This window comes from Pongo abelii, chromosome 15 (genome assembly GCF_028885655.2).
Source record: "Pongo abelii isolate AG06213 chromosome 15, NHGRI_mPonAbe1-v2.0_pri, whole genome shotgun sequence".
NCBI lineage: Eukaryota > Metazoa > Chordata > Mammalia > Primates > Hominidae > Pongo > Pongo abelii.
Genome location: NC_072000.2, coordinates 3,730,481 through 3,802,569, shown reverse-complemented (window position 1 = coordinate 3,802,569; position 72,089 = coordinate 3,730,481).

Here is a 72,089-nt window from a genome sequence, read left to right as displayed (position 1 = left end):
TGGAGTGGAATGGAGTGGAGTGGAGTGGATTGGAGTGGAGAGGAATGAAATGGAATGGAGTGGAATGCAGTGGAATGGAATGGATTGGAGTGGAATGGAATGGAATGAAATGGAGTGGAGTGGAATGGAATGGAGTGGAATGGACAGGAATGGAATGGAGTGGAATGGAATGGAGTGGAGTGGAATGGAATGGAATGGAATGGAGTCGAATGGAATGGGATGGAGTTAAGTGTAGTGTAGTGGAGTGGATTGAAGTGGAGTGGAATGGAGTCGAATGGAATGGAGTGGAGTGAAATGGAATGGAGTGGAATGTAATGGAGTGAAATAGAATGTAACTGAACTGGATGGAATGGAATGCAATGGAATGATGAAAAGAAAGGTGAGCTGAGACTGTGTCACTGCATTCCAGCATTTGTGACAGAGTGAGATCCTTTGGAAAGAAAGGAATGGAATGCAATGGAGTGGAATGCAATGGAATGGAGTAGACTGGAACGGAGTGGAGTTGGGTGCAATGGAATGGAGTGGAGCAGAATGTCATGGAGTGGAATGGATTGGTGTGGAATGGAATGGAGTTGACAGAAGTGTAATGAAATGGAGTGGCGTGGAATGGAATGGAGTGGAATGGACTGGAGTGGAGTTGAGTAGAATGGAATGGAATGGAGTGGAATGCAATGGAGTGGAGTGGAATGGAATGGAGAGGAGTGGAAAGGGATGGTATGGAATGGAGTGGAGTGCAATGGAATGGAGTGGAGTTGAATGGAATGGAGTGGAGTGGAATGGAATGGAGTGAAATGATATGGAATGGAATGGAGTGGAGTGGAATGGCGTGGAGTGGAGTGGAATGGAATTGAGTGGAGCAGAAAGACTGGAGTGGAGTGGAATGGAATGGAGAGGCGTGGAATGGGATGGAATGGAATGGAGTGGACTGGCATGAAATCTAGAGGAGTGGAATGGAATGGAATGGAATGGAATGGAATGGAGTGGAATGGAATAGAGTTGAGTGGAATGGAGTATAGTGGTGTGGAGCGGAGTGGAATGGAGTGGAATGGAATCAGATGAAATAGAAGTAGTGGGTTGGAGTATAGTGGAGTGGAATGGATTGGAACGGAATGGAACGGAATGGAACAGAACGGAGCGGAACAGAACGGAGAAATGTGTGCTGAGATTGTGCCACTGTGCTACAGCCTTGTGACAGATGGAAATCGTGTTGAAAGAAATGAGTGAAATGGAATGGAATGGATTGGAGTGGAGTGTAGTGCAATTGAGTGGAATGGAATCGATTGGAATGATATGGAACGGAATGGAATGGAAAGGAGTGGAATGTAATGGAAGGGTGTGGAGTTGAATGTCATGGAATGGAGTGGAAAGCAATGGAGTGGAATGCGACGTAATTGAGTGGAGTGGAGTGGAGTGGAATGGATTGGATTGCAGTGGATTGGAGTGGAGTGGAGGGGAGTGGAAAGGAGTGGAGTGTAATGGAATTGAATGGAGTGGATTGCAATGCAATGGAGTGGGATAGAGTGCAACTGATTGGAATGGAGTGTAATGGAATGGAGTGGAATGGAACAGAGCGGAGTGGATTGGAGTGAAGTGGAATGGAATGGAGTGGAGTGGAATGGAGTAGAGTGGAGTGGAATGGAGTGGAGTGGAGTGGAATAGAGTGGAGTGGAGTAGAGTGGAATGGAGTGGAGTGCAATGCATTGGAGTGGAATGGAATGGAGTGGAGTGAAGTGGTGTGGAGTGTAGTGGAATGGAGTGGAGTGGAATGGAATTGAGTTGAGTGGAATGGAATGGACAGGAGTGGAATGCTATGGAATGGGATGGAGTGGAGTGAAATGGAATGAAGAGGAGTGGAATGGAATGGAATGGAGTGGAATGGAATGGAGTGAAGTGGAATGGAATGCAATGGAGTGGAGTGAAGAGGAGTGCAGTGGAATGGAGTGGAGTGGAATGGAGTGAAGTGGAGTGGAGTGGAATGGAATGGAATGGGGTGGTATGGTGTGGAATGGAATGGAGTGGAGTGGAAACTAATGGAATGGAGTGGAGTGGAATAGAATGGAGTGGAGTGGAACGGAATGGAATGGAGTGGAATTGAATGGAATGAAGTGGAATGGAATGGAGTGGAGTGGAATTGAATGGAGTGGAGTGGAATAGAATGGACTGGAGTGGAATCGAGTGGAGTGGAGTGGACTGGAATGGAGTGGAGTGGAGTGGAGTGGAATGGAGTGGAGTGGAGTGGAGTAGAATAGCGTGGAATGGAATGGAATTCATTGGAATTGAAAGGAAAGGAAAGGAATGGAAAGCTATGGAATGTAATGGAATAGAATGCAGTGCAATGGAAAGTTGTCTTGTAATCTGAGCTGAGATTGTGCCACTGCACTAAAGCCTGGCTGACACAGTGATATACTGTCGAAAGAAAGGAATGGAATGCAATGGAGTGAAATGAAATGGAATGGAATGGAGGGGAATGAAGTGGCGTGCAGTGGAGTGGAATGGACTCGAATGGAAATGGAAGGAGTGGAATTGAATGGTGTGGAGTGGTGTGTAGTTGAATGAAATGGAATGGAATGGAATGGAATGGGATGGAATGGAATGCAATGGAATGATGAAAAGAAATGTGAGCTGAGATTGTGCCACTGCACTCCAGCCTTTGTGACAGTGTGAGATCCTGTGGAAAGAAAGGAATGGAATGGAATGGAGTTTCATTGAATGAAATAGAGTGGAGTGGAGTGGAGTGGATTGGAATGGAATGGAGTGGAGTGGAACGGAATGGATAGCAGTGGAATCCTATGGAAAGGGATGTAGTGGAGTGCAATGGTATGAAGAGGAGTGGAATGAAATGGAGAGGAATGGAATGTAGTGGAGTAGAATGGAACAGAATGGAGTAGAGTGGAGTGCACTGGAGTGGAATGTAGTGGAATGGAATAGACTGGAGAGGAGTGGAGTGAAATCGAATTTAATGAGGTGGAATGGAATGGAATGGAATGGAGTGGAGTGGAATGTAATGGAATAGAGTGGAGTGGAATGGAAAGGAGTGGAGTGGAATGGAATGAAATGGAGTGGAATAGAATGGAATGGAATGCAGTGGAATGGAATGTAGTGAAGTGGAAATGAATGGACAGGAGTGGAATGGAATTGAATGGAGTGGAATCGAGTGGAGAGGAGTGGAGTGGAGTGGAATGGAGTGGAGTTGACTAGAATGGAGTGGAGTGGAGTGCTGTCGAGTGGAGTGGAGTGAAGTGGAGTGGAGTGCTGTCGAGTGGAGTGGAGTGGGATGGAGTGGAATGGAGCAGAGTGGAATGGAATGGAGTGGGGTGGAATGGAGTGGAGTGGAGTTCAATGGAATAGAGTGGAGTGGTGTGGAGTGGAATGGAGTCCAGTGGAGTGGAGTGGAGTGGAGACTACTGAAGTGGAGTGGAGTGGAGTGGACTGAAATGGAATGGAATGGAATGGAATGAATTGGAGTGGATTGGAATGGAATGGAATGGAAGGGAATGGAATAATGAAATATAAGCTGAGATTGTCCTACTGCACTCCAGGCTGGGTGACAGAGTAAGATAATCTAGAAACAAAGGAATGTAATGGAATGCAGTGGCATGTATTGGAATGGAGTGGACTGGAGTGGAGTGGAGTGAAGTGGAGTGAAGTGGAATGGAGTGGAATGGAATGGAGTGGAGTGGAATGTAATGGAATGGAGTGGAGTGGAATGGAAAGGATTGAAGTGAAGTGGAGTGGAGTGGAATGGAGTGGAATGGAATGGAGTGGAGTGGAATGTAATGGAATGGAGTGGAGTGGAATGGAAAGGAGTGGTGTGGAATGGAATGAAATGGAGTGGAATGGAATGGAATGGAATGCAGTGGAATGGAATGGAGTGGAGTGGAAATGAATGGACGGGAGTGGAATGGAATCGAATGGAGTGGAATTGAGTGGAGAGGAGTGAAGTGGAGTGGAGTGTAATGGAGTGGAGTTGACTGGAATGGAGTGGAGTGGAGTGCAGTGGAGTGGAGTGGAGTGAAGTGGAGTGGAGTGGTGTCGAGTGGAGTGGAGTGGAATGGAGTGGAATGGAATGGAGTGGAGTGGAGTTGAATGGAGTGGAATGGAATGGAGTGGAGTGGAATGGAGTGGAGTGGAGTGAAGTTGAATTGAATAGATTGGAGTGGTGTGGAGTGGAATGGAGTGCAGTGGAGTGAAGTGTACTGGAGTGGATAGTACTGGAGTGGAAAGTACTGAAGTGGATTGGAGTGGAGTGGACTGTAATGGAATGGAATGGAATGGAATGGAATGAACTGGGGTGGAATGTGATGGAATGGTATGGAATGGAAGGGAATGGAATAATGAAATATGAGCTGAGATTGTGCTACTGTGCTCCAGGCTGGGTGACAGAGTGAGATAATCTAGAAAGAAAGGAATGCAATGGAATGCAGTGGCATGTATTGGAATGGAGTGGACTTGAGTGGAGTGGAATGAAGTGGAGTGGAGTGTAATGGAGAGGAATGGAATGGGATGGAATGGAATGGAATGAAGTGGAGTGGAGTGTGGTGGTGTGGTGTGCGGTGGAATGGATCGTATTCGAATGGAATGGAGTGGAATGGATAGAAGTGGAGTGTATTGGAGGGGTCAGGAGTGGAAAGGAGTGGAATGGAATCGGATGTCAGGGTATGTAATGGAGTGGAGTGGTGTGGAGCGGTACGAGGTGGAATGGAATGGTATTAAATGGAATGAAATGAAATGCAATGGAATTCAACAGAATGCAACGGAATAGCATGCAATGCAATGGAAAGTTGACGTGTAATGTGAGCTGAGATTGTGCCACTCCACTCCAGACTGGGTGACATAGTGATGTCGTGTGGAAAGAAAGGAATGAAATGGAGTGGAGTGGGTTGGAATCGAGAGGAGTGGAAGGGAATGGAGTGGAGTTGAATAGAATGGAGTGGATTTGAAAGAAATGGAATGGAGTGGAGTGGAATGGAATGGAGTGCATTGGTATGGAGACGAATGGAATAGAATGGAGTGGCTTGGCGTAGAGTGGATTGGAATGGAGTCGAATGGAGTGGAGCGTAGTGGAGTGGAGTGGAATGGAATTTAATGGAGTGGAATGTAATGGAGTGGAGTGCAATGGAATGGAGTGGAGTGGAGTGTATTGGAATGGAGTAGAGTGGAATGGAATGGAGTGGAGTAGACAGGAGTGGAGTGGAGTGGATTGGAAAGGAATGGAGTGGAATAGAATGGAGTGGAATGGAGTGGATTATAGTGCATTGCAGTGGAGAGGAATGAAATGGAATGGAGTGGAATGCAGTGGAAAGGAGCGGACTGGAGTGGAATGGAATGGAATGGAATGGAATGGAATGGATAGGAATGAAACGGAGTGGAATGGAATGGAGTTGAGTGGAATGGAATGGAGTGGAATGTATAGGAATGGAATGGAATGGAGTGGGGTGGAGTGGAGTTGAGTGGATTGAAGTGGAGTGGAATGGAGTCGAATGGAGTGGGATAGAGTGGAATGGAATGGATTGGAGTGGAGTGGAGTGAAATAGAATGGAATGGAATTGGATGGAACGGATTGCAATGGAATGGTGAAAAGAAAGGTGAGCTGAGACTGTGTCACTGAACTCCAGCATTTGTGAGAGAGTGAGATCCTTTAGAGAGAAAGGAATGGAATGGAATGGAGTTTAATGCAATGGAATGGAGGGGAATGGAATGGAGCAGAATGTCGTGGAGTGGAAGGGATTGGTGTGGAGTGGAATGGAGTTGACTGGAGTGGAATGGAATGCAGTGGCATGGAATGGAATGTAGTGGAGTGGACTGGAGTGGAGTTGAGTAGAATGGAATGGAGTGGAGTGGAATGCAATGGAGTGGAGTGGAATGGAATGGAGAGGTGTGGAAAGGGATGGAATGGAATGGGATGGAGTGGAATGCAATGGAGTGGAGTTGAATGGAATGGGGTGGAGTGGAGTGGAGTGGAACGGAGAGGAGTGGAGTGGAACGGAATGGAGTGGAAGGAGATGGAGAAGAATGGAACGGAGTGGAGTGGAATGGAGTGGAGTTGAGTGGAATGGAATTGAGTGGAGCAGAGTGGAATGGAGTGTAGTGGAATGGAATGGAAAGGCGTGGAATGGGAGGGAATGGAATGGAGTGGAGTGGAATGGAATCTAGAGGAGAGGAATGGAGTGGAACTGAATGGAAAGGGATGGAGTGGAATGGAATAGAGTGGAGTGGAATGGAGTGGAGTGGAGTGCAGTGGAGTTGAGGGGATTGGGATGGAGTGGAACAGAGTCGGATATAATAGAATGTAGTGGAGTGGAGCAGACTGGAGGGGAATGGACAGGAATGGAACGGAACGGAATGGAACAGAGTGGAACGGAACGGAGAAATGTGTGCTGACATTGTGCCACTGCGCTACAGCCATGTGACAGACGCAGATCCTGTCGAAAGAAAGGAGTGAAATATAATGGAATGGATTGGAGTGGAGTGGAGTGGAATTGAGTGGAATGGAACAGAATGGAAATGCATGGAATGGAATGAAATGGAGTGGAATTGAATGTAAGGGTTTGGAGTGGAATGCAATGGAATGGAGTGGAATGCGATGGAGTGGAATGCAGTGGAATCGAGTGGAGTGGAGTGGAGTGGAATGGATTGTATCAGAGTGGATTGGAGGGGAGTGGAGTGGAGTAGAATGGAGTAGATTGGAATGGAATGGAGTGTAAAAGAGTGCAATGGAGAGGAATGGAATGGAGTGGAATGGAATTGAATGGAGTGGATTGGAATGAAATGGAATGGAATAGAGTGCAATGGAGTGGAATGGAGAGTAACTGAATGGAGTGGAATGGAATGGAGTGGAGTGGAGTGAAGTGGAATGGAAAGGAGTGGAGAGTAATGGAGTGGAGTGGAGTGGAATAGAGTGGAGTGGAGTGGAATGGAGTGGAGTGGAGTGGAGTGGAATGGAGTGGAGTGGAATGGAATGGAGTGGAGTGGAATGGAATGGAGCAGATTGGAAAGCAGTGGAGTTGAGTGGAATGGAATGGAATGGAATGGAGTGCAGTGGGATGGAGTAGAGTGGAGTGGGATGGAATGGAGAGGAGTGGAATGCTATGGAATGGGATGGAGTGGAGTGCAATGGAATGAAGAGGAGTTTAATGGAATGGAATGGAGTAGAGTGGAAAGGAATGGTATGGAGTGGAATGGAATGGAGTGGAGTGGAGTTGATTGGAGTGCAGTGGAGTGGAGTGGAATGGAATGGAGTGGAACGGAATGGAGTGGAATGGACTGGAATGGAATGGAGTGGAGTGGAGTGCAGTGGAATGAAGCAGAGTGGAACAGAATGGAGTGGATTGTAAAGTAATGGATTGGAGTGGAGTGAAATGGAATGGATTGGTGTGGAATGGATTGGAATGGAGACGATTGGAATGGAAGGGAGTGGAGTGGAATGGAATGGAGTGGTTGGGAAAGCAATGTAACGGATTGGAGTGGAATGGATTGGAATGGAGTGGAGTGTATTGGACTGGAGAGGAGTGGAATGGAATGGAGGGGCATGGCGTGGAGTGGATTGTAATGTAGTGAAACGGAGTGGAGTGGAGTGAAGTGAAATGGAGTTTAATGTGAGTGGAATGGAGTGGAAGAGAATGAAGTGGAGTGGAATGCAATGGAGTGGAGTGGAATGTATTGGATTGGGCTAGAATGGAATGGAATGGAGTGGAGTGGAATGGAGTGGAGTGGAGTGGAATGGAATGGAATGGAATAGAATGGAATGGAATGGAGTGGAGTGGAATGAAATGGAATAGAGTGGACTACAGTGGAATGGTATGGAGTGGATTGGAAAGGAATGGAGTGAAATTGACAAGAATGGAATGGAGTGGAGTGGAGTGGAGTGGAGTGGAATGGAGTGGAGGGGAATGGAGTGGAATAGAGTGGTATGGAATGGAATGGATTGGGGTGTAATGGAGTGGAATGGAATGGAATGGATAGGAGTGGCATGGAGTGGAGAGGATGGGAGTGGAGTGCAGTGGAGGGTAGTGGAGATGAGTGGAGTGGAGTGGAGTGGAGTGGAATGGAATGGAATGGAATGGAATACAGTGCAATGCAATGGAATGGAATGGTATGAAATGGAGTGGAATAATGAAATGTGAGCTGACATTGTGCCACTGCACTCCAGGCTTGGTGACAGAGTGGGATACTCTTGTAGGAAAGGAATGGAATGTAATGCAGTGCAATGGAATGGAATGGAATGGAATGGAATGGACTGGAGTGCAGTGGAGTGAAGTGGAGTGTAGTAGAATGGAGAGGAATGGAAAGAAACGAGATGGAGTGGAATGAAGTGGAGTATAGTGCGGTTGAGTGGAGTGCAGTGGAATGGAGAAGAATGGAATGTGATGGAATGTAATGTAGAGGAGTGGAGCGCAGTGGAGTGGAGAGGAGTGGAAAGGAGTGGAATAGATTCAGATCTAATGGAATGTACTGTAGTGGACTGCAGTGGAGTGTAACGGAAAGGAATGGAACAGAAGAGAACGGAACAAAACGGAACGGAAAGGAGAAATGTGTGCTGAGACTGTGCCACTGCACTACAACCTGTGTGACACAGGGAGATCCTGTTGAAAGAAAGGAGTGTAATGGAATGGAGTGGAATGGAATGGAATGTAGTGGAGAGGAGTGGAATGGAATGGAATGGAATGGAATGCAATGGAATGCAAGGGAATAGAATGCAATGCAATGGAAAGTTTGCATGTAATGTGAGCTGAGATTGTGTCACTGAACTCCAGCTTGGGTGACAGTGATATCCTGTCGAAAGAAAGAAATGGAATGCAGTGGAGTGAAATGGAATGGAATCTCATGCAATGGAGTGGAGGGGAGTGACGTAAAGTGGAGTGGAAAGGAATGGAGTGCAGGGGAATGGAGTGGAGTGGAATGCAATGGAATGGAGGGGAGTGAAGTGGAGCGGAGTGGAATGGAGTGGAGAGGAGTGGAAAGGCATGTAATGTAATGGAATGGAGTTGAGTGCAGTGGAATGCAATGGAGTGGAGTACAACTGAAAGTAAGGAGTGGAGTGAAGTGGAGTGGAATGGAATGGAGAGCAATGGGATGGAATGGAATCAGTGGAGTGAAGTGGAGTGGAATGGAATGGAGTGGAGTGCAGTAGAGTGGAGTGGAGTGGAGGGGATTGGAATGGAGTCTAATGGAACGGAGTGGAATGGAATGGAGTGGAATGGAATTGAGTGGAATGGGGTGGAGTGGAGTGGAATGGAATGGCATGGAGTGGAATGGAGTGGAATGGAATGGCTAGGAGTGGAATGGAAGAGAATGGAATGGAATGGAGAGGAGTGTTATGGAATTGAAAGGAATGGAATGGAATGGATTGGAGTGGATTGGAATGGAATGGAGTTTAGTGGAGTGCAGTGTAGTCGAGGTGAGCGGAAGGGAGTGGAGTGGAGGGGATTGGACTGGAGTGGAAAGGTGGGCGAGTGAAATGGAGTGGAGTGGAGTGGATTTTAGTGAAATGGAATGGAATGGAATGCAATAGAGTGGAATGGAGTGGAGTGGAATAGAGTGGAGTCGAGAGGAATGGAAAGGAATGAAGTGGAATGGAGTTGAATGGAATAGAGTGGAGTAGAATGGAATGGATTGGAATGGAATGGAATTTAGTAGAGTGGAGTGCAGTGGAATGGAATGGAGTTTAGTGGAATGGATACGAATGGAGTGGAATGGGATGGAATGGAGAATAATGGATTGGAGAGGAGTGGAACATAATGGAATGGAGTGGAATGAAATGCAGTGGAGTGGAATTGTGTGGAGTGGAGTAGAGTGGAGTGGAATGGAGTGGAATGGAATGGAGTAGAATGGAGTGGAGTGGAATGGAGTGGAGTGGAGTCGAAAGGAATAGAATGGAGAGGAAAGGAGTGGACTGGAATGAAGTGGAGTGGGATGGAATAGAATGGAATGAAATTCAGAGGAGTGGAATGGAATGGAATGAAATGGAGTGGAATGATGTGGAGTGGAAAGGAATGGAATGAAATGGAGTGGAATGATGTGGAGTGGAAAGGAATGGAATGGAATGGAATGGAGTGTAATGGATTGGAGTGGAGTGGATTCGAGTGGAGTGGAATGGAGTGTAGTGGTGTGGAGTGGAGTGGAGTGGAGTTGAATGGAATGGAATGGAGTGGAAACGGGTGGAGTGGAATGGATTGGAATGTAATGGAGTCGAGTGGAGTAGAGTGGAATGAAGTAGAGTGGAATGGAATGGTGTGGAATGGAATGGAATGGAGAGGAGTGGAATAGAATGGAAGGGAAGGGAGTGGAGTGGAATGGAATGGAGAGGAGTGCAATGAAATGGAGTGAAATGGAACGTAGTGGAATGGAATGTAGTGGACTAGAATTTAGTGGAGTAGAGTGGAGTTGAGTGGAATGGAATGAAGTGGAATGGAATGGAGTGGAATGGAGTGGAGTGCAGTGGAATCGAATGGGTTGGAATGGAGTGGAGTGGAATACACTGGCGTCGAGTGGAATGGAAAGGAATGGAATGGGGTAGAATGGAGTGGAATGTAATGGACTGCATGGGAATGGAATGGAATGCAATGGAATGGGGTGGAATAGAGCGGAGTGGAGAGGAGTGGAGTGTAATGGAGTGGAGTGGAGAGGAGTGGAGTGGATTGGAATGGAATGGGGTTGAATAGAATGGAGTGGAATGCAGTGGAATGGAGTGGAGTGAAATGAAATGGAATGCAGTGAAATGCAGAACAATGGAAGTGAGTGGAGTGGAATGGAATGGAGTGTAATGGAATGGAATGGAGTGGAGTGGAATGGAATGTACTGGAGTGAAATGGAATGGCTTGGTGTTTAAAGGAGTGGAGAGGAGTGGAATGGAATGCAGTGCAGTGGAGTGGAGTGGAATGGAGTGGAAGAGAATGGAGTGTAGTGGAATGGATTGGAGTGGATTGGAAGGAATCGGAGTGCAGTGGAATGGAACCTAGTGAAGTGGAACCTAACGGAGTGGAATGGAATGGTTTGGAATGGAGTGTAGTGGAATGGAATGGAGTGGAATGGAATGGTGTGGAGTGGAAGAGTGGAGTGGAATGGAATGCAATGGAGTGGAGTGGAATGGTATGGAATGGAGTAGAATGGGGTGTAATGGAGTGGAGTGGAGTGGAGTGGAATGAAATGGATCAGAATCGAATGGATTGGATTGGAATGGAGTGGAGTGGAGTGAAACGGAGTGAAGTGGAGTGGAGAGGAGTGGAACGGAGTGGAGTGGAGTGGAGAGGAGTGGAACGGAGTGGATTGGAGTGGAATGGAGTGGAGTGGAATGGAGTGGAGTGGAGTGGAATGGAGTGGAGTGTAGAGGAACGGAGCGGGGTGGCTAGGAACGTAATTAAGTGGAGTGGAACGTAGTGGAGAGGAGTGGAATGGAATGGAATGGAATGCAATGGAAGGCAATGGAAAGGAATGGAACACAATGGAATGGAATGCAATGGAATGGAATGGAATGGAATGGAATAAAGAAATGTGAGCTGAAATTGTGCAACTGCGCTCCAGGCTGGGTGTCAGGGTGAGATACTCTCGAAAGTAAGGAATGGAATGGAATGCAGTGGAATGAAATGGAATGGAATGGAATGGAGTGGACTGGAGTGAAGTAGAGTGAAGAGGAATGGAGTGGAATGCAGAGGAAAGAAATGGGATGGAATGGAATGGAATGAAGTGGAGTGGATTTGGGTGGAGTGGACTGCAGTGAAATGGTGCGGAATGGAATAGGATGGAGTGAAGTGGAGTGGTGTGGAGTGGAGAGGAGTGTTATGGGGAAGAATGGAATTGGATGTAATGGAATGTAGTGGAGTGGAGTGGAATGGAACGGAACGGAACGAGACAGAAAGCCACGGAACGGGACAGAACGGAGAAATATGTGCTGAGATTGTGCCACTGAGCCACAGGTTGTATGACATGGGGTGATACTGTGGAAAGAAAGAAGTGGAGTGGAATGGATTGGAAAGTAGCAGAGTGGAATTGAGTGGAATGGAATCGAATGGAATGGAAGGGAATGGAGTGGATTGGAGGAGAGCGGATCAGAAAGGAATGGAACGTTATGTAACGGGATGGAATGTGAGATGAGATTTTGCCACTGTGCTACATACTTGGTGACAGAGTGAGATACTCTCGAAAAAAACGAATGGAATGGAATGCAGTGGAAAGGAATGGAATATAATGGAGTGGAGTGTAGTGGAGGGGAGTGAAATGGAGTGGAATGGAGAGGAATGGAATGGGATGGAATGTAATCAAATGAAGTGGAGTGGACTGGGTTGGAGTGGAGTGGAATAGAATCGGATGTAATGGAGTGGAGTGGAGTGGAGTGCAATGGAGTGGATTGGAATGGAATGGAATACAATGGAATGGAATGCAATGGAATGCAACGGAACGGATAGAATGCAATGAAACGTTGTCATGTAATGTGAGCTGAAATTGGGCCACTGTACTCCAGCCCAGGTCTCACAGTGATAACCTTTTGAAATAAAGGAATGGAATGCAATGGAATGAAATGGAATGGAATGGAATGCAATGGAATGAAATGCAATGGAATGGAATGCAATGGAGTGGACTGGAGTGGAATGGAGTCGAATGGATTGCGATGGAGTGGAATGGAATGCTGTGTAGTGGAGTGGAGTGGAGTGAAATAGAATGGAATGGAATGGGATGGAATGGTTGCAATAGAATGGTGAAAAGAAATGTGGGCTGAGTTTGTGCCACTGCAGTACGGCCTTTGTGACAGAGTGAGATCCTGTGGAAAGAAAGGAATGGAAAGGAAGGGAGTGGAATGGAATGGAATGGAGTGGAGTGGTGTTGAGTGGAGTGATATTGAATGGAGTGGAGAAGGGTGGAAAGGAGTGGAGAGGAGTGGATTGGAGTGGAGTGGAATGGACTGGAGTGGAGTGGAATGGAATGGAGTGGAATGGATTTGAAAGGAATGGAATGGAGTGTAGTGCAGTGGAATGGAATGGAGTGGAGTGGAATGGAATGGAGTGAAGTGGAAAGGAATGGAATGGAGAGGAGTGTAATGGAATAGAACGGAATGGAGTGGATTGGAATGGAGTGGATTGGATTGGAATGCAGTGGAGCAGAATTGAAAAGAGTGAATAGTGGTGGAGTGGATTGGGCAGGAGTGGAATGGAGTGGAGTGGAGTGGATTGGAATGGAATGCAGTAAAATGGAGTGCAATCGAATAGAGTGGAGTGGAATGGAATGGAGTGGAATGGACGGGAATGGAATGGAGTGGAGTGGAGTGGAATGGAATGGAGTGAAGTGGAAAAGAATGGAATGAAGTAAAGTGGAATGGAATGCAATGCAATGGAGCTGTATGGAATGGAGTGGAGTGGAGTATAAAAGAGTGGAGTGGAGTGGAGTGGAAAGTAATGGAATTGAATGAAACGGAATCAAGATATGTGTGCTGAGATTGTGCCACTGCTCTTCAGCCTGTGTGACAGAGGGAGATCTTGTCGAAAAAAGGAGTGGAATGGAAGGTTTTGGAATGGAATGGCATGGAATGGATTCGATTGGAGTGGAGTGGAATTGAGTGGATTGGAGTGGAGTGCAATGGAATGGAATGGTGAAATGAAAAGTGAGCTGAGATTGTGCCAATGCACACCAGGATGGGTGACAGAGAGAGATACTGTCAAAAGAAAGGAATGCAATGGAAGTGAGTGGAATGGAATGAAATGGATTGGAGTGGAGTGGAGTGGAGTGCAAAGGAGTGGAGTTGAATGGAATGGAGGGGAGTGGAATGGAATGGACTGCAGTGGAGTGGAACAGAGAGGATTGGAATGGAGTTGACTGTAGTGGAGTGCAATGGAATGGAGTGGAGTGGAATGGAATGGAGTGCAGTGTAATTGAATGGAATGGGATGGAATGGAAAGGACTGGAGTGGACTGGAATGGAGTGGAGTTGAGGGAGTGGAATTGATTGGAGTGGAGTGGAGTGGAATGGAATAAAATGGAAGGGAGTGGTATGGATTGGAGTGGAGTGGAATGGAGTGGAATGGAGTGGAAAGGTATTTAGTGGAATGGAATGGAATGGAGTGGAGAGGAATGGAATGGAGTGCAGCGGAATGGAATGGAGTGGAGTGGAATTGAGTGGAGTGGAATGGAATGGAGTGGAGTAGAATGGAATGGAGTGGAATGGAGTGGAATGGAATGGAATAGTGTGGAGTGGAATGCAATGGAGTGGAATGGAATGGAATGAAGTGGAATGGAATGGAGTGGAGTGGAATGGAATGGAGTGAATTGCAGTAGAGTAGATTGGAATGGTGTGGAGTGCGGTGGAGTGGATTTCAGCGGAATGGAGTGGAAACGAATGGACGGGAGTGGAATGGAACGGAGTGGAGAGGAGTGGAATGGAATGGAGTTTAGTGGAATGGAATGGAATGGAGTGGAAAGGAGTGGAGTGGAATGGAATGCAGTAGTATGGAATGGATTGGAGTGGAGTGAAATGGAATTTAGTGGTGTGTTGTGGAGTGGAGTGGAGTGGAACAGAATGGAATGGAATGGAATGAAGAAATGTGTGCTGAGATTGTGACACTTCTCTTGAGCCTGTGTGACAGAGGGAGATTCTGTCGAAAGAAAGGTGTTGAATGGAAGGGATTGGAATGGAATAGCATGCAATGGATTGGAGAGGAGTGGAGTGGAATTGAGTGGAATGGAGTGGAGTGAAGTGGAATGGAATGGAATGCAATGGAATGGAATGGAATGTTGAAATGAAACCTGAGCTGAGATTGTGCCACTGCACACCAGGAGGGGTATCAGAGTGTGATCCTGTCAGAAAAAGGAATGGAATGGAATGCAATGGAGTCAAACGGAGTGAAATGGAGTGGAGTGGAGTAGAGTGGAGTGCAAAGGAGTGGAGTTGAAAAGAATAGACTGGAGTGGAGTGGAAAGGAAAGGATGGAATGGAGTCTAGTGGAGTGGATTACAATGGAATTGAGTGGAGTGTAATGGAATGCAGTGGATTGGAATGGAATGGAGTGGAGTGGAATGGAATGGAATGGTATGAATGGAAAGGAGTGGCGTGTACAGGAATGGAGTGGAGTAGAGGGAGTGGAATTGATTGGAGTGGAGTGGAGAGGATTGTAGTGGAGTGGAATGGAATGGAATGGAATGGAATGAAGTAGAGTGGAGTGGATAGGAATGGAGTGGAATGGTGGGCAATGGAATGGAGTGGAACGGAACGGAATGTTGTGGAGTGGAATAGAAAGGATTGGAGTGGAGTGAAGTGGAGTGGAATGGAATGGAGTGGAGTGGAATGGAATGGTTGTTGTGGAATTGAATGGAGTGGAGTGGAATGGAGGGATTGGGGTCGAGTAGAATTTAGTGGAGTGGAATAGAGTTGAATGAAGTGGAATGGAGTGCAGTGGAATGGAATGGAGTGGAATGGAATGGAGTGTAGTGGAATGGAATGGAGTGGAATGGAATGCAATCGTGTGGATTGGAATGGAATGGAGTGGAAAGGAATGGAATGGAGTGGAGTGGAATGGAATGGAGTGGCGTGGAATGGAGTGGAGTGGAGCAGAATGGAGTGGAGTGGAGTGGAATGGAATGGAGTGGAGTGGAATGGAATGGAGTGGAGTGGAATGAATTGGAGTGGAGCGGAATGGAGGGGAGTGGAGCGGAATGGAGTGGAGTGGAGTGGAATGGAGTGGAGAGTAGTGGAATGGAGTGGAGTGGAGTGGATTGGAATTCAATTGCGTGGAATAGAATGGAATGGAGTGGAGTGGAATGGAAAGATGTGGAGTGGAATGGAATGGAGTGGAGTGGAATGGAGTGTAGTGGAGTGGAATTCAGAGAAATGGAATGGAATGGAATTATATAGAGTGGAATGGAGTTTAGTGGAGTGGAGTTAAATGAAGTGGAATTGAGGGGAATGGAGTGGAATAATGAAATGTGAGCTGAGATTGTGCCACTGTACTCCAGGCTGGGTGAAAGAGTGAGACACTCTCGAAAGAAAAGAATGGAATGGAATGCAGTAGAATGGAATGGAATGGAATGGAGTGGACTACAGTGGAGTGGAGTGGAGTGAAGTGGAATGGAGTGGAATGAAGTGGAATGGAATGGAATGCAATGGAAGGGAATGAAGTGGAGTAGAGTGGGGTGGGGTGGAGTGCAGTGGAATGGAGCGGAATGGAATGATATGGAGTTGTATTGAGTGCAGTGGAGTTCAGTGGAGTCTAGAGGAATGGAATGGAGTGGAGTGGAATCAGATGTAATGGAATGCATTTTAGTGGACTGGTATGGAGCACAACGGAATGGAATGGAATCGAACGGAATGGAACAGAACGGAACGGAATGGAATGGAATGGCGAAATGTGTGTGCAGATTGTGCCACTGAACTATGAGCTGTGTGACAGAAGGAGATCCTGTCGAAAGAAAAGAGAAGATTGGAATGGAATGCATTGGTGTGGAGTGATGTGAAATTCAGTGGAATGGAATGGAATGGAATGGAAAGCAGTGGAATGGAATGGAATGGAATGGAAAGGAGTGGAATGGAATGGAATGGAATGGAAAGGAGTGGAATGGAATGGAATGGAATGGAATGGAATGGAATGGAAAGGAATGGAATGGAAAGGAATGGAATGGAAAGGATTGGAGGGGAGTGGAGTGAAGCAGAATAGAATGGAATGGAATGGAATGTGAGCTAAGATTGTGCCACTGCGCTCCAGGCTGTGTGAGAGAGTGAGATACTCTCCAAGGAAAGGAATGGAATGGAATGTAGTGGAATGGAATGGAATAGAATGGAGTGGACTGGTGTTGAGTGGACTGGAGTGAAGTAGAGTAGAGTGGAGTGGAGAGGAATGGAATGGGATGGAATGGAATAGAATGAAGTGACGTGGAGTGGGGTGCAGTGGAGTGCCGTGTAATGGAGCGTAATGGAATGGGTTGGAGTTGAATGGAGAGGAGTGGAGTGCGGTGGAGTCTGGAGGAGTGGAATGGAGTGCAGTGGAATCGGATGTAATGGAATATAGTGCAGTGGAGGGGAGTGGAGTGGAACGGAATGGGTTTCAATGGAATGGAATCGAATGAAATATAATGGAATAGAACGGAGTGGAATGGAATGAAATGAAATGTAATTTATTGGAATGAAATGCAATGGCTGGCAATAGAATACAATGCAATGCAATGGAAAGTTGACATCCAATGTTAGCTGAGATTGTGCCAGTAAACTCCAGCCCGGGTGACACAGTGATATCCTGTTGAAAGAAAGGAATGGAATGCAATGGAGTGAAATGGAATGGAATGGAGTGGATTGCAGTGGAATGGAGTGGAGTTGAGTAGAGTGGAGTGGAGTGGAGTGGGATGGAGTGGAATGGAGTCGAATGGAATGCAATGGGGTGGAATGGAATGGAGTGGAGTGGAGTGAAGTGGAGTAAAATAGAATGGAATGGAATGGTATGGAAAGGAATGCAATGGAATGGTGAAAAGAACTGTGAGCTGAGATGGTGACACTGCACTCCAGCCATTGTTACAGAGTGAGATGCTGTGCAAAAAAGGAATGGAAATGAATGGATTGGAATGGAAGGGAACGAAGTGGAGTGGAGTAGAGTGGAATGAAGTGAGTGGAGTGGAATTGAGGGGAGTGGACCGGAGTGGAGTGGAATTGAGTGGAGTGGAATGGAAAGGAATGGAGTGGATTGGAATGCAATGGAGTGGAATGGAATGGAATGGAGTGGAATGGAATTGAGTGGAGTTGAACGGAGTGGATTGGAGTGGAGTGGAGTGGAATGGAATGGGGTGGAGTGGAATGCAATGGAGTGGAATGGAATGGAGTGAAGTGGAACGCAGTGGAGTGGAGTGAAATGCAGTGGAGGGAGTGGAATGGAAAGGAATGGAGTGGAATGGAATAGAGTGGAGTGGGATGGAGTGTTGTGGAGTGTAGTGGAGTGGAAAGGAGTTGAGTGGAATGGAATGCAGTGCAGTGGAAAGGAGTGGAGTGGAATGGAATGGAGTGGAATGGAATGGAATGGAGTGGAGTGGAATAGAACGGATTGGAATGGAATGGAGTGGAATGGAATGGAGTGAAGTGGAATGGACTGTAGTGGAGTAGAATGGAATGGGTTGGGGTGGAATGGAATGGAGTGGAGAGGTATGGACGGGAGTGGAGTGGATTGGAATGGGTTGGAGTGGAATAGAATGGAGTGGAGTGTAATGGACGGGAGTGGAGTTAAATGGAATGGAGTGCAATGGAATGGAGTGGAGATCTATGGAGTGGAGTGGAGTGGAATGGAATGGATTGGGGTAGAATGGAATGGAGTGGAATGTAATGGAGTGGAATGGATTGGAATGGAATGGAGTGGAGTGGGATGGAGTGTAGTGCAATGGACTGGAATAGAATGGAATGGAATGTAATGGAGTGGAAAGGAATGGAGTGAACTTCAATGAAATGGAGTGGAGAGGAAAGGAATGGAATGGAGTGGTGTGGAATGGAATGTAACGGAAGAGAGCAGAATTGAATGGAGTGGAGTGGAGTGGAAGGAAATGGAGTGGAATGGGGTGAAATGGAATGGAGTGCAGTCGAGTGGAATGGAGAGGAATTGAATGGAATAGAGTGGAGTGGAATGGAATGCACTAGAGTGGAGTGGAATGGAATGGAGTGGAATGGAGTGGAGTGGAGAGGAGTGGAGTGGAGTGGAGTAGAGAGAAGTGGAGTGGAATCGAGTGGAGTGGAATGGAATGGAGTGTAGTGGAGTGGAGTGGAGGGGAGTGAAATGGAATGGTATGGCGTGGAATGGATAGGAGTGGACTGGAAGGGAATGGAATGGAGTGGAAAGGAATGGATTGGGCTGGAATGGAAAGGAATGGTTTGGAGAGGAGTGGAGTGGAGTGCAGTGGAGTGGAAAGGAATGGAATGGAGTGGTGTGGAGTACAATGGTATGGAATGGAGCAGAATGGAATGGAGTAGATTTTACTGGAATGGAGTGGAGTGGAATGGAACAGAACATAGTTGAGTGGAGTGGAATGGAGTTCATTGGAATGGAGTGGAGTGGAATGGATTGGAGTGGAATGAAATGGAATGTAGTCGAATGAAGTGGAATGGAATGGAGTGGAGTGGAATGGAATAGAGTTAATTGGACTGGAGTAGAATGGAATGGAGTGGAGTGGAAGGGAATGGAGTGGAGTGGAAAGAATGGAATGGAGTGGTGTCTAATGGATTGGAATGGAATGCAGTGGAGTGGAGTGAACTGGAATGGATTGAAGCAGAAAGAAATAAAGTGGAGTGGAGTGGAAAGGAGTGGAGTGGAATGGAATAGAGTGGAGTGGAGTTGAGTGGAATGGATTGGAGTGGAGTGGAGTGGAGTGAAATGGAATTGAATGGAATGGAATGAAGAAATGTGTGCTTAGAATTTTCCACTGCGCTGCAGCTTGTGTGACAGATGGAGATCCTGTTGAAAGAAAGGAGTGGAATAGAAGGGATTGGAAAATCATGGCAAAAAATGGATAGGAGTGGAGTGGAGTGGAGTGGAGTGGAGTGCAGTGGAATAAAATGGAATGGAATGGAATGGAATGAAAAGGAATGGAATAGAATGGAATGGTGAAAAGAAATGTGACCTGAGATTCTGCCACTTCACACAATCCCGGGTGAAAGAAGGAGATCCTATAAAAAGTACGAAATGGAATGGAATGTAGTGGAATGGATTGAAATGGAGTGAAGTGGAGTGGAGTGGAAAAGAGTGGAGTGGAATAGAATGGAGTGGAGTGGAACGGAATGGACAGGAGTGGAGTGCAACGGAATGGAGTGGAATGGAGTGGAGTGGAGTGGAGTGGAATGGAATTGACTGGAGTGGAAAAGAATGAAGTGGAGTGGAATGGAATGTAATGGAGTGGAGGGTAGTGGGTGGAATGGAGTGGAGTGGAGGGGAATGGAGTGGAGGGGAGTGGAGTGGAATTGATTGGCGTGGAGTGGAAAAGAGTGGAGTGAAATGGAATGGAATGAGATGGAATGGAAAGGAGTGGAGTGGACTGGAATGGAGTGGAGAAGACTGAAATGGATTGGAATGGAGTTCCATGGAATGGAGTGGAGTGGAAAGGAATGGAATGGAGTCTAGTGGAATGGAATGGAGTGCAGTGGAATGGAGTGGAGTTGAATGGGGTGGAGTGGAATGGAATGGAGTGCAATGGAATGGAGTGGAATGGGTTGGAGTGGAGTGCAGTGGAATGGAATGTAACAGAGTGGAATGGAATGGAACTGAGTGGAATAGAGTGGAATGGAATGAAGTGGAATGGAATGCAGTACAGTGGAATGGAATGGAGTGAAATGGATAGGAATAGAATGGAATGAATTGGGGTGGATTGGAGTGGAGTGAATAGGAGTGAATGGAGTCGAATGGAATGGGATGGAGTGGAATGGAATGGAGTGGAGTGTAGTGGAGTGCAATAGAATGGAATAGAATGGAATGGAATGGAATGCAATGGAATGGTGAAAAGAAATGAGAGCTGAGACAGTTTCATTGCATTCCAGCATTTGTGACAGAGTGTGATCCTGTGGAAAGAAAGTAATGAGCTACAATAGAGAGGAATGCAATGAAATGGAATAGAATCGAATGAAGTGGAGTGGAATGGAGTCGAGTTGAGTGCAATGGAATGGAATGAAGTGGAGAGGAGTGGAGTGGAGTGGAGTAGAATTGAGTGGAGTGGAGTGGAAAAGAGTGGAGGGAAATTGAATGGAATCAGATGGAATAGAAAGGAGTGGAGTGGCCTGGACTGGAATGGAGTGGAGTGCAGTGAAATGGATTGGAATGGAGTTCACTGGAATGGAGTGGTGTGGAAAGGAATGGAATGGAATCTAGTGGAATGGAATGGAGTGGAGTGGAATGGAGTGAAGTTGAGTGGGGTTGAGAGGAATGGAAGTCTGTGCAATGGAATGGAGTGGAGTGGAGTGGATTGGAGTAGAGTTCAGTGGAATGGAATGGAACGGAGTGGAAAATAATGGAATGGAATGGAACGGAGTGGAATAGTGTGGAATGGAATGGAATGGAATGGAATGGAATGGAATGGAATGGAATGGAATGGAGTGGAATAGAATGCAATGGAGTGGAATGGAATGGAGTGGAATGTATAGCAATGGAATTGAATGAATTGGAGTGGATAGGATTGGAGTGAATTGGAATAAAGTAGAATGGAGTCGAATGGAATGGGATGGAGTGGAATGCAATGGAGTGGAGTGGAGTGGAGTGAAATAGAATGGAATGGAATGGAATTGAATGGAATGCAATGGAATGGTGAAAAGAAATGTGAGATGAGACTGTATCACTGCACTCAAGCATTTGTGACACAGTGGGATCCTGTGGAAAGAAAGTAATGAACTGGAATGGAGTGGAATGCAATGGAATGGAGTAGAACCAAATGGAGTGGAGTGGAATGGAGTGGAGTTGAGTGCAATGGAATGGAGTGGAGTGGCATGGAGTGGAGTGGAATGAATTGGAGTGGAGTCGAATGGAGAGGATTGGAGTGGAATGGAATGGAGTGGAGTGGAACGGAATGGATTGGAGTGGAATGGAGTGGAATTGAGTGGAATGGGAAGGAGTGGAGTGGATTGGAGTGGAGTGGCATAGAATGGAGTGGAATGGAGTGGACAGGAAAGGAAAGGAGTGGAGTGGAATGGAATGGAGTGGAGTAGAATGGATTGGAGTGGAGTGGAATGGAATGGAGATGAGTATAATGGGATGGAATGGAATGGAGTGGAATGGAATGGAGAGGAGTGGAATGGCATGGAATGGAATGGAATGGAGTGGAATGGAATGGAGTGGAGTGGAATGGAATGGAGTGGAGTGGAGTACAGTGGAGTGGAGGTGAGTGGAATGTAGTGGAAAGGAATCGAATGTAATGGAATATAGTGCAGTGGAGTAGAGTGGAGTGGAATGGAGTGGAAAGGAACAGAATAGAAAGGAACAGAACGGAATGGAATAGAATGGAGAAATGTGTGTTGCTATTGTGCCACTGTGCTACAGCCCTGTGACAGAGGGAGATACAGGGGAAAGAAACGAGTGGAATGGAATGCAAAGGAATGGAATGGAATGGATTGGTGTGGAGCGGAGTGGGATTGAGTGGAATGGAAAGGAATGGAATGGAATAGAATGGAATTGAATAAGGTGGAGTGGAAAGTAATGGTGTGGAGTGGAATGGAATGGAATGGAGTGGAGTGGAATGGAATGGAATGGAGTGTAGTGGAATGGAATGGAGTGGAGTGGAAATGAGTGGAGTGGAGTGGAATGGAGTAGAGTGGAGTGGAATGGAGTAGAGTGGATTGGAGTGGAGTGAAGAGGAATGGAGTGGAGTAGATAGGAGTGGAGTGGATTGGAATGCAGTGGAGTGGAGTGGAAATTAACGGAAAGGAGTGGAATGGAATGCAATGGATTGGAATGGAATGGAATGGAATGGAATGGAATGATATGGAGTGGAATGGAATGGAATGGAATGCAATGCTATGCAATGGAATGGAATGGAATGGAATGCAATGGAATGGAATGAAAAGGAATGGAATGTAAAGGAATTGAATGGAATAACGAAATGTGAGCTGAGATTGTGAAACTGAACTCCAGGCTTGATTACAGAGTGAGATGTTCCCGAATGTAAGGAATGGAATGAAATTCAGTGGAGTGGAATGGAATGGAATGGAATGGAGTGGACTGGAGTGGAGTGGAGTGAAGTGGAGTGGAGTGGGGTAGAGTGGAGTGAGGAAGAATGGAGTGGAATGGAAGGGGTTGGAGTGGAACGGAGTGGAGTAGAGTGCAGTGGAGTGGAGAGGAGTGGAATGGAGGAGAATGGAATCGGATGTAATGGAATGCAGTGCAGTGGAGTGCAGTGGAACAGAATGGAACGGAATGGAATAGAATGCAACATAACGAAACGGAATGGAGAAATAAGTGCTGAGATTGTGCCACTGCACTACAGCTTGTATGACACGGGGTGACCTGTCGAAAGAAAGGAGTGGATGGGAATGGAATGGAATGGAATGGAATGTATTAGAGGGGATCAGATTGGAATCGATTGGAATGGAATAGAATGGAATGGAATGGAATGGAATGGAATGGAATGGAATGGGATGGGATGGAATGGAATGGAATGGAATGGGATGGGATGGAATGGAATGGAATGAAGTGGAAAGGAATGGAATAGAATGGAGTTGACTGGAGTGGAGTGGAGTGGAGTGAAGTGGAGTGGAGTGGAATAGAGAGGAATGCAATAGGAAGGAATGGAATTGAATGAAGTGGAGTGGAATGGGGTGGAGTCAAGTGCATTGGAATGGAGTGGAATGGAATGGGATGGAGTGGAATGGAGTGGAGTTGAGTGCAGTGGAGTGGAAAGGAGTGGAATGGAGTGGAAGAGAATCGGATTTAATGGAATGAAGTGGAGTGGAGTGGAGTTGAATGGAGTGGAATGGAATGGAATGGATTGCAATAGAAAGGAATGGCATGGAATGGAATGGAATGGAATGCAATGGAATGCAATGGAACAGAATGCAATGCAATGAAAAGTTGACATGTAATGCGACCTGAAATTGGGCCACTACACTCCAGCCTGAGTTTCACAATGATAACCTATTGAAAGAAAGATATGGAAAGCAATGGAGTGAAATGGAATAGAATGGAATGGAATGGGATGGAGTGGAGTGGAGTGGAGTGGAGTGGAGTGGAGTGGAATGGAGTGGAGTGGAGAGGAGTGGAGTGGAATGGAGTCGAATCGATTGGAATGGAGTGGAATAGAATGGAGTCGAATCGATTGGAATGGAGTGGAATAGAATGGAGTGGAATGGGATGGAATGGAATGCAATGGAATGGGGAAAAGAAATGTGGGCTGAAATTGTGCCACTGCACTCCAGAATTTGTGACAGAGTGAGATCCTGTGGAAAGAAAGGAATGGAATGGAATGGAGTGGAATGTAACGGAATGGAGTGGAGTGGACTGGAGTGGAGTGCAGTGGAATGGAGTGGAGTGGAGTGGAGTGGAATGCATTGGAATGGAAAGTAGTGGAGTGGAGGGGAATGGAATGGAGTGGAGTGGAAGGGAATGGAGCGGATTGGAATGGAATGGAATGGAATGGAGTAGAGAGGAATGAAATGGAGAGAAGTGAAATGGAATGGAATGGAATGGAATGCAGTGGAGGGGAATGGAATTGAGTGGAGTGTAGAGGAGTGTCGTGTAGTGGAGTGCAGTGGAATGCAGTGGCCTGGAAAGCATTGGAGAGGAGTGGAGTGGAGTGGAATGGAATGGAGTGGAATGGAATGGAATGGAGTGGAGTGGAGTGGAGTGGAGTGGAATGGAATGGAATGCAGTGGAAAGAAGTGGAATGAAATGGAGTGGAGTGGAAGGGAATGGAGTGGAATGGATTGGATTGAAATGGAATGGAGTGGAGTGGAATGGAATGGAATGGAATGGAACAGAGTGGAGTGGAATGGAATGGAGTGGAGTTGATTTGAATGCCGTGGAGAGGAATGGAATGGAGTGAAGTGGAGTGGAGTGGATTGGACCGGAGTGGAATAGAATGGAATCGAATGGAGTGCAGTGGAATGGAATGGAGTGGAATGGACTGGAATGGAATTGAATGGAGTGGAGAGGAGTGGAATGGAATGGAGTGGAGTGGAATGGAATGCAATGGAATGGATTGGAGTGGAATGGAATGGAGTGGAGTGGAAAGGAATGGAATGGAGTGGAGTGGAATGGAATGGAATGAAATGGACTGGAATGGAATGGAGTGGAGTGGAGGGGAATGGAATGGAGAAGAACGAAATGGAATGGAATGCAGTGCAATGGAATGAAGTGGAGTGGAGTGGAATGAAATGGAATGGAGTGGAGTGGAACGGAATGGAGTGGAATGGAGTTTAATGGAATGGAGTAGAATGGAATGGAGTGGAGTGGAATGGAATGAAGTGTAGTGAAACAGAATGGAGTGGAGTGGAAAGGAGTGGAGTGGAGTGGAATGGAGTAGAGTGGAGTGGAAAGGAGTGGAGTGCATTGGAGTGGAGTGGAGAGGAATGAAGTGCAGTGGGAAGGAGTGGAGTGGACTGGAATGAAGTGGAATGGAGTGGAATGTAATGGAAAGGAGTGGAATGGAATGCAATGGATTGGAATGGAATGGGAAGGAATGCAATGCAATGGAATGCAATGGAATGGAATGGAATGGAATTGAATGGAATAACGAAATGTGAGCTGAGATTGTGCCACTGAACTCCAGACTGGGTTAAAGAGTGAGATTTTCTCGAATGTAAGGAATGGAATGAAATTCTGTGCAATGGAATGGAATGGAATGGAGTGGACTGGACTGGAGTGGAGTGAAGTGGAATGGAGTGGAAAGCAGAGGGATGGAATGGAGTGGAATGAAGTGGAGTGGAGTGGGTTGGAGTGGAGTGCGGAAGAATGAAGTGCAATGGAAGGGGATAGAATGGAAGGGAGTGGAGTAGAGTACAGTGGAGTGGAGAGGAGTGGAATAGAGAAGAATGGAATCGGATGTAATGGAATGTAGTGGAGTGGAGTGGAACGGAACAGAACGGAATGGAATAGAATGCAACATAACGGAACGGAATGAAGAATCATGTGCTGAGATTGTGTCACTGCTCTACAGCTTGTATGACAGAGGGTGACCTCGTGAAAGAAAGGAGTGGAAGGGAATTAAATGGAATGGAATGGAATGGAATGTATTAGAGGGGATCAGAGTGGAATCGAGTGGAATGGAACGGAATGGATTGGAATGCGATGGAATGTATTGGAATTTAATGGAGTAGATTAGAGAGAAGTGGAATGGAACGGAACGGAACAGTACAGAATGGAACGTAATGGAATGTGAGCTGAGATTGTGCCACTGCGCTACAGGCTTGATGACAGAGTGAGATACTCTCGAAAGAAGGGAATGGAATGGAATGAAGTGGAAAGGAATGGAATAGAATGGAGTGGACTGGAGTGGAGTGGAGTGAAGTGGAGTGGAGTGGAATAGAGAGGAATGGAATGGAAAGGAATGGAATCGAGTGAATTGGAGTGGAGTGGAGTGGGGTGGAGTCGAGTGCAGTGGAATGGAGTGGAATGGAATGGGATGGAGTGGAATGGAGTGGAGTTGAGTGCAGTGGAGTGGAGAGAAGTGGACTGGAGTGGAATAGAATCGAATTTAATGGAATGTAGTGGAGTGAAGTGGAGTGGAGTGAAACGGAGAGGAATGGAATGGAATGGATTGGAATGGAAAGTAATGGCATGGAATGGAATGGAATGCAATGGAACAGAATGCAATGCAATGAAAAGATGACATGTAATGTGACCTGAAATTGGACCACTGCACTCCAGCCTGAGTTTCACAGTGATAACCTGTCGAAAGAAAGGAATGGAATGCAATGGTGTGGAATGGAATAGAATGGAATGGAATGGAGTGGAGTGGAGTGGAATGGAGTCGATTTGGACTGGAAAGGAGTGGAATGGAATGGAGTGGAGTGGAGTGGAGTGAAATAGAATGTAATGGAATGGGATGGAACGGAATGTAACGGAATGGGGAAAAGAAATGTGGGCTGATATTGTGCCACTGCACCTCAGAAATTCTGACAGAGTGAGATCTTGTGGAAAGAGAGGAATGGAATGTAATGCAGTGGAATGGAAAAGAATGGAGTGGAGTGGAGTGGACTGGAGTGGAATGCAGTGGAAAGGAGTGGAGTGGAGTGGATTGGAGTGAAAAGGAGTGGAGTGGAATGTATTGGAATGGAAAGGAGTGTAGTGGAGTGGAGTGGAATGGAATGGAGCGGAGTGGAAGGGAATGGAGTGGATTGGAATGGAATGGAGCGGAATGGAGTGTAGTGGAATGAAATGCAGAGGAGTGGAACGGAATGGAATGGAATGGAATGCATTGGAGGCGAATGGAATTGTGTGGAGTGGAGTGGATTTCCATGTAGTGGAGTGCAGTGGAATGGAGTGTACTGGAAAGGATTGGAGAGGAGTGGAGTGGAGTGGAGTTGAGTTGAGTGGCATGGATTGGAGTGGAACCGAATGGAGTGGAAAGGAATGGAGAAGAGTGGCGTGGAATGGAAAGGAATGGAGTGGAAAGGAGTGGAATAGCATGGAGTGGAGTGGAAGGGAATGGAGTGGAATGCATTGGATTGAAATGGAATGGAGTGGAGTGGAGTGGAATGGAATGTAGTGAAGTAGAATGGATTGTAATGCCATGGAGTGGAATGGAAAGGAGTGAAGTGGAGTGGAGTGGATTGGACTGGAGTGGAATGGAGTGGAATCGAATGGAGTGCAGTGGAATGGAATGGAGTGTAATGGACTGGACAGGAATGGAATAGAATGGAGTGGAGAGGAGTGGAAAGGAGTGGAATGGAGTGGAGTGGAGTGGATTGTAATGGAATGGAATGGGGCTTTGTGGAAAGGAGTGGAGTGGAGTGAAATGGAATGCAGTGTAGTGGAATGGAATGGACTGGAATGGAATGGAATGGAGAGGAGTGGAGTTCAATGGAATGAAGTGGAGTTGAAAGGAATGGAATGGAGTGGAGTGGAGTGGAATGGAACGGAGTGGAATGGAAGGGAATGGAGTGGAGTGGAGTGGAGTGGAATGGATTGGAATGCAGTGGAGGTGAAAGGAATTGAATGGAGTGGAGTGGAGTGGAACTGAACGGAGTGGAGTGGAATTGAATGGAGTGGAGTGGAATGGAATGGTGTGGAGTGTAGTGGAATGGAATGGAATGGAATGAAGTGAAGTGGAGTGGAATGGAGTCGAATGGAATTGAATGGTGTGGAGTTGGGTGGAGTGTAGTGGATTGGAATGGAATGGAATGGAATGGAATGAAGAAATGTGTGCTGAAATTTTGACACTACTTTTTCAGCCTTTGTGACAGAGGAAGATCCTGTTGAAAGAAAGGAGTCGAATGGAAGGGATTAAATTGGAATGGCCTGGAATGGATGAGTGTGGAGTAGATTGGAATTGAGTGGAGTGGAGTGGTTTGCAGTGTAATGGAATCGAATAGAATGGAATGGAATGGAATGGTGTAATGAAATGTAAGCTGAGATTGTGCCACTGCACACCAGGATTGGTTACAGAGTGAGATCCTGTCCAAAGAAAGGAATGGAAAGCAATGGAGTGGAATGGAATGAAATGGAGAGGAGTGGAGTGGAGTGCAAAGGAGTGGAGTTGCATGGTTTGGACTGCAGTGGAATGAAATGGACTGGAGTGGAGTGGAATGGAAAGGTGGAGAATGGAGTGCAGTGAAGTGCAGTTGAATGGAATGGAGGGGAGTGGAGTGGAATGGAGTGGAGTGGAATGGAATGGAATGGAGTGGAGTGGAATGGAATTGAGTGGAGTAGAGTGGAATGGAGTGGAGTGGAGTGGAATGGAAAGGAGATCAGTAGAATGGAATGGAGTGGAAAGTAATGGAGTGGAGAGGAATGGAATGGAATGGAGTGGAATGGAATTCAATGGATTGGAACAGAATGGAATGGAGTGGAATGGAATGGAATGGAGTGAAATAGAATGGAGTGGAATGGGATGGAATGGATTGCAATGGAATGGTGAAAAGACATGTGGGATGAGATTGTGCCACTGCACTGCTGCCTTTGTGCCGGAATGAGATCCTGTGCAAAGAAAGGAATGGAATGGAATGGGGTGGAATGGAATGGAAAGGTTTGGAGTGGAGTGGAGAGGAGTGGAGTGGAGTGGGAAGGAAGGGAGTAGAGTAGAATGGAATGGAGCCGACTGGATTGGAATGGAATGGAGTAGAGTGAAATGGAAAAGACTGGAATGGATTGGAATGGAATGGAATTGAGTGGAGTGGAGTGGAATGGAATTGAGCGGAGTGGAATGGAATGGAGTGTAGTGGAATGGAATGGAGTGGAGTGGAGTGAAATGCAGGGGAGTGGAATGGAATGGAGTGAAGTGGAGTGGAGTGGATGGGACTGAAGTGGAATGGAGTGAAGTGGGCTGGAGTGGAGTGGATTGGACTGAAGTGGAATGGAGTGGAGTGGGCTGGAGTGGAGTGGAATGGAATGGAATGGAGTGGAATGGAGTGGAATGGAATGGAGTGGACTGGAATGGAATGGAGTGGAATGGACTGGAATGGAATGGAATGGAGTGGAGTGGAGGGAATGGAATGGAGTGCAGTGGAAAGGAATGGAATGAAGTGGAGTGGAATAGAATGGAATGGAGCTTTATGGAAAGGAGTGGAGTGGAATGGAATGGAGCATAGTGAAATGGAATGGAGTGCAGTGGAGTGGAGTAGGATGAAATGGAGTGGAATTGAGTGGAGTGAAGTGGAATTGAGTGGAGAGGAGTGAAGTGGAATGGAATGGAATGGAATGCAATGGAATGAAGAAATGTTTGCTGATATTATGCCACTGCTCTACAGCCTGTGTGACAGAGGGCGACAATGTAGAAAGAATGGAGTGGAGTGGAAAGGATTTGGAATGGAATGTCATGGAATGTATTTGGTTGGAATGGAATTCAGTGGATTGGAGTGGAGTGCAGTGCGATGGAATGGAATGGAATGGTATGGTGAAATGGAATGTGAACTGAGATTGTGCCAATGCACACCAGCATGGATGACAGAGTGAGACCATGTCTAAAGAAAGGAATGGGATGGAATGGAGTGGAATGGATTGAAATGGAGAGGACTGGAGTGGAGTGGCGTGCAAAGAAGTGGAGTTGAATGGAATGGAGTGGAGTGGAAGGGAATGGACTGCAGTGCAGTGGAATGGAATGGAATGGAATGGAGTGGAGTAGAATGGAGTCGAGTGTATTGGAATGGAATGGAATGAAGAGGAGTGGATTGGAATGCAGTGGAGCAGAATGGATTGGAGTTACGCAGAGTGGAGTGGATTGGACGGGAGTGGTATGTAGTGAAGTGGAGAGGAGTGGAGTGCAATGGAATGGAATGGAGTGGAATGAAATGGAGTGGAGTGGAATGGAAAGGAATGCAGTGGAGTAGAGTGGAATGGAATTGAGTGGAGTGGAGTGGTGTGGAGTGGAATGGAGTGGAGTGGAGTGCCATGGAGTGGAGTGGTGTGGCGTGGAGTGGAGTGGAAAGGAACAGAGTGGAATGGAATGGATTAGAATGTAGTAGGTTGGAGTGGAGAGGAATGGAATAGAATGGAATGGAGTGGAGTGGAATGGAGTGGAGTGGAGTGGATTGCAATGGAATGGAATGGAGTGGAGTGGACTGGCATATAGTGGAGTGGAATGGAATGGAGTTAAGTGGAGTGGAGTGCATTGGACTGGAGCGGTATGTAGTGGAGTGGATTGGACTGGAGTGGGTGGAGTGCAGTGCAATGGAATGGAGTGTAATGGAGTGTTGAGGAATGGAGTTGAGTTGAGTGGAATGGAACTGAGTGGAGTGAAATGGTATGGAATGGAGTGGAATAGAGTGGAGTGGAGTGCAGTAGAGTGGAGTGCAAAGGAGTGGCATGGAATGGAATGGAGTGGAGTGGAGTGGAATGGAGAGGAGTGCAATGGAATGGAGTGGAATGCACTGGAATGGAGTGGAGTGGAATGGAATGGAGTGCAGAGGAATTGAGTGGAATGGAGGGGAATTGAATGGATTGGTGAGGAATGGAATGGAGTGGAGTGAAATGGAGTGGACTGGAGTGGAATGGAACGGAGTGGAGTGGAGAAGAGTGCAGTGGATTGCAATGGAATGGACTGTAGTCGAATGGAATGGAGTGGAGAGGAATGTAATGGAGTGGAGTGGAATGGAGTGTAGTGGATTGGAAATGAGTGGAATTGAATGGAGTGGAGTGGAATGGAATATAATGGAGTGGAATGGAGGGGAGTGGAGTGGAATGGAGTGGAGTGGAGTGGAATGGAGTGGAATGCAATGGAGTGGAGTGGAGTGGAGATGACTGGAGTGGAATAAAATGGAATGGATTCGAATGGAGTGGAATGGAATAGAGTGGAGTGGAATGGAATGGACTGGAGTGGAGTAGAGGGGAATGGAGTGAAGTGGAGTGTAGTGGAATGCAGTGGAGTGGAATGTAATGGAAGGGAGGGAAGAGGAATTGAATGGATTGGAATGGAATAGAATGGAATGGAATGGAATTGACTGGATTGAAGTACATTGGAGTGGATTGGAGTGGAGTGGAGTTTAATGGAGTGGAATGGAGCAGAGTGGAAAGGAATGGAATAGAGTGAAGTGAAGTGTAATGGGATGGAATGGAACGGTATGGTTGGTAGTGGGGTGGAGTGGAAAGGAATGGAGTGGAGTGGAATGGAATGGAGTGGAATGGAGTGCAATGGAGTTCAGTGGAACGGACTGGAGTGGACTGGAATGGAGTGGAGTGTAGTGGAGTGGAATGGAGTGGAGTGAAGTGGAAGGAAATGGAATAGAGTCGAATTGAAAGAAGAAATGTGTGCTGAGATTGTGCTACCGTGCTTACACCTGTGTGACAGAATGAGATCCTGTAGAAAGAAAAGAGTGGAATGGAAGAGATTGGAATGGAATGGAATGGAACAGATTGGAGAGGAGTGGAGTGGAATTGAATGGAGTGGAGAGGAGTGCAGTGGAATGAAATGGAATGGAATGGAATGGTGAAATGAAATGTGAGCTGAGATAGTGCCACTGCACACCAGGATGGGTGACAGAGAGAGATCCTGTCAAAAGAAAGGAATGGAATGGAATGGAGTGGCATGGAATGGAATGGAGTGACATGGAATGAAATGGAGTGGAGTAAGGTGGAGTGGAAAGGAGTGGAGTGGAATTGAATTTAGAGGAGTGAGAAGGAATGGACTGGAATGTAGTGGAATGGAATAGAGTGGAATGGAGTGGAGTGCAGTGGAATGAAATGGAGTGCAGTGGAATGAAATGGAAATGCAGTGGAATGCAATGGAGTGGAGTGGAATTTAATGGAATGCGATGCAATGGAAAAGAGTGGAGTGGACTGGAATGGAGTGGAGTAGAAGGAATGAAATTGAATGAAGTGGAGTGGAGTGGAATGGAATGGAACGGAATGGGACGGAGTAGAGTGGAGTGGACTGGAATGGAATGGAAAAGAGTGGAATGGAATGGAGTGGAATGGAATGAAATGGAGTGGAGTGGAATGGAGTGGAGTGGAGTGGAGTGGAATGAGTGGAGTGGAGTGGAGTGGAGTGGAATGAAGTGGAAAGGATCTGAATGGAGTGGAATAATGAAATGTGAGCTTTAATTGTGCCACTGCACTCCAGGCTGGGTGACAGAGTGAGATACTCTAGAAAGAAAGGTTTGGAATGGAATGCAGTGGAATGCAATGAAACGGAGTGGACTGGAGTGGAGTAGAGTGAAGTGCAGTGGAGTGGAATGGAGAGGAATGGAATGCTATGGAATTGGATGGCCTGAAATGGAATGAAGTGGAGTGGAGTGGGGCAGAGGGGCATGCAGTGGAATGGAGCAGAATGGAATGGGATAGAGTGGAATGGAGTGGAGTGGAGTGCAGTGGAGTGGAGAGGAGTTGAATGTAGATAAACGGAATCGGATGTTATGGAATGAAGTGAGTGGAGTGGAGTGGAGTGGAACGCAGAGGAACTGAATGGAATGGAAAAGAATTGAACAGAATGGACCGGAATGAATTGGAGAAATCTGCGTTGGGATTTTGCCACTGAGCTACAGCCTGTGTGACAGAAGGAGATCCTGTCGAAAGAAACGAGTGGAATGGAATGGAATGGATTGTAGTGGAACGAAGTGGAATTCAGTGGAATGAAATGGAATGGAAATGAATGGAATGGAGCAGATGGAGCAGAGTGGAGTGGAGTGGAGTGGAACGGAATGGAATGTGAGATGAGATTGTGCCACTGCACTCCAGGCTGGGTGACGGAGTGAGATACTCTCGAAAGAAAGGAATGGAATGGAAAGCAGTGAAATGGAATGGATTGGAGTGGAGTGGAGTGGACTGGATTGGAATGGAATGGAGTGGAGTGGAATGGAGCGGAGTGGAATGGAATGGAGAGGTATCGAATGGAAAAGAGTGGAATGAAATGGAGTGGATTGGAATGGAATGCATTGGAATGGAATGGAATGAAGTGGAATGGAGTGGAATGGAATAGCATGCAGTGGAGTGGAGTGGAATGGAATTTAGTGGAATGGAGTGGAGTGGAGTGGAATGGATTAGATTGGATTGGAATGGATTGGAATGGATTGGAATGGAAAGGAGTGGATTGGAATGGAGTGGAGTGAAATGGAATGGAGTGGGGTGGAATGGAGTGGAGAGTAGTGGAATGGAATGGAGTGGAGTGGATTGGAGTGGAGTGAAATGGAATGGAGTGAAGTGGAATGGAATGGAATGGAGATGATTGGAATGGAGTGGAGTGGAATGGAATGGAGTGGAGTGGAGTGGAGTGCAATGGAATGGATTGGAATGGAGAGGACTGGAGTGTCCTGGAGTGGACTGGAGTGGACTTGAGTGGAGTTGAGTGGAGTGGAACGAAATGGAATGGAATGGAAGGAAGAAATTTGTGCTGAGATTGTGCCACTGTGCTTCAGCCTGTGTGACAGAGGGAGATCTTGTCAAAGAAAGGAGTGTAATGGCAGAGACTGGAAAGGTACGGGATGGAATGGATTGGAGTGGAGTAGAGTGGAATTGAGTGGAGTGGAGAGGAGTGCAGTGGAATGGAATGAAATGGAATGGTGAAATGAAATGTGAGCTGAGATTGTATAACTCCACACCAGCATGGGTGACAGAGTGAGATCCTGTCAAAAGAAAGTAATGGAACGGAATGGAGTAGAATGGAATGAAATGGAGTGGAGTGTAGTGGAGAGGAATGGAGGGGAGTGGAATGGAGTGAATTGGAATGGAAAGGAATGGAGTGGCATGGAATGGAAAGGAGTGGAGTGGAATGGAATGGAGTGGAGTGGTATGCAGTGGAGTGGAAATGACTGTAGTGGAGTGGAATGAAATGGAGTAGAGTGGAAATGAATGGAGTGGAGTGGAATGGTATGGAAAGGAGTGGAATGGAGTGGGGTGGATTGGAGTGGAGTGGTGTGGAGTGGAAAGTAGTGGAGTGGAATAGAACGCAGTGGAGTGGCATGGAGTGGAGTGGAATGGAATGGAGTGGAGTGGAAAGGAATGGAGTGGAGTGGAATGGAATGGACAGGAGTGGAATGGAGTGGAGTGGAATGGAATGGATTGGAATGGAATGGAATTAGAGTGGAGAGAAATGGAATGGAGTGGAGGGGAATGGAAAGGAGTGGAAGGGAATGGAGTGGAGCATAGTGGAATGGACTGGAGCCTAGTGGAATGGAGTGGAGCATAGTGGAATTAAGTGTAATGGAATGGAGTGCAGTGGAATTGATTGGAGTGGAGTGGAATGGAATAGAATATAGTGGAAAGGAGTGGAGTGAAGTGGAGTGGAATGGAATGGAGTGGAGTGGAGTGATAGGGAATGGAGTGGAATGGAGAGGAGTGGAGTGGAGTGCAGTGTAATGGAGGGGAAGGGAATGGAGTGAAGTGTTTTGGAATGGGGTGGAGTGGAGTGGAATGGAATGCAGTGGAGTGCAGTGGAATTGAGTGGAATTGATTGGAGTGGATTGGAATGGAATGAAGTGGAGTGGAACGGAATAGAACGGAGTGGAATAGAGTGAAGTGAAGTGGATTTGAATGCAGTGGAGTGAAACGGAATGGAATGGAGTGGAATGGAATGGAGTGGAATTGAATGGAGTGGAGTAGAGGGGAATGGAGTGGAGTGAAGTGGAGTGGAATGGAGTGGAGTGGAATGGAAGAGAATGGAGTGGAATGCAGTGGAGTGGAATGGAATTGAATGGAATGGAATGGAGTGGAGTGGAGGGCAGAGGAGTGGAATGGAGTGGAGTGTGGTGGAGTGGAGTGGGCTGGAATGGAATGGAGTGAAGTGTAATGAAGAGGAGTGGAGTGGAATTGACTGGAATTGAATGGAGTGGAGTGGAGTGGAATGGAATAGAATAGAGTGGAATGGAGTGGAGTGGAGTGGAATGGAGTGGAGAAGAATAAAGGGAAGTTGAGTGGAATGGGACGGGGTCAAGAGGAATGGTGTGCAATGGAGTGGAATTGAGTGGAGTGGAGTAGAGTGGACTGGAAAGGAGTGGAGTGAAATGGAATGGAATGGAGTGGAATGGAGTGGAATGGAACGGATTGGAGTGGAATGGAATGGAGTGGAGTGGAATGGAATGCAGTAGAATGGAATGGAGTGGATTGGAATGGAATGGAGTGGAGTGTAATGAAGTGGAGTGGAGTGGAATGGAAGTGGAGTGGAGTGGAGTGGAATGGAATGGAATGGAGAGGAGTGGAATGGAGTGTAGTGGAATGGAGTGGAGTGGAGTGGAATGGAAGGGAGTGTAGTGGAATGGAGTGGAGTGGAAAGGAATGGAGTGGAGTGGAGTGCAGAGGAATGGAATGGAGTGGAGTGGAATGGAAAATGATGGAATCGAATGGAATGGAATGGAGTGGAGTGGAATGGAGTGGAGCAGAGTGGAATTGGGTGGAATCGTATGGAGTGGAGTGGAATGGAGTGGATTCGAGTGGAATGGAATAGAATGGAGTGGAATGGAGTTGAGTGGAGTGCAGTGGAATGGAACTGTATGGAATGGAGTGGAGTAGAATTGAATGGATTGTAGTGGAATGGAGTGGAGTGGAACAGAGTGGATTGGAGTGGAATGGAGTGGAGTGGAATGTAATGGAGTGGAGGGGCATGGAATGGAGTTGAGTGTAATGTAATGGAGTGGAGTGGAATGCTATGGAATGGAGGGGAATGGAGTGGAGTGGAGTGGAATGGAATGGAGTTGAATAAAATGTAGTGAAATTTATTGGAATGGAATGGAGTGGAGTGGAATGGAATGGAGTGCAGTGGAATGGAGTAGAGTGCAGTGGAATTGAGTGGCATCAAATGGACTGGATTGGAATGGAGTGGAGAGGAATGGAATGGAATAGAATGGAGTGGAATGGAGTGTAGTGGAATGGAAAGGAATGGAATAGAATGGAACAGAGTGGAGTGCAGTGGAGACGAGTAGATTGGAGTGGAATGGATTGGAGTGGAATGGAATGGAGTTAAGTGGAATGGAGTGGACTGGAGTGGAGAGGATTGGTATGAATTGGAGTGTGGTGGTGTCGGTGGAGTGGAATGGAATGAAGAAGAGTGGAATGGAATTGAGTAGATTGGAGTGGAATGGAGTGGAGTTGAATGGAGTGGAGTGGAGTGGAATGGAATAGAATGGAGTGGAATGGAGCGGAGTGGAATGGAATGGACAGGAGTGGAATGGAGTGGAGAGGAGTTGAATTGACTGGAATGGAACGGAGTGGAGTCGGATGGAGTGGAGTGGAGTGGAATGGAAGAGAATGGAGTGGAATGGAGTGGAGTGGAGTGGAGTGGAATGGATTGGAGTGGAGTGGAATGGAGTGGATTGGAGTGGAATGGAATGGATTGGTGTGGAATGGAGTGGAATGGAGTGGAATAAAATGGAGTGCAGAAAAGTTGAGTGGAGTGGAACGGAATAAAATGAAATGGAGTGGAATGGAGTGGAATATTATGGAGTAGAATGGAATGAATTGTAGTGGAGCAGAATAGAGTGGAGTTGAGGAGAATGGAGTAGAGTGAAGTGCAGTGTAATGGAGTGTAGAGGAATGGTATTGAATGGAGTGGAAAGGAGTGGAGTGGAATGAAATGGAATGGAATGGAGCATAGTAGGGTTGGAGTTTAATGGAATGGAGTGGAGTGGAGTAGAGTGGAGTGGGAAGGAATGGACTGGAATGTAGTGGAATAGTAGAGTGAAGTAGAGTGGAGTGGAGAATATTGGTGCAAAAATTTGCAAAACGCCTAGCAAACTGAATTAAACAATACATAAATAGGTAATTCATAATGACCAAGTGGGATTTATCCCAGGGATGCAAGGATAGTTCAACATGCAAATCAATGAATGTGATAGATCACATAAAGAGAATGAAGGGGCCAGGAACAGTGGTTCACACCTGTAATCCCAGCAATTTGGGAAGCCGAGGTGGGTGGATCACCTGAGGTCAGGAGTTTGAAACCAGTCTAGCCAACATGGCGAAGCTACATCTCTACTAAAAATACTAAATCCTCTAGTAAAAATTAGCCAGGCATGGTGGTGAGCACCTGTAATCCCAGCTACTCAGGAGGCTGAAGAAGGAGAATCACTTGAACCCGGGAGGCAGAGGTTGCATTGAGCTGAGATCATGCCATTACACTTCAGCCTGTGTGACAGAGGGAGACTACATCTCAAAAAAAAAAAAAAAAAAAAACAAGGACAAAATCCATATAATAATTTCAATTATGCTAAAAAATTTTGATAAATTTAATATTCTTTAATAATAAAAAGCCCTTTGAAAACTGGGTATGGAATGAACATACCTCAACATAATAAAGTCATATATGACAGACCCACAGCTAGTATCACACTAAGTGGGGAAAAACTAAAAGCCTTTTCTCTAAAATCTGGAAGATGACAAGAATGTCCATTTTTACCACTGTTATTCAACATAATACTGAAAGTCCTATCTGGAGCAATCAGACAGGAGAAAGCAATAAAACACATCCCAATTGGAAAAGAAGTCAAATTACCTTTTTTTCTTTTTTTTTTTTTGCCAATGTTATAATGTTATATTGGAAAAGGCATAAATACTCCTCTGATAGGGTTTGAATGTGTGTTCCCTCCCAAATCTCATATTTAAATGTAATTCTCAATGTTGGAGATGGGCCTGTTGAAAGGTGATTTAACCATTGGGGTGGATTACTATAAATGGCTTAGCACCATCCCAGTTGGTGCTATCCTCATGATAGTGAGTGAGTTCCCATAAAATCTGGTGATTTAAAACTGTGTAACAACTCGCCCCTCTGTTTTTTGCTTCTGCTTTTTGCCCTGTGATGTGCAAGATTCTGCTTCAACTTCTGCCATGACTAAACTTCCAGAGACCTCCCCGGAAGCATATTCCAGTACTATGTTTTCTCTACAGCCTGTAGAATCATAAGCCACTTAAACCTACTTTGTAAAAAATTAATTATCCAGTCCCACTCTCATAGTGTTGCAAAAATAGCTTAATACAAAAATTGGCACCAAGGAATGGAAAACAGTTATAAGAATACCCCACAATGTGGAATCAGCTTTGTAATTGGGTAAACAGGCAGAAGTTGGAAGAATTTGTGGGATTCAGAAGACAGAAAAATGAGGGAAAGTTGAGATTTTCTTAGAGAATGGTTGAATGTCTGTGACCAAAATGCTGGTAGTGATCTGGACAGTGAAGGCCGGGCTGAGAAGGTGTCAGATGAAAACTAGAAACTTATTGGGACTGAAACAAAGGTCATGCATGTTGTCTTAGCAAAGTGGTTGGCTGAATTTCTGTCATGCACTAGGGATATAAAAAAGTTTGAATTTGAAATTGATGATTTAGGGTTTCTGTTGGAAAAATGTCTAAGCAGCAAAGCATTTGTGATGTGACTTGGCTGCCTCTAACAACCTATGCTCACATGTTCTAGCAAATAAATAAATAAATAAATAAATAGTAACTTATACTTAGAAAAGAAGCATAGTGTAAAAGCTTGAAAACTTTGCAGCCTAGTCATGTGGCTGAAATATAAAAAGCTTTTATAAGAGAGGAACTCAAGCAGCATATAGGTCAACCACTTGTTAGAGATATTTGTATAACCTAAAAAAAAGCAAGTGTTGATAGTCAAGACAATGGGAAAGAGGAATTGAAGGCATTTTAGAAATCTGAAAGGCAGCAACCCATCACAGGCCCTGAGGCCTAAAAGAAGAGAATAGTTTCTGTGATCAGGTCTAGGACTTGCTGCCTTGGGTAGCTTTGGAACAAGGCTCACTGCATCCTTGCCGCTGCTTCAGCTCCAGGTGTAGCTCATATTGACCCAGTTACAACTCCAGTCACTGCTTCAGAGGGTGCAAGCGATAACCTTGGTAGCTTCCATGTGGTGTTAGGTCTGTGAGTTTACCAAATGCGAGTAGTTGAGACTTGGTAGCCTCCACCTTTATTTCAAAGGATGTATGAAAAAGACAGGGTGTGCAGGCAGAAGCATGTTGCAGGTGTGGAGCCCTCATGGAGATCCTCTAGTAAAACAATGGAGAAAAGAAATTTGGGGTGACAGTCCCCAGGAAGGCTCCATACTGGGTCATGACCTAGTAGATCTGTGATTAGAGGATCACTGTCCTCCAGACCTCAGACCCCAGAATGGTAGATTTAGCTACAGTCTGCACTTTGCACCTTAAAAAGCCAGAGGCACAGTATGCCAGCCCATGAGAGCAGCTGTGGGGGCTAAACCATGCAAAGTCACAAGGTAGAACCTTCCCAAGGCATTAGCATGCCCTGGAAATGGGACACAGAGTCAAAAATAATTATTTTGGAGCCTTACAATTCAATAACTGCCCTTCTGGGTTTCAGACTTTCATAGATCCTGTGACTGCTTTCTTTTGGCTGATTTCTTCCTTTTAGAATAGGAGTATTTACCCAATGCCTCAGCCTCATTTGTATCTTGGAAGAACATAATTTGTTTCTTTATGTTACAGGCTTATAGGAGGAAGAAATTAACTTTGTATTAGATGAGACTTTTGACTTTTGAGTTAAGGCTGAAATTAGTTAAGACTTTGGGGATTATTGGGAAGTCATGATTGTATTTTGAAATATGAGAAGGAATTGAGATTTGGAACAGCCAGGGGCAAAATGATACAGTTTGGATGTGTATTCCCACCAAAATCTTATATTGAAATATAATCCTCAGTGTTGGAAGTGGGCCTAGAGGGGAGGTGATTGAATCATGAGGGCAAGATTTCCACGGACAGTTTGGCATCATTTCCTTTGGTGCCATTCCCACAATAGTAAGTTTTTATCAGAGCTGGTTATCTATAAGTGTGTGTAACACTTCCCCCCTGCCCTCGCACTTACCATGTGATGTGCAAGCACTAGATTTATTTTTCACCTTGTCAGTTGTCAGAGGCTTCCCCAGAAGCAGAAGCCAGTGCTATGCTTTCTGTACAGCCTGAAGAAACATGAATCAATTAAACCTATTTTCTTTATAAATTAACCAGTCACTGATTACTTTTTATAGCAATATGATAATGGCCTAATACATCCACCAAAATATATTAGAGGTAATAACTTGAGTAAATTTGCAGAATACGAAATCAACACATACAAATCAGTAGGGTTTCTATATGCCAACAGTCAACAAACTGAAAAAGAATTCAAAAATGTAATACTATTTGCAGTAGCCACAAATAAAACAAAATATGTGGGAATTTACCAAAGAAATAAAAGTTCTCAACAATTAAAACTGTAAACCACTGATAAAAGAAATGAAAAAGGACCCAAAAATTGGAAAGATATTTTTATGTTCACAGATTGGAAGAATCAGTATTTTTTTAAAAATGTCCATACGATCCATAGCAATCTATACATTTCATTCCATCTCTATCAAAATAACAGGCCAGGGGCAGTGGCTCATGCCTGTAATCCCAGCACTTTGGGAGGCCGAAGTTGGTGGATCATGAGGTCAGGAGTTCAAGACCAGCCTGGCCAACTTGGTGAAACCCCACCTCTACTAATAATACAAAAAATTAGCCAGGTATGGTGGCGGGTGCCTATAATCCCAGCTGTTCAGGAGGCTGAGGCAAAGAATTGCTTGGACCCAGGAGGTGGAGGTTGCACTGTGCCCAGATCACAACACTGCACTCCAGTCTAGGTGACAGAGCAAGACGCCACCAAAAAAAAAAAAAAAAAAAAGAAAAAAGAAAAAGAAGAAGACATTCCTCACAGATATAGAAAAAAAACTCTGAAATTTATATGGAAACATCACAAAACACCATAATCGTCAAAGCTATGCTGAGTATATAAAACAAAACTGGAGGAATTCCATTACCTGGTTTTAAATTATACTACTAAGTTGTAGTAATTAAAACAACATGACACTGGCATAAAAACAGACATAAAGACAGATGGAACGAAATAGAGACCTGAGAAACAAACTCATACAGCTAAATTAATTTTCAAAAAAAGTGCCAAGAACATTCAATAAAAAATAAGACAGTTTTTGTAATAAATATGGCTGGTAAAACCGGCATTCTGTGTGAGGGACAAACATTCAGACGCTCATAGCAGTGTTCTGGAATCCTATGTGAGGGACAAACATTCAGACCACAGCAGGAGTGTTCTGGAATCCCCTTTGAGGAACAAACATTCAGACCCTCGTAGCAGTGTTCTGGAATCTTATGTGACAAACGTTTGGAACCCAGCAGCAGTGTTCTGGAATCCTTTGTGAGGAACAAACATTCAGACCCTCATAGCAATGTTCTGGAATCCTATGGGAGGGGCAGCTAAATTAATTTTCAACAAATGTGCCAAGAACATACAATAAAAAATGAGACAGCTTTTGTAATAAATAGGGCTGGGAAAACCGGCAAGCCATAGGCAGAAGAATAAAACTAGAACCCTATTTCTTGCCACTTACAAAAATCAAATTAAAATGAATTAAAGACCTAAACCTAACGCCTCAAACCATCAAACGTTTCAAGAAAACATTGGGAAAACTCTTTAGGGCAATGGTTTGGGCAAAAATTCCTTAAATAATGCCCCAGAAGCACAGACAACTAAAACAAACATGGACAAATTGGATTACAGAAAGTCAGAAAGCCTTTTTAAAGTGAAAGAAACAAGAAACAAAGTGAAGAGAAAATCCACAGAATGGGAGAAAATATTTGTAAATTATCCAACTGAAAAGCAATTAATAGCTACATGATATGGTTAGGATTTGCGTCCCCACCCAAATCTCATATTGAATTGTAATCCCCAGATGTTGAGGGAGAGGTTGGGAGAAGGTGATTGGATCATGGGGGTGGTTTCCCCCATGCTGTTCTTCTGATAATGAGTGATTTCTCATGAAATCTGATGGTTTTATAAGGGACTCTTCCCCCTTTGCTTCACATACATGCTCTCTCTCCTGCTGTCATGTAAGAGGTGCCTGCTTCCCCATCTGCCATTATTGGAAGTTTCCTGAGTCCACCCCCGCCATGTGGAACTGTGAGTCAATTAAAACCATTTCCTTTATAAATTACCCAGTCTTGCCAGGTGCCATGGCTCATGGCCTGTAATCTCACCATTTTGGGAGGCTGAGGAGGGTGGATCACGAGGTCAGGATTTCAAGACCAGCCTGGCCAAGATGGTGAAACCCTGTCTCCACTAAAAATACAAAAATTAGCCAGGCATGGTGGCAGGTGCCAGTAATCCCAGCTATTCAGGAGCTGAGGCAGAGAATTGCTTGAATCAGAAGGTGGAGGTTGCAGTGAGCCAAGATTGCACCACTGCACTTCAGTCTGGGCAACAGATCAAGACTACATCTCAGTAAATAAATAGATAACACAGTCTCAGCTATTTTTTTATAGCAGTGCAGGAACAGACTAATACACTACAATATATTGAGTTCAAAAAATTCCATAGAAAAAAGTAATAACCCAAATAAAGAGTGGACAAAAAATTTAAATAGACATTTATGGAAAGAAGACATACAAATGTGAAACAGGCAAATGAAAAGGTGCTCCAGATTACTGATCATCATGGAAATGCAAATCAAACTCAAAATGAGATATCATTCCACCCCAGATAAGGTGGTTTTTATCCAGAAGTCAGTAAAAAACAAATGCTGGTGAGTATGTCGAGTGAAGGAAACCCTTGTACACTGCTGTTGGTAGCACATTTAAGGACAGTTTGGATGTTCCCGATATAACTAAAAATAGTGCTACTATATGGTCCAGCAATCCCACTGCTCATTATACGCCTACAAGAAAAAAAATTAGTAAATCAAAGACCTATTGGCACTCTCATGTTTGCTACAGCAAGGTTTATAATAGCCAAGATTTGGAAGGAACCTAAATGTCCATCAACAGATGACTGGATAGAGAAAATGTGGTACATATACACAATGGAGTACTATTCAGCTGTAAGAAAGAATGAGAGCCTTCCATTTGCAATAACATAAATGGAACTGAAAGTCTTTATGTTAAGTGAAATATCAGGCACAGAAAGACAAATGTCACATGTTCTCACTATTTGTGGGTGCTAAAATTCAAAACAATTGGTGTCATAGAGTTAGAGAGTATAAGGATGGTTACCAGAGGCTGGGAAGAGTAGGGAAGGAACAAGGGGATAGTGGGGATGCTAAATGGTTAAAAAAACAATTGTTAGAAAGAATGAATAAGACAGCATTTGATAGCACAACAGGGTGATTATAGTAAAAATAATTTAATTCCACAATTAAAAAAACTAAAAGAGTATAATTGGATTGTTTATAACACAATCTATAAATGCTTGAGGGGAGAGATACCCCGTTTTTTATTATGTATTACTCATTGCATGACTGAATCAAAGTGTGTCATGTACCCCCATGAATATATACACCAACTATGTACCCACAAAAATAAATTAAAAATTGAAATTGAAATTAAAATTAAAACAAAAGGGAGGAGAGTATAATGAGGCATGTGTGACCCATGGCTTGAACTAGCTTTTCAGGTTAACTTTGGAAAGTCCTTATGCAAGAAGAGAGGTCCATTTAATCAACAGGGGATTAGAAATTTATTTTTAGTTTATAAATGCAAACAAGAAGGATTTTAAATCTTGAGCAATAGTTCTCAGTCAATCAATCATTGCAGGGAACTCTATTCTTTACTCTGGAGATAAACACTAGTTTTCTTTTCCATGGAATAACATCGCATTTCAAAATGTGGGGAAACATCTTGCAACTAAGAGGTGTGGCCTTATTAAATTTGATTTGATTTCCATTGTAATTAATTTAATCACATGTGTTCTAGAGTTTGTCCTCAGTCTTCCCCTAGTATAGGCCCATGATCGGTTGAATTTGCTCAGCTCCCTGCTCAACGGCAGGAAATCAGAATTATTTAAAAACCTCATTGTGGCTGGGAGTGGTGGCTCTCGCCTGTAATCCCAGCTATTTGGGAGGCCAAGGTGGGCAGATCGCTTGTCGTCAGGGGTTTGAGACCAGCCTGGCCAACAGAGGGAAACCCCATCTCTACTAAAGATACAAATATTAGCTGGGTGTGGTGATTCATGCCTGTAATCCCAGCTACTTGGGAGGCTGAGGCAGAAGAATTGCTTGAACCAGGGAGGCACAGGTTTCAGTGAGCCAAGATAGTGCACTGCATTGCAGCCTGGGCAACAGAGCAAGACTCTGTCTCAAAATAATAATAATAATAATAAGAAGAAGAAGAAGAAGAAGAAGTAACAATAAAAATCTCATTTTGTTTCAAACAAAATTTCTTTTGAATATCAACTGTATCAACTTGCATATTAACTGTAATCATTTTGTTTATTTGATATCCAATCTTGAGAAATCTTTGAGGAGTAATTTCACTCTTTTCTGCCATTTGGTAAACATACCAAATGCCATTAAACAAAATGCACAAAATTCCTGAGAAATACATTTTCTCCTTGAGGAGTAGACTTGCTGTGTTAGAGGAACTCATGGTTACCTAGCTTCTAGTTTAATAAACATGACTAGAATATTCTATCTTAATATGAGTAGCTAGGTACTCACAGGGCAGCTAGAAGATTAATGTTCAAGGTCTGAAAATAGTCACATTTTTTAACTGGCCACAAATTACAATTGCAGAATATTTGTGGTCATACAAGACATCTTCCACCAAGCCTGAAAAATGTATAAATGTCCTAGGAGTGCAGCATTTTTTGTAAGGATATTATTAATGAGCTAGCTTAGGTCAATGGGTTAATGGTTATTGTTAAAACGAATAGCCACGACTTTAGTGACTACATCTGCACCTTCCAAGTTTAATTATAACGCTTTATCTTTATAGTTACTTATAAGTAGAGACACTAACAAAAGACAATGCATTCCTGCTCTTGTTTTCTGAGGATGTCCAACTCTGTAATGGAGTAATTTCTAATAAACTTGCTTCTTTCACTGTGCTCTCTAACTCACCTCAAATTTTTTCCTGCAGAAGATCTAGGAATCCTACTTTGTGGTCTGTATCAGAACCCACTTTTCCAGCAACATCTTTCAGCCACACCATGAACGGACAACAAGACAAGACCCCCACTCCAAGGAAAACAATCCACACAGAATCAATCAGCTGACACCTGGCAAGTGGGCTCTCTTTTAGAGTCGTGAAGCCATTCCGGTGGGCAAGAATGATTATCCACTATTATCATACTCAGATTAGAGGCCAAGCCCACAGGGTTAGAGAAGAATGGATTTGGCTAAACAAGATGTTTGCCACTTTCTCTTTTTGGACTGTCCACCTTGTGCTTTCGGTCCCTCAACTGAGTGCTCTACATCTTGTCACCTTTCTGCTCATCGCATCTGTTTTGCAGTAGCCTGGAGGCTGCCCCAGGACAGAGGCCCCAAACAGTTTAGCTTTTACTTTCCTCAGCGATTCTCTGACTCTGAACTGACTGCTTGTTTAATTTGCCACTTGTCCAAGTAACACTGAAAAAAAGAATTGTCTTGGAACCTAGAATTTTTTTACCTTAATTATCAGAAAAGATAAGCAGTGACCTCGCCATCATGACTGAAGTTGAAATGTGGTATTTAAGAGCTCTACATGATAAGATCAGATATGCCTGTTTAGTGACAGCCTCTTTTATGACAACCCTTTGCAATTACTCTCAAGATGGAGAACATGAGACTTTTTCTTAACAGTTTTCTCTCATTTCTTAACCATAACGCCATCTTTGATGAGCTGGTATAGGGCAGCTGGACCCTGCTTTCTTAACCCAGCAGGTCACTCTTTCCTGAGAGAGTTTTGTCAGATTTGTCGTAGCAGTGTGAAAATGGACTAATACCATCACAGTGAACAGGCAACCTACAAAATGGGAGAAAATTTTCGCAACATAGTTATCTGACAAATGGCTAATATCCAGAATCTACAATGAACTCAAACAAATTTACAAGAAAAAAACAAACAACCCCATCAAAAACTGGGCAAAGGATATGAACAGACACTTCTCAAAAGAAGACATTTATGCAGCCAAAAGACACATGAAAAAATTCTCATCATCACAGGCCATCAGAGAAATGCAAATCAAAACCACAGTGAGATACCATCTCACACCAGTTAGAATGGAGATCATTAAAAAGTCAGGAGACAACAGGTGCTGGAGAGGATGTGGAGAAATAGGAACACTTTTACACCGTTGGTGGGACTGTAAACTAGTTCAACCCTTGTGGAAGTCAGTGTGGTGATTCCTCAGGGATCTAGAACTAGAAATACCATTTAACCCAGCCATCCCATTACTGGGTATATACCCAAAGGATTATGAATCATGATGCTTTAAAGACACATGCACACGTGTGTTTATTGTAGCACTATTCACAATAGCAAAGACTTGGAACCAACCCAAATGTCCAACAATGATAGACTGGATTAAGAAAATGTGGCACATATACACCATGGAATACTATGCAGCCATAAAAAATGATGAGTTCATGTCCTTTGTAGAGACATGGATGAAAGTGGAAATCATCATTCTCAGTAAACTATCGCAAGGACAAAAAACCAAACACCGCATGTTCTCACTTATAGCTGGGAATTGAACAATGAGAACACATGGACACAGGAAGGGGGACATCACACTCTGGGGCCTGTCGTGGGGTGGGGCTGGGGGGAGGGATAGCATTAGGAGATATACCTAATGCTAAATGACGAGTTAATGGGTGCAGCACACCAGCATGGCACATGTATATGTATGTAACTAACCTGCACATTGTGCACATGTACACTAAACCTTAAAGTACGTATATATATAAAAGAAAAAGGACTAATACATTACAATATACAAGTTACAGCCTTCCTATTTCCCCTGTGTGATCTGACTCCTATTTTGCAGCTTCATTTGTTTTATAGAAGAGAAACTAAGAGAGAGGAAATACATTATATACAGGCTTCTCTGATGCTTGGTCAGGATAAAAAATTAAAATGGGCTTCTATATCTTTGATGGATGAAAAGACAAAACAGGGATGGCACATAATTGATTACCCTTTTAATGCTAGTTACTCTTAATATTAGGCTTTTCTTAGCTGGGGCTGAACTCCCCCTGCCAGTCTGAGCACCCCATAAGAACACAATCAGATTCCTTCCAGTTCTAGTGAGGTGTGCAACATATTATTAATTTCTTCTAGTTTTCCAGGGTTATGTAGTGTCCGCTCATCATCTTCTCCATGCCCTTCGAGTCCTGTCTTACGTACATACCCCACTCTCGAAACACCCGAGCTTCACCAGAACAACATGTAGTGGGGCCACTTATCAGCTGGCAAAGTTGAATATTTGCCCTCTCTGGGAAGTGACAGATGATAATAGGGACACTATATTGAAGGAATGGCCTGTCCCTCCACACCTGTGAGCGTTTCTCGTCAGGTAGAACTAGAGGCTTGTGAAAAGAGATGCAGAGACAAAGTATAGAGAAAAAGTGGGCCCAGGGGACAAGAGCTCAGCATACGGAGGACCAGCGCTGGCACCAGTCTCTGAGTTTCCTTAGTATTTATTGATCATTATCGGGCATTTCTCGGAGAGGGGGTTGTGGCAGGACAATAGGGTAACAGTGGAGAGAGGGTCAACAGGAAAACATGTGAACAAATGTCTCTGCAACATAAACAAGGTAAAGAAAAAAGTGCTGTGCTTTTGATGTGTATATACATAAATATCTCAATTACTTAAAGAGCAGTATTGCCTCCAGCATGTCTCACCTCCAGCCCTAAGGCAGTTTTCTCCTATCTCAGTAGATGGAATATACAATCGGGTTTTACACTGAGACATTCCATTGCCCAGGGACGAGCAGGAGACAGATGATTTTGTCTTACCTGAACTGCAAAGAGGCTTTCCTCTTTTACTAATCCTCCTCAGCACAGACTGTTTTCAGGTGTCGGGCTGGCGGATGGTCAGGTCCTTCCTTTCCCGTGAGGCCATATTTCAGACTATCACATGGGGAGAAACCTTGGACAATACCTGGCTTTCCTAGGCAGTTGTCCCTGTTGCCTTCAGCAGTGTTTTGCATCCCTGGGTACTTGAGAATAGGGAGTGCTGATGACTTTTAGCAAGCATGCTGCCTTCAGGCATTTGTTTAACAAAGCACATCCTTCATATCCCTAAATCCATTAAACCTAGAGTCGACACAGCACATGTTTCTGTGAGCACAGGGTTGGGGTTAGGGTTACAGATTAACAGCATCTCAAGGCAGAAGAATTTTTCTTAGTACAGAACAAAATGGAGTGTCTTATGTCTACTTCTTTGTGCATAGACACAGTAACAGTCTGAACTCTCTTTCTTTTCCCCATACTCTATAGGCAAATGTACACTTTTCTATATCTGAATTAGCCATAGGCAAGGAAAAACTAAAACAGTTTTCAGAGGTTCCGAGGTTCCGGGAAAATTCATAGACAAATTTAAAAGGCTAACCTTGACGTATGATCTGACCAGGCAGGATTTGCATATATTTATGTTCGCCTGCTGCATGGTAGAAAAGCAGAGCATTATGGGAGTGGCTAGAGCACATGCTAATAGGGTGGCAACCTGCAACCAGGGGCATGACACCTATCAAGTAGGAAGCACAGCAGTGCCTGACTAGGACCCAAAAGAACTAGAATCTAGAAAAAACAAATGAATTAGGAAGAAAGTAGGATATAGAGAGAAAAAATTATGATTGACTCCGTGAAGGAATAAAAAAAAGTGTGATAAAGCTTTTTAATTTTTATAAAGTCTGGAAAATTACTCAGGGAAAAGATGAAAACCTAGCCTTATTACAAGGGTGGATAATTTAGACATTGAGGAAATACACTAACACTGACCCTGACTCCAAAAAGGGACAGGCATTTCTAGGAGTTTAATTTATAGCACGGTCTCCTTCTTATATCTGCAGGAAGCTGTCAAAAGCAGCCTTAGGCTTCCAGACTCCCATGGATCAGATTTTAGACTTGGATTTTGCAGTTTTCCATCACAGGAATTGAGCAGAGGAAACATAAAATAAAGCAAATCTTCCAAGAGGCCCAGCTTCTTGCTGCAGCCTTGTGCTCTCCACCACTTCAGAGGCAGCCCCTTAACCCCTGGCCCTCACAGAGGAAGTGAGAAAGTGAAAATCGCAGTCTGTGCCTCTGGGCCACTGCGCCTTGGGTATAAATCTGTGTGTCTTCTGTAGGAAGGTAAGCCTCTGCCGAAGGAAATGCACTGTGCTTCCAAGGGAGCCATCATCAGAGCCCAGCAGAATCAAAAGTGGCGGGGCCTGATACTTCCTACCTCCACTCCCATTGGACTACTAGCTATCGAGAGATGGAGGAGCCTCAGGTGACTCTTGAAGTAGCAGGTAGGGGTATTAACTTCTTATTAGTTGTGGGAGCAGATTACTCTGTACTGATTTAATACAATGGTCTCCTGTCTTCTCATGATGGACAAGCCCCAAAACACTCCTTTTTGTATCTTCTAAGTTGTCTTCCAGAGTCTCTAGGTTTCTCGCCTGCCTTTTTAGTACTGTCTGATTGCCTGACCTCTTACTGGGGAGAGGTTTATTGACTGAGGAGACCAAGTTATCGTCACCTTCACAGATCATAAAGCATAGAAACTGTTACTTTTGTTCCTGACCCATCAGGGGAAAAAAGAAGTTAAGAATGAGCTGTCACATTTACCACCTGAGGTGTTGTCTTAAGTAAATCTTGAGGTTTGGGCCACACAGGCTCTGGGAAACGCACTAAACACCTCCCCCTTTGAAATCCAACTTCAGCCTAGTACTCCTCGACCTCAGAAGAGACAATATATTTTAAGGCAAGAAGCATGAGGGGAAATTCAACCCCGTATTGCCAAATTCTTGCCATATGAGTTATTAAGCCCATGAGAGTCTCCTTACGATACTCGCATGTTACCAGATAAAAAGCCTAAAGGCAAGTACAGATTTGTCAGAACCCTTAGAGCATTAAGAAATGCAGTTGTCTCCATACACCTCATTGTCCTCAATACTTACCATGTCCCAGGGAATGCAAGCTAGTTTACATTCTTAAATCTGAAAGATGCACTTTTCTGGATCTCAATGCATCCAGATTCATAATATGTTTGCCTTTGAATGGACTGATCCAGATATGCATTCAGCCACAAAACTAACCTGGACAGTCATCTCTGAAGAGTTCTGGGATAGCCCCCACTTATTGGAAAATACTCTAGCTAAGGACTTAACAAATGTATAATTGGAAAGGGATACAATTATTCAGTATGTAGGTGACTTGCTCATTGCTAACCCAACTAAAGAAGACTCATAATAATAATGTTAAGTTGGTAAATTTCCTGGGAACTTGCAGATATAGGGCGTCACCACACAGAGCTCAGATTTTGACTGAAAGACTTAAATATTTGGAATCTGTTTTAACCTCTGGAACTGATCAACCTCCCTAGAAGATAAAAAAGTTATTTTAGTCACCCAACAGTCCCTGTCCAAAAAATGACTGTGGGCTTTTTTAAGAGATGGCTGGGTACTGCTGCTTATGGGTGCCCAGATTTGGGCATGTAGCCAAGCCTTTATATGATACACTAAAGGGAAAGATTTAGACCTCCTAGAATGTAATGAGAACTGCAAGCAAACCTTCAATACTCTCAAGGAGAAATTGGGCTCTGCTGCAGCCATGGGAGTCCCCAAGTTGGATGAACCTCTTTTTCTTTATGTGACCAAAAAACAAGGCATAGGCCTTGGGTAATCTTGTCCCAAAACTGGGGGACATTCCAAGGCCAGCAGCCTAATTTTCTAAGCAGATTGACCAGGTGGCCTCAGGGTGGCCTTGTTGTCTTAGAGGTATTGCCGCTACCACTTTTCTAGCAGGCAAAGCTAATAAACTAACATTAGAACAGCACCTACAGGTTTTTGACCCCACAGCAGGGGAAGGTGGTCCTAGAAGTTAAAGGGCAGCAGTGAATAATAAGAGCACATTTATGAAAGTATCAGGGTTTATTGCTAGACACTCCAGACATAACCCTTAAAGCCTGCCAAACCATAAACCCAGCTACTTATCTGCCAGAGTCCACAGGTGCTTCTAGCCTGTCTGGCATACAGGTTGTATTAGTCTGTTCTCATGTTGCTAATAAAGACATATCTGAGGCTGGGTAATTTATAAAGAAAAGTGGTTTAACTGACTTACAGTTCCACATGGTCAGGGAAGCCTCACACTCATGGCAGAAGGCAAATGAGGAGCAAAGTCACATCTCTTACATGGCAGCAGGCAAAAGAGCTTGTGTAGGGAAACTCCCCTTTATAAACCCATCAGCTGTAATCCCAGCACTTTGGGAGGCCAAGGCAGTGGATGACCTGAGGTGAGGAGATCGAGGCCAGGCTGGCCAACATGGTGAAACCACGTCTATACTAAAAGTACAAAAATTAGACAGACATGGTGGTAGGTGCCTATAATCCCAGCTACTCGGGAGGCTGAGACAGTAGAATCACTTGAACCCAGGAGTCAGAGGTTGCAGTGAGCCAAGTTCATGATAATGCACTCCAGCCTGAGCAACAGATCAAGACTATGTCTCAAAAATAAATTAATAAATAAACCATCAGATCTCATGAGGCTTATTCACTGTCACGAGAACAGCATTGGAAAGACTCATCTCCCGATTCGATTGCCTCCCACTGGGTCCCTCCCACGAAATATAGGAATTATGGGAGCTACAATTCAAGATAATATTTGATTGGGGACACAGCCAAAGCATGTCACAGGTTATGAAACAAATTTATTCTAGCAGGCCAGACTTAAGAAGGATGAGACCCTTGACCATCCCAAGGAAGATTGGTTAACAGATGTAAGCTGTTTTATGCATCAGGAATACAAGAAGGGTAGGTATGCTATTAGTAGTAGGCACAAGTCTTGCTGGCCTCGACCTCAGATCAAAAAGCTGAGTTAATTGAACTTACTCAGCCCCTGCAATTGGGAAAGGATTTAAAAGTTAACATTTACACTGATTCCAGTATGACTTTTTAGTGCTTCATGCTTATGCTGTAATTTGGAATGCGTAGGGACTCCTGACCCCCAAGGGCTTTTCCATACAACATCATTCAAATTTTGAGCTTGTTAGAATGCTGCTTTGCTGCCAAAAAGTGACTATAATTAATTGCAGAGGACATCAAAAGAGAGACTGACCATGTAAAAGGAAATGCCCTTGTAGATGCCACAGCCAAGGCCCCTGCACTTAAAGGGCCAATGAAGCTTATGGGCGTGCTGGACAGCATACATAGAACTGGGCCAGAACACTCTGAAGAAGAACAAAAATGGGCCAGGGTTTGCATTTCAGTCCAGGGACCCTCTGGCTGGCTGAATGATGGTAATAAATTACTAATGCCAAGTACCAATCATAGGAATATAATTCAGCACTTTCATTATTCTTTTCACCCTAGAAGGGATTCTTGGTTTCCGTTAATGTCTCATTTGTTTATAGAGGTAAATCTTTTCAAGACACTAAAACAGGTGACTCAGCCCTGTGAGCTCTTTGCCTGACATGACCTAAATGGCCAGCAATTATCTCCTTCTCCAGGTAAACCTGTCCAAAATTGAGGACCCTATCCAGGTGAGAAATGGCAACTCTAATTTACTCAGATACCTTTCTGCAGGAGATTCAAATATTTGCTAATGCTTACTGATACCTTCACTGGTTAGATCGAGGTATTCCCCACCCCATCTGAAAAATCTTTACCAGAAGAAATATCTCATCAGTTTGGGTAATCTAAAAGCCTGCAAAGTGGCCATGGCCCGTCTTTCGCAGCAGGTGTATCCCAACACCTATCCTCAGCTTTAAGAATCCAATATTACCTTCACTCTGTGTGCAGACTGCAGTCCTCTGGAAAGGTGAAAGGGCTAATCCTACTCTAAAGAAGCCTATAGCTAAATCAGACGCCTATCTCTAACACCCATAGCTTACTGTGGGTTTGAACTGTTCCAAAGTAAAACTTATAATTAAATCCTGTTGAGTTAACATTCGGAAGACCTTTCCTAAGCACAGGTCTCCTAATAGATGAAAAGACCCATCAATTACAACAGTATGTTATCAATATAGGACAGGTGCAAAGGCACTCTGTGAATATGGAAACAAGAGTCTTCCCCTCCCACATGGGAGGAAAGTTCAGTTTCAGCTCAGCTAGGGATTTAGTCTTACTAAAGATGTGGGAGGAAGTTCTCCAGCTGACCAGCTTTCCCCAACGTGGAAAGGACCACAGCAAGGACACCTGAGTTTTCCAACAGACGTTCAACGGCAAGGGATTCACAGGTGGGTACACCGGTGTGGAAGTAAAGCTGTTGCTTATTCTGGGAGCCGAATCCGAGGCTGAGGAGGTGGGCGCGGGGCGATTTCAGCCTCGGTGGAGGGCGGGCTGGGTAGCTATGCGTCTGCTTCTCCTTCTCGCGTTTCTCCTGCCGCTGTAATCACGCCTTGGCCATGAAGGAAATCATGCTCGCGCAGGCCGGGCAGTACGGGAACCAGATCGGCGCCAAGGTTGTATTTGACTCCATAAAAATTAAAATTTTGTATAAGAGAAAAATGCCTCAAAGTCAAAAGTCAAAAGACTGGGGAAATAGATCTGCAACATACATGACAGACAAAAAGCTAATTTGGGATATATATATAGATAGATGATAGATAGATAGATAGAAGATAGATAGATAGATAGATGTAAATATCCGTTTTTAAAACCATTTTAAAAAATATCGTCCTTTCCCCATTGAACAGTGTTGACACCCTTGTTAAAAATCATGACCATATTTTTTGGTTCTTTATTTCTATTGCATTGATCTTTGCGTCTGTCTCTATGCTGGTACAGCATTGTTTTGCATACTGAAGATTGAAACCAGGAGGTTTTAGTCCTCTAACTTTGTCAGTTTTTAAGATTGATTTGGGTGCTTGGGGTTTTTTGAGATTTCATCTGAATTTTAGAATAGGTTTTTCTATTTTTACAAATATTGGAATCTTTGTAGTGATTTTATTGAATCTGTAGAAGACTATAGATAACAATGGCACCTTGACAAGATTTTGTCTTCCAGTCCATAAACACATGATGTCTTTTCATTTATTTGTGTCATCTTTAATACTTTCATGCCATGTTTATAGTTTTTGCTCTACAGGTTTTTCATTTCCTTGGCTAAGTGGGTTCGTAAGAATTTTATTATTTTGATGCTATCATACATGACCCTGTTGTCTTGATTTCTTCTTCAGATAGTTTATTGTTATTGTAGAAATACAACGATTTTTGTGTATTATTTTGTTTCATGCAGCTTTGATGAATTTTATTTATTGCATCTGACAGTTTATTTCACAGAAACTAAAATATTTTTAATATATAAGGTTATGTCATCTGCAAACAGATAATTTTACTTTTTAAAAAATTGGAATATCTTTAATTCTTTTACTCACCTTATTGTTTTAACTAACCAGAACCTTCAGTACTATATTAAATAGAAGTAGTAAAAGCAAGCATCCTTGTTTTTGCTCTTAGGGTAAAAGCTTTCAGTCTTTCATCATGTTAGCTGTGCTTTTTTGTTTTGTTTTGTTTTTTTTGTATAGCATTATGTTAAGGTGTTTTCTTTCTTTTTATAGTTTACTAACTATATTTTATCATGATTGTGGGTTAAATTTGGACAAATGCTTTTTCTTCTTTGATCAATATGATCACATGAGGGTTTTTTCCTTCTTTATGTTAATGTGATATTATGCTGATTTTCATGTGTTGGAACATACTTTTATTTCAGGAGTCAATTATACTCATTCATAATGTATAATCCTTTTAAAGTACTGCTAAGTTTGAGTTGCTGGTACTTTGTTGAGGATTTTTGCATCAGCATTTATAAGGGATTTTTTTTGTAGTTTTCTTATGGTGCCTTTGTCTGGCTTGGTGTCAGGGTAATACTGGACTCATAGAATAAGTTAGAAAAAATTACCGCCTCTTCAATATTTTGAAAAAGTATGAGAAAAAGTGGTTTTAATTCTGCTTTAAAAATTGGGTAGAATTCAACAATGAAGCCATCTGGTCCAGGCTTTTCTTTGTTGCTGGGTTTTTGATTACTGATACAATCTTCCTGCTGAATCTCCTTGCTGAATAGGTTTATTCAACTATTCTGATTCAGTCTTAGTAGGTCTTTTGTTTCTAGGAATTTGTTCATTTTATTTAGGCTATTCAATTTTTTAGTGTATACTTCCTTATGTTACTCTCCTACATCCCTTTTTTACTCCAAAAATTTGTTAGTAATATACCCATTTTATTTTTGAGTTTAGTAATTTGAATATTCACTTCTTTTCTTAGTCAATCTAGATAAAATTTTGTCAGTTTTGATCTTTTTCAGGGAACAAACGAGGCTTTGTTGATTTTTGATATTGTTTTTCTATTCTCTATTTCAGTTATTTCCACTGCTATCTTTATCATTTTTTCAATTTTGCTAGTTTTAGTTGTCCCTCTTTAGTAGTCCCTCTTTTTCCCTCTGTTTTTAGTTCCTTAGGAGTAAAGTTGTTGATTCGGTATCTTATTTTTTATAATCACTTATAGCTATAAATTTTTCCCTTATGGTACTCTTTTTGATGTATCTCTTAACTTTTGGTATCTCATGTTTTCAATTTGTCTCTACATATTTTCTATTTTCTCTTGTGATTTCTTCTTTTATCCATCCTTGAGTGTTTCATACCTATATTTTTAGACATAAAATGTATAACCTACAAAATTTTCTTGATTTGTTAGTTTTATTTGTTGTAAGTTTTTATTTCAGAATTAAATGTGTGTATCAACATTTATTATGTTCTATAAACTTTGTAATACCTGGAGATTTCTGTTCCACATATGTAAGTCTCTACATGAGTATTATTTTGTAGCATTTAAACTTCTGTTTTAATATTTCAAAAGTCTAAATGAAACAGAGATTTTGGTTTCTGAGATGAAATCATGGTAGGTGACTGAGAAACGCTTAAAAATTAGCCAAAACTTAAAATTAAGTTAAAGTTTACCTTCAAGATTCAACCTGAATAAGTCACCCTGTATTGCTGGTAATAAAGAATAAGTCTTTAATGGTATAAAAGGAAACTTCAGAGAATGTTTCTCTTTCCCCAGTTGACATATAAATTAAAAGATGTAAAAAATTTTTATGGCCTTATGCATTTTTTACTTTAGAATTCCAAATTTTTCTGGTTAAAATTTTTCCAAACAGATTCCTGTGTATTTGAAAGACAAATAATTTTTTAGTTGAAATGCTTAAGCAGTTAAATAAGGCCATGAAAGTTTCTTGAACTTGTGGGAATCCATGAGAAAATCTGACATTATGTTCTATTCTCTTGGAAGGTAGGAATATCGTTTGACTTCTGCTTTGCTGACAAGAAATGTCCTGAGCAAGACTTCCTGGGACAATGACCTCACACATGGAAAACGCTGGAGCCCGTCTGTTTCCAATCTGCTTTTTTCCAAAATGTAGGGAAGTTTAGTTTTCCCTTTGATACTCTCTGTTACTGCCAATCCCAATGCCAGGGCTGTCCTGCTTCTACAAGTGACAATGACAAATATAGGCCTGAAGAAAGATGAGATGTTGGCATTCCCAGCTTATTACCTCTCCTTGGGGGCCTTATCTCACATACATGGATTCAACTCATAGACTCAGCTGGGTGAGGATCTATTATTCAGCTACATTAGAAGTGACTGCTTAAGACTCAGATGTATGGTGTAATGAGGCAGAATTTTCTCAATGGAGTGTTAGGAGAATTTTCTCCTCATAATTACCTTCTTACTGTCACTAAATCATAGCTAAAATGAGGAAATTATTCAAGAAGAAATAGAAATGTAATCTTATGAGGACATAAATTTAGAGATTTGTGGAGAGCTCTTCATAATTTCATGGTGTTCTCTTTGAGCTGAGATTATATTTGACTTTTCATTATAATATATTAGCTGTTCTAGACTTTATGTATTTATGTAAAGTTTTCTTTGTTGTACTTTAAGTTCTGTGATAAATGGGCAGAGCATGCAGGTTTGTTACATAGTTATACATGTATGATGGTGTTTTGCTGCACCCATCAAACCATCATCTACATAGGTATTTCTCCTAACGCTATTCCTCCCCTAGCCTCCCACCCCATGACAGGCCCCAGTGTGTGATGTTCCCTTCCCTGTGCCCATGTGTCCTCATTGTTCAACTCCCTCTTATGGGTAGGAACATGCAGTGTTTGGTTTTCTTTCCTTTTTTCATTTTCTTTCTCTCTCTTTTTTTTTTTTTTGAGACAAAATTTCACTCTTGTTGTCCAGGTTGCAGTGTAATGGCGTGATCTCGGCTCAACACCACCTCTGCCTCCTGGGTTCAAGCGATTCTCCTGCCTCAGCCTCCCAAGTAGCTATGATTACAGGTATGTGCCAACATTCCTGGCTAATTGTTTGTATTTTTAGTAGAGACGGGGTTTCTCCATGTTGGTCAGGGTGATCTCAAACTCCCCACCTCAGCCTCCCAAAGTTCTGAGACTACAGGCATGAGTCACTGCTCCTGGCCTGGTTTTCTTTTCTTGTGTTAGTTTGCTGAGAATGATGATTTCCAGCTTCATCCATGTCCCTGGAAAGGACATAAATGCATAGTATTCCATGGTGTATATGTGCCATATTCTCTTTATCCAGTTTATCATTAATTGGCATTTGTGTTGTTTCCAAGTCTTTGCTATTGTGAACAGTGCTGAAATAAACATGCAGTGCTGAAATAAACATACAGTGCATGTGTCTTTATAGTATAATAGTTTATAATGCTTTGTGTATATACCCTATAATGGGATTGCTGGGTCAAATGGTATTTCTGGTTCTATATCTTTGAGGAATTTTCATACTGTCTTCCACAATGACTGAACTAATTTACACTCCTACCAACAGTGTAAAAGCATGCCTATTTCTCCACAGCCTCATCAGCATCTGCTGTTTCCTGATTTTTTAATAATCGCCATTCTAACTGGCGTGAGATCGTATCTCATTGTGGTTTTGATTTGCATTCATCTAATGACCAGAGATGATGAGCTTTTCTTCATGTTTGTTTGCCACGTAAATGTCTTCTTTTGAGAAGTGTCTGCTCGTTTCCTTTGCCCACTTTTTGATTGGGCTGTTTTTTTCTTGTAAATTTGTTTAAGTTCTTTGTAGATTATGGATATTAGCCCTTTGTCAGACAGATAGATTGCAAAAATTTTCTCCCAATCTGTAGGTTGTCTGTTCACTCTGATGATAGTTTATTTTGCTGTGCAAAAGCTCTTTAGTTTAGTCTGACCCCATTTGTCAATTTGGGCTTTTGTTGCCATTGCTTTTGGTGTTTTAGTCACAAAGTCTTTGCCCATGCCTATGTCCTGAATGGTATTGCCTAGGTTTTCTTCAATGGTTTTTATTGTTTTAGGCCTTATGTTTAAGTCTTTATTCCATCTTGAGTTATTTTTTGCATAAGGTATAAGGAAGATGTCCAGTTTCAGTTTCTGCATATGGCTAGCCAGTTTTCCCAACATGATTTATTAAATAAGGAATCATTTCCCCATTGCTTGTGTTTGTCAGGTTTGTCAAAGATCAGATGGTTGTATGTGTATGGTCTTATTTTAGAGTTCTCTATTATGTTTCATTGGTTGTTTTTGTACTTGTACCATGCTGTTTTGGTTACTGTAGCATTATAGTGTAGTTAGAAGTTGGGTAGTGTGATGCCTCCAGCTTTGTTCTTTTTGCTTAGAATTGCCTTGGCTATTTGGGCTCTTTTTTGGTTCATGAGAATTTTAAAGTACATTCTTCTAATTCTGTGAAGAATGTCATTGGTAGTTTAATGGGAATAACATTGAATTCTTTTATAAATTACTTTGGGCAGTCAGTATGGACATTTTCAGGAATGAATTCTTCCCTATTCATGAGGATGGAGTGCTTCTCCATTTGTTTGTGTCCTATCTGATTTCTCTGAGCAGTGGTTTGTAGTTCTTCTTGAAGAGGTTCTTCACTTCTCTTGTTAGCTGTATTCCTATGTATTTTGTTCTCTTTGTAGCAATTGTGAATGAAGTTCATTCACGATTTGGCTCTCTACTTGCCTGTTGTTTGTGTATAGGAATACTAGTAATTTTTGCACACTGATTTTGTATCCTGAGATTCTGTTGATGTGGTTTATCAGCTTAAGAAGCTCTTGGGCTGAGATGATGGGGTTTTCTAGATACAGGATTATGTCATCTGCAAACAAAGATAATTTGACTTCACCTCTTCCTATTTAAATATCTTTATTTCTTTTTTCTACCTGATTGCCCTGGCCTGAAATTCCAGTACTACGTTGAATAGGAGCCGTGAGAGAGGCCATCCTTTTCTTGTGCCAGTTTTCAAGGGGAATGCTTCCAGCTTATTCTCACTCAGTATGATATTGGCTGTGGGTTTGTCATATACGGCTCGTATTATTTTGAGGTGTGATCTTTCAATACCTAGATTATTGAGAGTTTTGAATATGAAGGGATGTTGGATTTTATTGAAGGCCTTTTCTGCATCTATTGAGATAATCGTGTTGTTTTTGTGTTTAGTTCTGTTTATGTGATGAATTACATTTATAGGTTTGCCTGTGTTGAACCAACCTTGTATCCCAGGGATGAAGCCTTCTTGATCGTGGTGGGTCAAGGTACCCTTATCAGTCTTAAGTTCAGTCTTTTTACATAATCCCATAATACTTGAAGGTTTTGTTGTTCTTTCTTTTTCATTCTTCTTTCTCTATTCTTCTCTTCCTGTCTTATATCAGACAGATAGTTTTGAAGCTCTGAGATTCTTTCCTCCACTTGGCCTATTCTGTGAGTGATAGTTGTGGTTGTGTTGTGAAGTTCTCATGTTGTGTTTTTCAGCTCCATCATGTCAGTTATGTTCCTCTCTAAACTGAATATTCTGGTTATCAGCTACTGTGTTCTTTTATGTTTTTTAGCTTCTTGCATTAAGTTAGAACGTGCTCCTTCAGCTCCTAAAGCATTATTACCCACCTCCTAAAGCATACTTTTGTCAATTCAGCCATCTCAGCCTCGGGTCTGTTCTGTGCCTTTGCTTGGGAGGTGTTGTTGTCATTTAGAGGAGAAGAGGCATTCTGCCTTTTTGAGTTTTCAGCGTTTTTGTGTTGATACTTCCTCATCTTTGTGGGCTTATCTACCTTTGACGTTGCTGACTTTTGAACGGAGTTTTTCATGGGGTCTTTTTATTGATGTTGTTTTTGTTGCTTTCTGTTTGTTTTTAACAGTCAGACCACTCTTCCCTAGGGCTAGGGCTGCTGTGGTTTTTGGGGGTCCACTCTAGACCCTAGTCACATCAGTCTCCCCTGCACCTGGAGGTATCACCAGTGAAGGCTGCAAAACAACAAAGATGGCAACCTGATCCTTCCTCTGGGAGCACAAGTCCAAGGGAGTACAGACTTGATGCCAGCTGGAACGCTCCCGTAGGAGGTGTCTGGAGACCCCTGTTGGGAGGTCTCACCGAGTCAGGGGGAACAGGATCAGGGACTGCTTAAAGAAGCAGTCTGGCTACCCTTTGGCAGACCAGTTGTGTTATTCTGACCCCCAGGAGTCTTCAGAGCCAGCAGGCTGGAAAGGTTCAGTTGGCTGAACTGGGGAGACAGTAGCTACTTCTCTCCCTGGGGACTTCATCCCAGGGAGAATTCAGAGTTCTGTCCATAGAACTCTGGCTGGAGTTGCTAAAATTCTGATGGGGAGGCCCTGTCCAGTGAGGCAGGATGGATTTCAGTCTCTCTTAAAGAAGCAGCCTGGCCACGATCAGTCACAACAGCTGTACTGTGTTATAGGGGACTCCTCCTGATCCCTGGTGCCAGCAGGCTAGAGCAGCCAACTCAAACCACAGATAGAGTGGCTACCTTTCCCCCTGGGAACTCTGTCCACTTCCAGCTTTCTCCAGCCTGCTGCCACTGGCCAGCTGGAATTCCAAGCCAATGGGTCTTGTGAGGTGCTGTGAGAGTGGGGCCTCAGAATGATGTCACTTGGCTCCCTAGATTCAGCCCCCTTCCTAAGGGAATGCACAGATGTATCTCAAGGTTTGCTGGAATTCTCAGGGCAGAGTATGCAAAATTCCTGGGTTTCCATTCGTGCGGCAGTAAGCCAGCAAGCACTCTGCTGAGACTCCACACAGCTCTGTGCTTCAAACCTGAGGCCGTGGTTGCTGAGCTCCTGAAGGTACCCCCTGATTTGCAGGTTGCAAAGATCCATCAGAGAAGCATGGTTTCCCTGGCAAGGTCGCAAAATCACTCATGGCCTCCCTTGTCTGCAAGTGGGGACTCGGCTAGCTCCGTGCCACACCTGGGTGGGTTATTGACCCACTTGCTTTTCCTGACTCTCTGTGGGTCGAGCTGTCTGCCTACTCAGTCCCAATGCAAGATCCTGAATACATCCATTGAAGGTGCAGAATTCACTCGCAGTTTTCATTGCTCTCTGTGAGAGCCACGGGCCACAGCTGTTTCTAATTGGCCAGTTTGGCCCCATCTAAAGTATGATTTCTTGATACATGAGATGTTTTAAATACGTAACAATAATGATATTTATCACAAATATATTTTGTCTCAATGTGATATACAAATTGCTTATAAATCAATTCTTTTTTGGTTACCACAAAGCTATGTGGAAATGTAACGTCTGCCATTTATAAAATTTTTGTAGAGTTAATAGAACTTTACTTGAAGGGAGGCTGGCAATATGCATCATGACTTCAAGCACTGCCAGTGAAGTTGTGGAGTTTGAAGTGTTACTGACGTCTTGTTACTGGGATTATAAATTAGTACAAACTATATCAATTGTGATTAAACAATATATACCAAAATTATCAATGAAAATTCTCTCTGATTCAGCAATTTCATTTTCAGAAATTTACCTTACAGACATACTCATGATGCCTGGAATTATGTATGAATGGGAGAAAGTATTATACCATCTTTTTAATTAAAAAAATTCTAAAAATCACCTTAATGTTTATCAATCACATTAATGATTATCACCTTACTGTTTATTGAAATTATCGTTATTCATATGATAGAATACTATGCAGCTAATTAAAAAATAAATTTTAAAAGGATGCTCAGAAATGATGTCCAAAATATGTTACAAATTATAAAACCTGGGTGCAGAGCCAATTGTCTGATATGCCTCCATTCCTATAAAATCAGAGTGTATAAAAATGCATAGAGTATATCTATTAACTGGTAACTCTTACAAAATTCAAAGTTAATGCAAGCAAGGCCTTTCTTTTTTAATAGTAAAACTCCAAGGAACTGCACAACATTTGAGGATTTCCAACACATGCCAATCTACCTTTGAACCTACAGATTTTAGGAAATGAAGCTCTTGAAAAATCAAGCATTAATATTCCTAGCTATAGTTGTTTGGGACATAACTAGAATGATCCATTCTTTGAAAGTCTGTAAAATTTGCTCATACAACCATCTGGGCCTAGTCCTTCCTTTGTGAAAGATTTTATTTTACTAGAGGTTTTATGTTATTCATGTTATAGTACTTCTTAGGTTTTCTATTTCTTCTTGATTCTTGAGTCAATTTTGGTACCACTTAGTACCCCACAGGGTGCTTGGGCTCAGAAGACATCAGTCAAAGAAAGAGAGAAGAAAGGAAGGCAGGATGGAGGGAGGGAGGAAGGAAGGAAGGGGACAAAGAAGGAAAGAGAGAAGAAAGGAAAGAATGAGAGAAGGAAGGATGGAGGGAGAGAAAGATGGCGAGAGAGAGAAAGAGAGAAGGAGATGAGAAGGAGAAAGAAGGAAGGAGGGAGAGAAAGAGGGAAAGAGAAAGAAGGAAAGAAACAAGGAAGCAGGGAGTGAGAGAAAGAATAAGGTAGAGGAAGGAAGGAAGAAATGAAGGAAGGAAGGAGGGATGGAAAGGAGAGAGGGAGAGGGAAAGAAAGAGAGAAAGGTGAAAGGTAGGGATTGGAAGAGAAGAGGAGCAAGCCACAGGCTACATGCTGTTTGTCCACTCTTTTAGTTGACCCAGGCAGTTCTGCCTTTTAAATAATCCACCTTCTGCCATGAGTTACAATGTTCAATATTCATTCCTCAGAGCATTCAAAGGTTTATGTGTGCCCTGCCATGATGGTGCATGGCTTCAGCTCCCAAACATAACTCTCAGCTAAAATATTCATGACTGGTCACTCCCATATACTCATCAATCCCCCATGTATGGTCTGCATGTGTCCCCCGGAGCTCAAGTGTTGGAAACTTAATCCTCTATGTGACAGTGTTGAGAGGTGGGGCCTAATAAGAGTGATTGGGTTATGAGATTCTGCCCCCATGCATGGATTAATGTCACTATCTCAGGAATATTCTAGTTATCTTGGGGGTGGGTTAGTTATCTTGGGAGTGGGCTTGTATTAAAAGAAAGTTCAGCCCCTTTTGCTCTCTTTCTTTCACAAAGTCTTGCTCTGCTGCCTTCAGCCATGAGATAACACAGCAATAAGGCCCTCACCAGATGCAGACCCCTAATCCTTGGACTTCCTAGCCTCCAGAACTCTAAGAAATAAATTTCCTTTATTTATAGATTCCCTAGTCTTTGGTATTCTGTTATAGCAGCACAAAATGGGTTAAGATGTCCCATTACATGGAGAGTGCTGATCCACAGGGTTGAGATCACTGACTTAGAAATTGGAGTCTTATACAACATCCCTACGGGAGTTGGCCTCCTTATTCCTTAACTTCCAGGAATCTCAAATGGTGATCTCAGACCAAAATATAGCCTGGATATTTTGCATTTGGCAATATTGCCCACTTTTCCACTTTATCGTGGCAGCTTTGATGTGTTCACTTCTATGATCCCTAAAAGGATATGAGTCCAAGATCCTGCTAGCTTACAATCCAAGGATAGGAGAACCTAGACAAGAGTCTCATCACCTGGGTGATCAGTGTAGAGATATGTCACAAGCCCCCGTAGACAGAGCCTAGACAAGAATTACATCACCTGGGTGACAGGCAAACAACAAAGGCATCTTATTTTCATCCCCACTTCAGTCTTTGAGGTTAGACAGACCTGGATTCAAATCCAACCTCCACCCCTCGCTGTGTGACCTTGCTCATGCTGCTAACCTCTCTGAGACTTGACTCTTCATTTGTGAAATGAGGATAAAGCCCCTTCTCTCAGGGGCTGTGCCAAGGATGAGATGAGTCATGCATTGGTCAGGACAGGTGACGCAGTGTGACAAAAAACTCCCCAAACCTCAGTGGCTTCAACAGCAAAGTTGACTTCTTTTCTTTTCTTTTTTTTTCAGGGGGTGGAGTGTGGTGGATGGAGTCTCACTCTGTCGCCCAGGCTGGAGTGCAGTGGTGCAATCTCAGCTCACTGCAACCTCCACCTCCTGAGTTCAAGAGATTCTCCTGCCTCAGCCTCCTGAGTAGCTGGGACTACAGGCGCCTGCCACCACGCCCGGCTAATTTTTTGTATTTTTAGTAGAGACTGGATTTCACCGTATTAGTCAGGATGTTCTTCATTATCTGACCTCATGATCTGCCTGCCTCAGTCTCCCAAAGTGCTGGGATTACAGACGTGAGCCACCGCACCCAGCCTTGACTTCTGAATTTATTTCACATCCATCACGGGTCAACAAGAGGCCTCTGGTGGTCGTAGTCATTCAGAGACTAAAAAACATAGACTCTTATCCCAGAAGATGCTCCCACAGTTCCAGAAACAGAACAAAGAAAACACATTCAGCCATGAGCCACTTCTTATATCCCTTGCCCGGAAGGGATACACATTTCTTCTGTCACAGCTGTTGCCCAAAATGTCTCAGGCGGCCGGGCACAGTGGCTCACATCTGTAATCTCAGCATTTTGGGTGGCAGAGGTGGGCAGATCACCTGAAGTCAGGAGTTCAAGACCAGTCTGACCAACAAGGAGAAACCCTATCTCTATTAATAATACGAAAATTTTCCAGTCATGGTGGTGATTGCCTGTTAGCCCCAGCTAATGTGGAAGCTGAGGCAGAAGAATCACTTGAACCCGGGTGGCGGAGGTTGCAATGAGCCGAGACCAGGCCACTGCACCCCAGCCTGAGTGACATAGTGAGACTTCATCTAAAAAAAAAAAAAAGTCTCAGGCTATGTCTGAACTAGGAGGGTAGAAAAAATAGTCATTTTGGTTGCCACAAACCATCGAAACAATGATGCAGATCGTTGTTGTAAAATTACAGTTAGTTCTTTCCCACTCCTTTTCAGCTTCTCTTCGTTGCTATGAGCCAGCGTCTCCAGTGTCAGTTTTCAGTCTTTTGCCTCCCAGCTCCTAGTGCACCTTTCAATACGTGCACTGTGATAAACTGGGAAATACTGTTCAATATACCCTCTGGAAGTGAACATTCTGCAGGCATCTAGGTAGAGGATGGAGAGACTGCAGGGGGCAGGAGCTCTCTTCCTGGGCCTTGATCATGCTCAAGCCCCAACCACAGACCTAGGCCTGGTCCGTCAGCCACCTTGTAGCCTTGGCTTGCAACATCTTGACATGGAAACCAAAACGTAGCAGGGCCCATGTGGTCTGAAAGTTCCTGAAAAGTTTCCCAGAACCCCTCTTGTACCCCTTGTACAACCTGCACACAGTGACCTGTATTCTAGAGGGTACGCACAGAGCTGCCATTCCTTCTGCCAGACCCTGCGGGACTCACTCATTCTGGAGAATTCCTGCCCTACAAAGGCAGCCAGACTCCCACCATCCATCCCTGCACCAGCGGCTTACGGCCAGCTCCCTCACCTGCACTCCAGTGGCTCATGGCCGGCTCCCTCACCTGCCCCAACAGCTCACGGCCTGCTCCCTCCCCTGCATAACAGTGGCTCATGGCCGGCTCCCTCCCCTGCATTCCAGTGGCTCATGACCGGCTCCCTCACCTGCACTCCAGTGGGTGGCCCAGTGCTTGTGCAAAAGCTGCTGACGGTCTCCAGCCTGCCCAAATCCACAAACCTCTCTTATGTGGTGGCTGAACCACATTTTATGACATCCGAACACCTTTCAAATCTGTGCTTCCTTGGGTACCTCCCTCTGCACTAGGGCACCAGGCAGAATTGCTTTATGTCTTACAGTGACTGTTTTATCATAGTTGCAATCCTTTATACTACACTTCCCCGTTAGACCCACTATGTGGTTTCTATCTCTTGATGGGACCCAGGCTGCTACACAACTTAACCCATGCACATTGCACTTCATTAGTTCCTCACCATTGGCCCAAGATCATGCTCCACCACCCCTCTCTGCCCCCTGGCTTTCTTTCCTTAAGTGAAACCCCTAAACGCCCTCTTTGGGCCCAAAGCTTACCTGCTCTTCCTTCCCTATATTCTTGGCCAGACGTAAAAATCTGATGCTCCGGCAAATGCAGAAATGGGGAGAAGGCAGGGGAATCATTTCTCCTCCCTTAGGTAAGTACTGAGGTTTATGTTATTCCATTGTGTGAAGAATAAAAAAATGAGGCATAGAGAGCTGTCATGATTTGCCTGGACCAAGGAAGTTGTCCTGGCAGAAGTGAAACAAAGGTTTAGGTGTCCTGAATGTCAGTCCAGCTCCTATGCCTTCAGAACGTGCCGTGGAGGGACACACTGGGGGACCCCCTCATGCTGAGCACTCAGGGGTACCAAGGTGCTGAGAGTGGGGACGTGACAGGCTGAGTTGACTCAGTCCAGTCCTCCTACACCAAAAAAGGATGGAAACCCTCACATAATAGAAGTGAAGAGAGGGAACGAAGCCAGGAACTATTAAGAGGCTGATGCCTGGAAGGCCTGGGCAGAATGACAGGGAGATTGGAGCAGAACAGAGTCCGTAGATGGGGACAAGGGGAAGGAAGTGGCCTCAGTGGCCAAATGGCACCTTCCATCTAGTCTTTGTGAACTACAATCATTCTGCCCTATGGTTCAACGAGTCCTGGAGAAAATGGGTTTTCTGCAGTCTGGGGAGGTGAGAATAAAACAATTCAGCCTTAAGAAGTTGAAAGCCCAGGAAATCATAGCACGTGGAGATGGGATTCATATTTAAGCTTCCTGCCCTTGACTTCTGGTTTGGCCACGTGACTCACTTTGGCCAGTGGATGTGGTAAAGTGGTAGTCTGCCCATTCTCAGCCTGGGTGGTAAGATGAGACCTTCACATTTCCCTTTGTTCTCTGCACTCCTGCCATTGCCATGAGAAGAAGGCACCCTGGTAGGCCCCAAACCCAGGAGGATCAGAGACACTTGGAGCAGATCCAGCTCAGCCACCACAGTTCGAGCTGAAACCTCCCAAGCAATCCATGCTCATGAGTGAGAAATGGTGGCCTATGGTCGTAGGCCTCTGAGGTGTGGGGTTACTTGTTACTAAGAAAGAGTTAACTAATAGAGATTTCTACCTGACATCCCTATGAATCAAAGAACAAAAGAAATAAAAGAGAATGTGAGAAACAGATTTCCAATATTTAGAAGAAAACAGAGGACAGATTTTATGACATTAAGCAAAGAAAAACTTTTTTTAATATGACACAAAACACAGACACCATAAAAGAAATTACTGATAAACTCAATCGTATTAAATATAGATGCTTTGATCTGACAAAAAAGGCAATGAATGAAGTTAAAAGACAAAGACAGTGCATGATATGGTTTGGCTGTGTGTCCCCACCCAAATCTCATCTTGAATTGTCCTCCCATAATTCTCTTGTGTCGTGGGAGGGACCAGGTGGGAGATAATTGAAATCATGGGGGCGGTTCCCCCATACTGTTCTCCTGGTAGTGAATAAGTCTCACGAGATCTGACGGTTTTATCAGGGGGTTCCACTTTTACATCGTCCTCATTTTTCTCTGGCCACTGCCATGTAAGAAGTGCCTTTCACCTCCCTCTATGATTCTGAGGCCTCTTCAGTCATGTGGAACTGCAAGTCCAATTAAACCTCTTTTTCTTCCCAGTCTGGGGTATGTCTTTATCGGCAGTGTGAAAATGGACTAATAGAGTGCACCAATAGGGAAAACATATTTGTAAGTTATTTGGCCAAAAAAGCATTGATATCCAGATCATTAAAATCAAAATTGGCCAGACGTGGTGGCTCATGCCTGTAATCCCAGCACTTTGGGAAGCTGAGATGGGTGGATCACCTGAAGTCGGGAGTTCGAGACCAGTCTGACCAACATGGAGAAACCCTGTCTCTACTAAAAACACAAAATTAGCCAGGCGTCGTGGCACTTACCTGTAATCCCATCTACTCAGGAGGCTGAGGCAGGAGAATCGCTTGAACCCGGGAGGCAGAAGTTGTGGTGAGCCGCTATCATGCCATTGCACTCCCACGTAGGCATCAAGTGCAAAACTCCATCAAAAAAAAAAAAAAAAAAGCACTTACAAGTCAGCAAGGAGAAACCAAAGACCCAACAGACATATGGGCCAGGAGCTATTCACAGAGGAGGAGACCCGAAGGGCTGGGAAACACAAGGCATGCATTCAGCTGCACAGCAAAATCTAGGAAAAATATCAGAAAGTGCGATAACAAATATTGATGAAGATGAGTGAAGACGGATGTGGGCACTGCTGGCGAGGGGCATAGTGAGGTCTCCAGCCCCAAGGTCATCTGGCTGTGCTTCCTAGGAAGGAAGGGCTGACAACAGACCTGTCCCAAGACCCCAAGACTCACCAGGCTATGTGCAGGCCTTGGACCAGAACATCAGCATCACCTTGGGGTGAGGGTTGAAGGGGGCGTTGGGCATCCTCTGCTCACCAGAAATGCAGGATTCTAGATTCATCCGGAAGATATTGTTGAAGGAAAAAGAAACTTTCAGGAGAGTAGGTACAGACTGATATTTGTATAAAATTGCGAAAATAGACCAAAGAGCACTATCCATTCTTCATGGACAGGCACACTAGGTATTAATCATGGATGGGAAGACACATATTGACTTCAGAATAGTGGGGAGAGAGGCGGTAGCTGGACTAGAAAAGGGACATATAACTCGAGTGTCAGCATGAACATTATGGCTGAATCCGTAATTTTCTTCCCTTAAACTCTGGAGCAAATGCATCCAAAAGCTACCACGTTCGAATTTTAACTGGGAGGTACACGAAAGTTTGATGTCATTATCCCCTACATAGTCCTGTGTGTTTGTAATATTGAGCCATATTTTTTAAACACTTGACACAGCATGAAAGGAAGCTTGCCTACATGGTAACAATGGTTATCTTTAGGTAGCAGAATTCAAGACTGCTTCTTTTACTTTTTTTCCTGCTTGTATATTATCTCTATTACCCTGTGTGAGGATTTAAAAGACTGTTGTGTTGAAAAGGCTAGTATTCTAACTCCATGCATCATAAGCACACACCGTGCCCTGGCTGGCAGGACGGGGAGGAGGGAGCATGTCTATTCACCTGGCCAGCCCTAGGCAACTCTGCAGAGACAGACACAGGCACTTCCCCTCTGCAGCCAAAGAGTTAAGAAGGCTTGATGTGAAATGAATCATTCCAGGGGAGCTAAATCCCGGCCTTATCTAAATCTGTATCCTGAGGCTGACAAATTTAAACTCAAAAATAAAATAAACATCATCTTTAAATAGGGATTAAATACTCAGCGGGGTCCGTAGTTGAACAAACTCACATACATTTTATGGTATGGATTCAGGGGGCCCGGGGTGGGGCGACGGGTATCTGTGGGGATGCTCTCTGAGCTAAGGTGAGAAAATCGCCAGTGCTCCTGGATTCCGGAGTGCATTCACCTTTAGCTTCTTTTCTGGATACCAGCAGAAAACCAAAGAGCCACCCTGTGGCAGGATCTTCACACAAGAAGTGGGCTTGTGCCCTGTGTCCCTGAGGGAGAAGGGATTAGTGGAGGGAGTAGGTGAAGAGTTTGGAGGAAGTCCTTGATATTCTTAGAAAACAGTAGGAAAGAGATTCTCTTGCCTGGGCATTGTTCCCAAATAGGAGACAAGAGCATGAACTAAAAACAGAGAATCCCGGCTCCCTCAATGTTCCCTGAGTTCAGAAGGGAACCCAGGGATGCGAGGCAAGGAAAAAATTGAGGGGCTGACGTGTGCCTGGAGGGACCTACGAACCTGAGTCAGGCATGAGAGTGGGCAGCTGCTGGATTCTTCCAGGCCTGCATCACAAAGCCATGCGGACGTCCCAAGAACAAGACATGTCTGCAGAGGCCTCTACTGCATCCCTGCCTCGTGGGCACGATGTCACAGAACAGAATTACATCATGTGGGAGACCATGGGCAGTGTGGTTGTCATAATGGAGCTGGACCCAGAAGGTCTCAGACCCAGGTACAGCTATGTCTCTGCTATAGTCAATGTTTTTGTGCCCCTAAAATCCGTGTGTTGAAACCTAACCCCTGATAGGTTAGGTTTGAATTAGGAGGCAAAGACTTTAGGAAGTGATTTCATCATGAAAGCAAAGACCCCATGAATGGGATAAGTGGCCTTGTAAAAGGGAGCCAAGGGAGCTTGTTCTCTCCTTCCACCATGTGAGGACACAGCTAGGAGGTGCCTTCTATAAGGAACAGGCCCTCAACAGACACTACCTTGACCTTCCACTTGCCAGCATCCAGACCTATGAGACATAAATTTCTGCTGCTTATAAGCCCCCTAGGCTAAGATATTTTGTTACGGTAGCCCAAATGGAATAAGACAGCCTCTGACCATCTTGAGCAACTCACTTATCTGCTGAACTATCCACAGATTTAACTGTGATGAAATCCCTTCAACAGATCTATATTGAACACCTACTGTTTATAAGGACATACTGTGTTATTGGATACGGTATAAAGCAAGTCACAGTTCCCCAGAGGTAGGCCCTGCAATAGCTGAAGAGCAAACCCAAGTTGCTGTGGCCAGTGGGGGAAGGGGTGGGTGTCAGAGAAGAAGAGAACATGCTAGAGTCCATGTCTGCAGCAATATTGTAACGTCTAATGGATGGTTACCAAAGTGGTGACTTCTCATCTTCTTACAAAAACTCATAGTTGTCCCTGTGTAAAGTCTTCCCAGAAGTGCAGGGCAGTTGAGAATATGCAGATCAGAAAAGAGAAAAGGACAGACAGAACACATTGTTGGCATCAGCAGCCATGGACTTCTTGCAGAAAGGAAAGCATTTCTCCTGGATCCCTGGGTAGCAGATAAACGTACTGAAATACATTTGTTGGCTATTTGATACACGGACTTTGAACATTTGCAGAACAAGAGGCTGAGAATCTTCTCCAACCAGATGGTGTGGGACGTGGAAATACAGAAAGGGATCAAAGGAGGAGGAAAACAGAGCAATGAGAAGGGAGCTCTCAGCATGACCAACACAGAGACCTGGGTCTCTGCTACCAACAATACAGGCTAATGTATAATGATTGCAGGTCTGCAAACAGCAGGCTTTCCATATCACATGTGACAAGCTCTGATGAGAAACCTGTGTGACAGGTATTGTAGTCAGAGGCAGAGAGTTGCTAAATAATCACACGCAACTGGTGGAATGCTGGAGAGTTTGGTTTTAATTGGTCATCTTCCTGTTTGCTTTATATTTGTCCCATCTGTAGTTTCTTCTCCTTTTCTTCTTTCTCTGACTTCTTTTGAATTTGTTGAGTATTTTTATTTCATTTAATCTTCTTTTTTGGTCTTTTACATCTAACTAGTTTTGCTTCATTTGATTTTGAGTTTTAATCATTGCTTTATGGTTTATGGTATATCATATGGTTTGGATCTGTGTCCCTACCCAAATCTCATGTGGAAATGTAATCCCCAATGCCAAACGTGGGGCCTGGAGGGATGTGATTGGATCATGGAGCCAGTTTCTCATGGTTTAACAACATCCCCGCTTGGTACCACATAGCGAGTGAGTTCTCACAAGATCTGGCTGTTTAATAGTGTGTGGCAACTCCCCCTCTCTCTCTTCCTCCTGCTCCAGTCACATAAGATGCGCCTGCTTCCCCTTTGCCTTCTCTCATGATTGTAAGCTCCCTGAGGCCTCTGCAGAGGCCGAGCAGATGACAGAATCACGTTTCCTGTGCAGCCTTCAGAACTGTGAGCCAATTAAACCTCTTTTCATCATAAATTCCCCAGTCTCAGACATTTTTTTTTTTTGAGACGTAGTCTCAATCTGTCTCCCAGGCTGCAGTGCAGTGGTGCAATCTCGGTTCACTGCAACCTCCGCCTCCCTGGTTCAAGTGATTCTGCTGCCTCAGCCTCCCAAGTAGCTTAGCTGGGACTACAGGCATATGCCACCAAGCCCACCTAA